At 35.3% G+C, this 72,089-nt stretch overlaps 4 protein-coding genes and 1 pseudogene across 4 annotated transcripts; 3 read left to right on the top strand and 2 right to left on the bottom strand.

Moving 5' to 3' along the window:
* Nucleotides 1-24,058: 24,058 nt before the first annotated feature.
* On the top strand, nt 24,059-33,916 carry LOC133302614 (proteasome subunit alpha type-2-A). Its single transcript, XM_061502423.1, has 12 exons — nt 24,059-24,131; nt 24,424-24,482; nt 24,623-24,699; nt 25,782-25,846; nt 27,865-27,911; nt 28,672-28,747; nt 29,205-29,272; nt 30,331-30,400; nt 31,150-31,235; nt 32,431-32,493; nt 33,029-33,094; nt 33,504-33,916. The coding sequence occupies exons 2-12, from the start codon at nt 24,442-24,444 to the stop codon at nt 33,550-33,552; spliced, it is 708 nt and encodes a 235-aa protein (XP_061358407.1). The 5' UTR covers nt 24,059-24,131; nt 24,424-24,441; the 3' UTR covers nt 33,553-33,916.
* A 702-nt stretch (nt 33,917-34,618) lies between these two features.
* LOC133302631 (style cell-cycle inhibitor 1-A) lies at nt 34,619-40,158 on the bottom strand. The gene is made up of 4 exons (XM_061502440.1): nt 40,014-40,158; nt 39,587-39,712; nt 37,743-37,798; nt 34,619-35,513 (listed from the first exon to the last, which is right to left on the bottom strand). Exons 1-4 carry the CDS (start codon nt 40,069-40,071, stop codon nt 35,286-35,288), a joined length of 468 nt encoding a protein of 155 aa, XP_061358424.1. The 5' UTR covers nt 40,072-40,158; the 3' UTR covers nt 34,619-35,285.
* Nucleotides 40,159-50,182: 10,024 nt separating this feature from the next.
* On the top strand, nt 50,183-53,598 carry LOC133302626 (protein SEEDLING LETHAL 1, chloroplastic). Its single transcript, XM_061502434.1, has 2 exons — nt 50,183-50,423; nt 52,071-53,598. The coding sequence occupies exons 1-2, from the start codon at nt 50,259-50,261 to the stop codon at nt 52,911-52,913; spliced, it is 1,008 nt and encodes a 335-aa protein (XP_061358418.1). The 5' UTR covers nt 50,183-50,258; the 3' UTR covers nt 52,914-53,598.
* A 1,556-nt stretch (nt 53,599-55,154) lies between these two features.
* Nucleotides 55,155-57,431, bottom strand: LOC133302617 (elongation factor 2-like; annotated as a pseudogene).
* A 2,777-nt stretch (nt 57,432-60,208) lies between these two features.
* LOC133302616 (putative Peroxidase 48) lies at nt 60,209-63,233 on the top strand. Its single transcript, XM_061502425.1, has 4 exons — nt 60,209-60,538; nt 61,165-61,362; nt 62,200-62,365; nt 62,743-63,233. Exons 1-4 carry the CDS (start codon nt 60,209-60,211, stop codon nt 63,231-63,233), a joined length of 1,185 nt encoding a protein of 394 aa, XP_061358409.1.
* Nucleotides 63,234-72,089: the final 8,856 nt, after the last annotated feature.

The raw sequence follows: 72,089 nt of genomic DNA, 5'->3' as shown, positions 1-72,089 counted from the left end.
AAGGCGTTGTATTCCAGAAGAAGAGATGAAGGACGTCCCGTGGCACTGTCATGGTTCCAGCTACGGTGGACACTTCGCAGGAGAAAGAACGACTGCAAAGGTGCTGATGAGTGGTTTCTATTGGCCAACACTTTACAAAGATGCAAGGAAGTTTGTTGAATCTTGTGATAAATGTCAGCGAACGGGGAACATCTCCAGAAGACATGAAATGCCCCTCAACAACATATTGGAGGTTGAGATCTTCGATGTGTGGGGAATAGACTTCATGGGACCCTTTCCTCCTTCCTACGGCAACAAATACATCCTGGTTGCAGTTGATTACGTCTCCAAGTGGGTTGAGGTTGTTGCCCTTCCTACTGATGATGCTCGGGTGGTCATTGCATTCTTGAAAAGAAACATATTCGTTCGATATGGCATACCACGAACAATCATAAGTGACGGAGGAACTCACTTTGACAACAGACAAGTGGAGTACGTACTGGCTAAATGCGGCGTGAAGCATAAGATTGCAACACCATACCATCCACAAACAAGTGGCCAAGTGGAGATTTCCAACCGAGAGCTGAAACGTATCTTGGAGAAAACAGTGGGAAGCTCCAGAAAAGATTGGTCTAAGAAGCTTAATGATGCACTTTGGGCATACAGGACTGCATTCAAAACACCAATAGGTATGTCCCCCTTCCAATTACTGTTTGGGAAAGCTTGTCACTTACCGGTAGAATTGGAGCACAAAGCACTGTGGGAAATCAAGTACCTGAACTTCGACTCCAAGACAGCTGTGGAGAAAAGATTACTTCAACTAGATGAGCTCGACGAGTTCAGACTATCTGCGTACGAGAGTGCGAGTCTGTACAAAGAGAAGACGAAGAAGTGGCATGACAAGAAGGTCCTACCTCGAGACTTCAAAGTGGGAAATCAGGTATTACTTTTTAACTCTCGCCTTCGTTTCTTCCCTGGTAAACTTAAGTCTCGATGGTCGGGACCGTTCATCGTGAGGAATATGAAATCATATGGAGCAGTGGAAATCAGTTCGCTAAATTCCGAAAGGAGCTTCACAGTGAATGGACAACGGTTGAAACTATACATGGGAGGAGAAATTGACAGGGGGATAGCCATCGTTGCCCATGTAGAGGTAAAGTAAGTCAGGTACGTCAGGCTCATGACGTAAAACAAGCGCTACTAGGGAGGCAACCCTAGGATTTATTGTTTTTCTTAGTTATTTACTTCAAATTATCAAGAAAATACAAAAAAAGAAAGATAGTTTGTTAAAATTGATAAAAATTGAGAAGTGTGAGTCACGAAATGCACGCTCGAGCGCGCACATAGCTGCTTGAACGCGTGCATTCAGAGAGAAAGGGATTTCTTAGGCATTTTGCACTCTTGAGCACGCACCTGGCCGCTCAAGCGCGCAACATTGGGGTCACAGGGGTTGCTCCCTGCCTTAACGCGCTCAAGCGTTCACCATTGCGCCCAGGCGCGCTCAAAGGGGGAAAACTGAGATTCGAATTGCACGCTCAAGCGCCCAGTTGGCCGCTCGAGCACGCTGGCACGGACATGAGGATTTTAAATTTTTATATAAAACCCCTCCTTTCATTTCATTCCCAATTTTCACCTCATTACTCACAAATATACACTCTCTCATTCACATCTCTCTCAAGTGAAATTCTTTTGTGTTCTTGCAAGCTCTCTTTGCAGACCATCCAGGTATGTATCTTCCAACATAATTGCTAATTGACATTAACCTTCAAGTAATTTCTTTCCTCTATTCATCAATTGCAAATAGGATTCTAGGGTTCATGTTATGCAAATGGGGATTTAGGGATTTTTGGGTTCAATGCTATGGGAATTGGGAATCTTGATATATATATTGAATAATCTTGAAGCATGTTCCCAATTACAAACACCAATCCCCTATTTCACCCATTTACAAAGATGCACTCACACATAGGAAATGGTTCATGACATGTTGCATCCCAAGTGTTTGAAAAAAGTTCCTAGACAATAAAGAGCTTCTAAAAAACGAATTTGCATAGTAACCATGAATGCAATTGTTGCATCAGTTGCACAACAAGAAAATACAACTTCTGGAAAACAACTTGTTGTTTTACTCTCATAGTATACATGGTTTCTAAAGATGATGATAGTATTTGTCACATAGCGTGCATCAAAATAAAAGGGATTATTGTAACTACAATTCCAGAATTCTACAGTGTTCATTACTTGGAAATGCTAAGGTTCATAATGGAACCTAGAAAAATACATGTTTGCTTCTAAAAATGTTTTTCATATACTCAATCTGGAATGGGAATGCCTTGAAAATTTTGGTGATTAAGATTGAACTCTTTACATGAGAAGCATGCTATCTCATAAATTTGGGAATTATTCTACATCATGCTTTGAAATAAATCTGGGAATTCCACAGTACATTGCTATCTTGATTGAGATTTATTTTTGGATCACTTTTCTGGTTTTCAGGATGTCAGGAAGAAGTAAAAGAAACAGAGGCAACACTAATGCCGGTTCAAGCTCTCAACCTCCGGTAGTGGAGGTACAAAAATTCAAATCTCCAGCCCATGAACAACGATACCACACTCACATTCTGGGCAAGGGAATTTGCAAGGAGAGAGTTCTCCAACTCACCATGGGCCAGCACCCTGACTTCTACAATAATATCACCAGGAGGGGTTGGAGAAATTTTTGCACTCTCCCAGTGGTGACAAGGGAAGACATATGCAGAAAATTCTTTGCTAATGCATATTGTGAGGAGGAGGAAGGAGTAGGGAAGCAATATGTAAGCTTCGTAAGGGGGAGAGAGATTAAGTATGACTCCCGCTCCATTCAAAACCTGCTGAAGACTGCTCATCATGACATAACATCTGTCACCACTTGTGCATAAAGGAACAAGTGCCATGCATTGGATACAATGGAATATGCTGAAGATGAATTGGAGGCTGCACGACCTATATTGGAATGCATCACCAATCTAGGTGAGGAGTGGGATAAGACACAAGACGGGCGTCCTAGAAGAGTATGGCTGAGGAACCTGAATAACCCAGCCAAGGTATGGTTTCACTTCTTGGTAAGCAACATCAAGCCTTCTTCTAACCGCACAGAGGTGGTGTTGAAACGGGCAGTATTGCTATGGGCTATTATGCAAAGGCTGCCTATAGATTTACCTAAGATCCTATCAGAGAGCCTCTATGACATGGCCCACAACACGAGTAAAACAACATCCATTGGCCATAGCTCTCTGATACAGTTTATGTGTCAGGCAGCTGGAGTTGAGATCCCCACAACTGGTGGCAGATAAATAAAATTACTACCACAAATGGATGCCACATGGATTTCACGTAAGCTAAGGGAACCAGTGGAAGAAGGTGGACCTGCGACAGAGACATCTCAGGCAGGACGACGGAGGAGAGTCAGACGTACACCAGCTCAGACAGGTGGAGTTTCTGGTTCAGCTGCTGTAGGATCAGTAGAGAGTTGACTGACTGCTCTTGAGACACAGGCTGGATTCACCCGGCGCAGGATCCGACATATGCATCATCAGCAGCTCGCTTACCAGACACGCATTCTGCAGCACCTCAGCATTTCCCATCCTGTTGGACTTCCAGACTTCCAGCCCAAGCCATATGATGGATCCGAGGAGGAGGATGCATACGATGTTGCATATAGAGAGGCTAGCACAGGTCCAGCTACTGATGGCCAGGACGATGATGGCGAGGACATGGTCATGCCACCAGCCATAGTGCGTGATACAGAGGATGAGGAGATGGATGACTGATCACCTTGGCCATTTATTTTACATGCTTTATTTTTATTTTGCATGGATTATGATGTTTTATGTTGTTTTGGTATGACATAACCCTGTGTTGCAGTATGATATTTCAGCGCTGTTGACCGATAGTTTTTACGATGTTGTTTCACGAGGAATCGACTAGTTTTTTTTACAAACTATCCACGCGATTATTTTTATAGATTTAAATTGGTTGCTGAGGACAACAACATTTAAATCTGGGAATGGAAACGCGCATATGTCATCAGCCGGAATGCTTATTGACCGGAGGAGCTTTATAAGTATACACAGAATATCCGGCTAGTACAGGGAACCATCTCAACTTTAAACTTTTTCCTTGCAATCTGAATTTTTATTTTTATTTTAGAGTTTTAATAAATAAAAACCCCAATTCACTGTTTTGTGAAAAAAATTGAATTTTTTTTAAGTTTTCTCAGTGTTTTTAATTGATTCAGAGCATGATGATGACTTCAAGTTTTTCATAATAAGCATCAATGTATGATTTTCATGATTTGTTAAATACTTTCATTTAAGATAAGATTGTTAAGCTTTGGAATAGAGAAATTACTGCGCATTCATAGCCGTGAAGTTTTGAGCCTATGCAGAAAAATTTTATTGAGTGTGCATCCCACTGTATGAAAGACTCTAGAACTTGCTTTGTTTCTTGCTTGAATTAGTATGTGATATATTTTATAGATATGATTGAGGCATGTTCTTTCTTTAAACTAGATGGCCAAATAGCCAACCGTTGCTGATATTCCTTAGTTTAACCCCTTTGAGCCTAAGCCTGTTTATTCTTTGAAAACCCATGAAGATGACTAAGCCACTTTCCACATACTAACCTCACCTTAATTGGGATTAAAAATTTAGATCAAATTGAGAAAAAGGTGCTAGTTGTTAATGATATAAATTGTGGAAGTACAGAGAAAAAGGCAAAAGTCAAGGAAGTAAGGTTGAGCAGAATGAAAAAGAATAAAAATAAGGAAAAAGAAAATCCTCAAGAGAAAAAAAAGAGAGAAAGAAAAACTGTTCTGAGGAAGAAAACAACAAACAAAAGAAGAGTTCAAAAGTAAAAAGAAGACGAATGGGCCGAAAAGAAGAATGAAAGTGTTTACAAAATGTAAACAAGTGCATAAGTTCCTCTTCGAAATATGAATTTTAATCTTGCAACCTGTTCTCTAAATTTTCCTTCCTTTAGCCAGGCCAAGTTATAACCCAAGAAAGACCTTTTGATCTTTGAGATATGTCACAATACTTTGGAAAGCGAGAATATGAGCAAGCCTATGATAGTGTTAATGCAGTGAGAAACGAGTGAAACACCACCCCTCCAGACGATAGAGTTTGAGTGAATTAAAATTCATAGTGAAGGAATGTTTCAGTAAAATTCTCTTATTCTTGATCTTAAGAATCTTGTTGCAATTTTCTCTGATGAATTATGAATCTTATAAATTGATGCAACAATGTTTATAGTCTGAATGCTCTGTCTCTACAAAATTCTTCCAAATTCCATGCTTTTGAAAATTCCTACTTCTTATTCTAGTTGATTGCTGAGGACATCAATATTCAAATCTGGGAATGTTTGATAAACCCTTGGTTTACCATGTTTTTAGGCTAAATTATATAAGAATTATGTAGTAGAATGCATAGAATTCAAGGTTTTAATTCAATTAAGGCATAAGATAGGAAATTGAGCTGATGTGTTTATAATATTTGCATTTTGAAGGTAAAACCTCAAGAAATGGTGCTAAAAAGTGCTAAAGAAATCATGACGGAGAAGTAGCAGCTCAATATGGACCAAAGGAAGCTAAAATATTACAATTCAAGGTCCAGAATAGCACGCTCAAGCGCACAAGAGGACGATCAAGCGCGCTAAGGCAGGAAGAACAACCAAACTGGACAAGTTAGGGCGCTCAAACACCCATTACCCCCCCCCCCCCAAGCGCCCAGGATGACAAGATTTCTCTCTCGAGGAGCACGCTCGAGCGCCCAGTAGCACGCTCGAGCACGCTCAGGCAGACAGAAACAGCAATTGATGCCACAAACAGCACGCTCAAGCGGCCATAATCGCGCTTGAGCGCCTAACAACGTTCCAGACAACAAGATTTAATGAAGATTTGTCAGATTCTGATACCGGAATTAAAGCGGAAACATATCGAATCTGATTAAAGCTGATTCATGGAAGATTGAAGGAAGATTATAAGAAGATTCAAAGCTCAAATCTCTCAACCAATCCACAAGATATTACATGAAAAAAGGAAACAATTGGAGAATCAATTACAAATTTAATATGGATACGGCAAGAGATGCAATGAAGGATACAACCTCCAATGGCTATAAATAAAGAGCTTGGGGTCAACCAAAACACCAATTCACAATTTCGGAGCATTATGTAACAGCCCGTTGTACACCGATATTGTTAACATTAATTATGATATTAAGCGCAGTTACAATCACAGCAATTCATTTATAAAAATGCGAATAAACTTTTTCCGATTATTACGCGAGCATTTAAAACATAAAAAGCGTAATAATTAAAAGTTGTGACCGTAACCGTAAACTCTTGCGGAAGACTTATTTAAACTATTTTCATAACTTACATTACTTATTATAAGTTACTAAGGAGTTCCCATAAACTCACTTAGCCAATTTCCAAACTTTACGTTTTTACCCATTCAAACATGTTTCAATCTTAATTTTTCTGCGACCACACGGTTCGCAACCAAACTCTCTTCTCAGATTATATCTTTGTCTTACTTAATTCCCTTTTCAACAAGCTATCATATGCTCAATTCGGAGCTCATTAGCTCCGGTTATCGCCGTTTGAAGTTGGATAAGCAATTAGCCAACCAACCCCAAAAACTGCTCAAAACCACTCACATTACTCGAATTACTGCACTCAATCCACTCATCCATTTGCTCTCAAATCTTTAGCCTACAAACTAGACATCTCAAACTTCATTTTGATATATCACACGCTTAATTTGACTGAGAAACAAAGCGATAATTAATTTCCCAATTCAGGTCCAGAACTGCCCCAGATGCAGTGGCACATGAGCAGTCCGTGTTTCTCCATTTTTTTCAGGCCGAAGATCAACCCAGAATTTCCTCAAATTTTGGCACAAGGTAGAGGACATCCCAACCTTCGAAATGGCGTATAGCATGTCCCTATTGGACCTCTATGGAGGGAGATATTCTCTCCCGAAGTTCGCCTACAATCTGCCAATTCTACAGAAAATTCACTCGAGTTTCCTTTGTTTTTCCAATAATCCCAAATTTGTAAAAATCATTTAAACCTCAAATGTACCTAATAATCACATGATAATACAGTAATAATCCAATGGGTGGCACACACAAGGACCAACAACGCCTTGGAGCACTTACAACCCAATCCAGTTTATAGTTATTAGGCATATAGTTCATATTAATCATCCTTAAGTAGTTGCAATCACTAACACCTTTTTCATGCATATTTTCATCATACATGTAATCATACCCTAAAATAGGCCTAAGGCCCTTCCATCATAAATAGTCATGCATCAATACGATTACAATATTGCTTTACAACTTACAACTTGAAACTTAAACTTTAACTTACATTCTTCCAATATTACAACTTAGATTCAAATGACAACATAACCAAATACATAACTACTAGACTTAGGCAAAATGGCCTGAACAAATATGCTAATGAAGCTCATCCCACATACATATGAGATGTTCATGCCCTAAGTCTAGCCTAGGCCACACGGCCAACAAAATGCAAAATATGAAGCACTCCTCTGCTCACTCTGCGGGCCTCTTGCCCGCTGCTCCGGCTCCACTGCTACCTCCTGAAATAAATGCCCCGAGACGGGGTGAGATATACGAATATATCTCAGTAACCAAGAGGTTCTGGAGAAAACTCCACCCAATGGTTCACTTCGATGCATATCAATAGAATAAAACAACCACTTTGAAAACGGGATATAGCAAGGGATTTAGTGAAATGGGGAATATAAAGATACAAACTACGACGATACGAGATGGTAACCCCAATTCCACGTACGCCCTGGGCATATATAAGCTTATGGGTATCATCCAAGGTGTGTTCACAGAAACCACAACCATGATGCCCAAACCATCCAAAACGCCAAAGACATTTCTAGTATGCTCCTACCCGGATCACACACCATGACACGCAGTCAACTGGAACTCCCTCTTGGAGACCTATCCAGCGGAAGTCTGAAACTGCCCGAAGGCTAATAAAACTGTCTATTGGCCAGAGATTCGATACATCAGTACCCATAGCAATAATGCATGCATGCTCATGTGTTCTATACTACTCATACACACTTCCTACCGTTGCCATCAACTTGCAAGGTGGAACAGAAAAGGGGAACAAGCCCCAGTACCAAGAGGTTACCTTAAATGTTGTTTTCACAAGCTCCGCAGCAGCTTATCCCTCAGCTTGGTACACAGCAGAATGCCTACACATAGGACATTCCCAATCACTTATAATTCAAACAATACATGCTAATTTACAATTATACATGCATTGAACCAATTACATACCTCAATCCACTTGGTCCAGGTCCAAGGGCAACTCCCGGATTCAAGTTTCGAGATTCAAGTCAACGTACGGCAACCTATACAATCACGTACATCCATCAGTACGCGTCAAATAGCATCAAAACGCAAAATCACAAAATCCTCCCCATCCTCCCTTGATGGTTCGAACATTCAAGTGTTAATTTGAGATTTATTTTCCTAAATTTTTTTTCTCATTTTGTTACGCCTCATTAGGTTGTCAATAGGCCAATTCAAGTGTCGGTTCGTCATTTTCGCGTCGGATTACATCAGAACGCGAAAACTGCAAAATCTCCCTTTTCCCCTTGGAGGTTCGGCCATATAGGTGTTATTTGGGGATTTATTTTTCTAAATTTTCTTTCTCATTTTATAACACTCCCTTAGGTTGCTTAGAGGCTAGTTCAATCGTCGTTTTTCCGTTTTACGACATTTACGCATCGTTTTGCGAAATATTTCACTTTGGGCTCATTTAGGTCTCTAAACATAATTCACTTTTCCCATTGATTCAAATACTTTCCAACCACAACACAACCCATCTAAGCACCATATAACTACACAAATCATCATCCAAATCATTCTTCAACATCAATTCCTCAATTTTTCCTCAAAGGTTCGAATTTTGACCTATTACATTCCAAGGAATTTCCATTCAATTTTAACCACTCCAACCTTCACACAACCTATTATATCATCATACCATCATGCCACAATTCATCAAACAAGTCTCAACACCAAAATTCACAAGTCCAAAATCATGATCATCAAATTTTTCTAAATTAAATTCATCAATTTTCACCAATAAATTTCATCGCATTTCTAGCGTTAATACATCATTCTAACACATTATCATCTAATACACATTTTCAAATTGAGCTCTCTAACATCACAATTCATCAATTTAAAGCTTTAGGTTTTCAAAACTCAATCACAAGAATCAACCAATGAAAAGGTGTAACAACTCACTCAAATGCTAGGCAATGGGCTCCTCCTACACATACTCCACCATTGGAGCATTCCAAAGCTCCATGAACACCAAATTTCCCCTCCAAGTCGCGGCTGAAAATGGGCAGGATCTCCTCCCACACACGATTTCAAGGCTCAAGAAGGGTACCAATGGGTTTAGAAGGTTCTCCCCAACAAATTTCAACACAAGAATCAAGTGATTTGGTGGAGAAATGAGTGATTAATGGAGAAAAGAAAAATTTGCATAAACATGAAGGGAAAGAGAGGGGGGCGCGGGTTTGGGGCTGATGAGGAGTGGAGGAGGTGATGAATAGTGTAGTGATGATGTGTCTTAAGTGAATTTTAAGTGGAGTGGGTCCCACGCCACCTCACGCGATTCAAAACGCGTCAAAACTCTCACTAAACGTCCCTAAATTCAAAGCCTATTTAGAAACTCTAATTTTTAACATTAACTATTCCACTTTAATTAGGCTTGATCAGATGAATTCAGAGTCCTCCATCCGTTCGGAGAAAACACTATTTTTAAGCTATCGCGCGCGTCGTTGGCACGTTTCCCCAAAATGACTTACTTTCATCAAATTTTATCAACAATCATATTTCCTAACTCATTATACCATTTGTAACTCATATTTGAAACCTAGAGCTCAAAATTTCACTGGCATGTTTTACGGTGCAATCGTAACGCGATATTTTTACCCGCGAAAAACACTATTCACTGATTTTTCTAAAACTTGCCTATCCACTCAATTTTTCGTTCTGAACCCATTTCCAGGGTTATTTTTACCATCAGAGACCTTCTACTCAATTTTTATCTTCCTAGGGTTGTGTGTTGGCTAATTACCGTTTTGCCCTTTCTTTGTATTTTGGCCTAATCTTTAGGATTTTCACTAATCCATCACTTGATTGCTCACTTAATATTTTAATTACTTGATTTAAAATTGTGAGGTGTTATACATTACACCAAGCTTGAAGGAGGAATCCTGTTGCGGAGTGCTGAAACACTGAGGAACCAAGTCAACATTACACCAATGGAGACTTGGGGTTCTCTTTTCTTTATTATTTCTTTTCAATTCAGTATGCTAGAGTAGCTTTTTTTTATGTAGTTAAGGGTAGATGAAACCCAATTGAATTCTTATGTTTATGAATTAAATTGTCTCCGAATCCTGTTCTTTTTATAATTGAATAAATTATCTGTTTTTAATGCTTTCTATAAGTTTGTTCCTTATAGAATGATTTTGGGGAATTGCATGATAATAGGGATGTTGGTGCATGAACCTTTACTTGATAATTTATCATAATCTTTGTGATCTAGAAATAGGAATAGGAATAGACATAGGGTAATTATGCAATCTTGAAATTCTTGATCTTAATGCATGTTTTCTTGGGGAATAATCGGGAAACTAGAGTTCTTTCAAGATTACATAGATTTAGGGTAACAAGGAATTGAGCCCGAATTAACTCAGATAGACTTGATTGGCAATATATTAAGAAACAGATTCTTGACTTTTTAATTCATAACATATTGAGGATATTGAGGGAAATCAAAACCTTAACTACTCTTTTTAAATCTTAATCAGACATCATCTCATTCATTCTTTTTACTTTGAATTTTCATAATTGCAAGTTCTTAATTGTTCTTAATTTTAAGTTCTTTGAACAACAATTCTCTTCATCTAAATTCACCATTCTCTCAAACCAAACCTTTGATTGTCCAACTAAAACGCAATTAGTGAACTAGTGCTTGAAATTCTGATCCTCGTGGGAACGATCTCGTACTCAGTACATTTTATTACTTTCACGATCGGTGCACTTGCCGAGTCGCTATCAGCAAGCAAGAGCACTTAATACATAAAGCAAGACAACTAATGCTGAACCAACCAAGGCTTCTACAAGTAATGATTGCATACAGTGGATCCTGGACACAGGAGCCACTGATCATATAACTCACTCTTTCACAAGCCTATCCTCAGTACAAAAAATTGCACCAGTAGCTATTTCCCTACCTAATGGTAGTCAGGTCCATTCTTATTACTAAGGAACTCTGATTTTCTCAGATACACTTCTTTTGTCTAATGTTCTGTTTGTTGAAGACTTTACTGTCAATCTCATATATGTGACCAAACTAGCACAAGAGTCTAATTGTTGTGTAATTTTTCAGCAGCAAATTTGTACCATCCAACACATGCCTAGGAGATGATCCTGGACACAGGAGCCACTGATCATATAACTCACTCTTTCACAAGCCTATCCTCAGTACAAAAAATTGCACCAGTAGCTATTTCCCTACCTAATGGTAGTCAGGTCCATTCTTATTACTAAGGAACTCTGATTTTCTCAGATACACTTCTTTTGTCTAATGTTCTGTTTGTTGAAGACTTTACTGTCAATCTCATATATGTGACCAAACTAGCACAAGAGTCTAATTGTTGTGTAATTTTTCAGCAGCAAATTTGTACCATCCAACACATGCCTAGGAGATGATTGGTTCAGCTAGGCTCAAGGGAGGCTTATATCTCCTCACTCAAGACTGTAATTAGAAAAATCAATCCTTAGTTTTACAAATCGAATCCATAAATACAATTTATGTTCAATCCCCTTTTACTGTAAAGCATACTTCAACAGATATTTGGCACCTACGTTTGGGCCATTGTTCTTCTTCTGTAATAAAAACAATGATGACACAATATCCTTTCATTTCTTGTAAAGACACAGATAGCCCTTTGTGATATATGCCATTATTCAAAGCAAAGAAAATTGCCTTTCAGTTCTAACTCTTCTGTTTCTAATAATGCTTTTGATTTGGTCCATATAGACATTTGGGGGCCATATTCTATCCCTTCTATTCATGGTCATCATTATTTCCTAACCATAGTGGATGATCACACACGTTTCACTTGGGGTATCCTGATGAAAACAAACTTGTGTCCAGAATGCATATTCAATCCTTTGTTTCACTTGTAGAAAACCAGTTCAATGTAACTATAAAGGCTTTTAGGAATGATAATGGTCAGGAGTTCATGATGCAAGATTTTTTTAATCAGAAAAGGATTATCCACCAACTATCATGTGTGGAATCTCCATAACAAAATGGTGTTGTGGAGAGGAAGCACAACATATTTTAAACATAGCAAGGGCACTTCTCTTTCAAGGGAATCTTCCTAAAAATTTTTGGTCTTATTGTGTCTCACATGCTATTCATATCATAAATTGACTTTCTTCAACCAAATTGCAAGATAAATCTCCCTATGAGTTACTGTACAAAAGAACACCAGTTATAATTCACCTCAAGGCCTTTGGCTGCTTGTGCTTTGCTTCTACACTCAAGGTTAATCGCATAAAATTTGATGCAAGAGCCCGAAAGTGCATATACATTGGACATAAAGATGGTGTCAAATGTTATATTTTGTATGATATCAGCTCCAGAGAAATTATTCTTTCTAGGAATGTGATCTTTTATGAGTCCTACTTTCTTTTTTCTGAAACTTATATAGATGACCAAGATGCCTCTCCTGACAAATCAGTTGTCATCCCAATTGATGGGACCACACCATATGACTTACCCTCACATAATCATCCACTAAGTGAATAAACATCACATTCAGTCCCTACCCAACATATAATACCAAGTCAGTCTTTGCCCATCAGTCCCATATCATAATCCCCCACAAATCAAGACCAGCCCCTACCTACCATACAAACACAACAACCAAGCCTTAACCAACAGTCACCATCCTTACCCAGACGATCTACTAGAGTAAGGAGGCAGCCACAACACTTGGCTGATTTTCAATGCAATCTCTCTAAAGCCTTGGCTGACCACAAATCATCTCCAGGTACTTCTTTTTCCCCTCTTCATCCTATTTCCTCTGTTGCTTCTTATAAAAATTGTTCAACTTCTTATGCTTCTTTTTGTCATAACCTTAGTTTATTTGTTGAGCTTAACTCTTATAGTCAAGCAGTGCAATCTAATGAATGGGTTTCAGCTATGAAAGAGGAACTTGAGGCTCTTAACAGAAACAAAACCTGAACTTTTGTTAACCTTCCCAAAGGGAAACACCCCATTTGATGTAAACGGGTTTATAAGATCAAGCATAACCTTAAGGGCTCAATTTCTCGTTACAAAAGTTGCTGGTAGCTCTTGGATTCATCCAATCAAGTGCAGACCGCTCTCTGTTTACTAAAGCTGCTGGTAGCTCTTTTACATGTTTGCTTGTTTATGTAGATGATATGATATTAGCTGGAAATGACATTGAAGAAATTGATTTAGTGAAACAGCACCTGGACAAATTATTCAAAATTAAGGACTTAGGTCCTCTTTATTTTTCCTAGGAATGGAAATGGCTCGTTCTAAAAGTGAACTGGTATTAAATCAAAGAAAATATGTGTTTGAGTTGTTGTCTTAAAATGGTTTCCTTGGTACCAAACCTGCCTCATCCCCTATGGATTCTTCATTGCGTTTGAAATAAGGAGAAGGTGAATTGTGTCATGATCCTACTGCATATAGACGATTAGTAGGACGTCTATTATATCTTACAAATACAAGGCCATATATCTCCTTTGCCGTCCAGCAGTTAAGTCAATTTGTTAGCAATCCAATGAAGCCTCATTATGATGCAGCTTGCAGAATTCTTCACTACTTGAAAGCTGCACCAGCCAAGGGCTTATTATTTCCTACTCAGAATTCTTTGCTTTTATTTGGTTTTGTTGATGCAGATTGGGCCACATGCTCATATACCCGTAAATTCACCACTGGATTCTGTATATTCCTTGGAGACTCTCTCATTTCTTGGAAATCGAAGAAACAAAGCACAATTTCTAGATCTTCTGCAAAAGCAGAATATAGAGCCCTTGCAACTATCACTTGTGAGCTTCAATGGTTGACATACTTACTTCATGACCTTCAGGTGCCTATGCCTAAAGTTGTTAATGTCTACTGTGATAATCAGGCTGCCATACATTTAGCTCATAATCTTTTTTTTCATGAGCGTAGCAAACACATAGAACATGATTGTCATCTCACTAGAGAGAAAATTCTGGCTGGCTTGGTTCATTTGTTGCCTATCTCTACCACCAAACAACTTGTTGATGTGTTTACAAAGGCTCTCCAACCTGCTCCCTTTCATGATTTCATCTCCAAGTTGGGGCTTCTTGACATCCACCTTCCAACTTGAGGGGGGTGATATAGAATATATTTATTCTTTTATAATTTTGAAATTACTTTATTAGCCTCTGATTTATTGAACTAATAGTTAGTTAGTTAGAGTAAGTATAAGGTGGTTAGTTTGTTAGCTTCAACCACGTGGGTTTGTTTTTTGTTTCTTTTAGTTACTGACTAGTCTAGTACTTAGGATGTATATATAGTTCAGCTCTGTAAGTGTACGAACACTGTTCATTTTGTTCAGCTTTTCATAATGAAGGTACTTTACCTTTCTACATATCACAAGAACATGAACAACAAAAACATGAAATACATAACTCATGCAACACAATGTTCGTGCACTAAGTCTAGCCTATACCCAATATGGCCCAAAATGCAAAATAACACTATACTCCATGTACTCATCCCGTGGGCCTCTTGCCTAATGCTCCAGTACCGCTACAACCACCTGAAACATAGCCCCATAACGCGGGGTGAGATATACGAATATATCTTTGTAATCCAAAGGTTCTGGAGGATCACTCCGCCCAATAGCTCACTCAGATGTAACATACAATAATGAATTATAATAACATAGGTATATAGCAAGGGATTTAGAGATATAGGGATATAACAGAGAGAGGGATATAGAAAGAGATTTAGAGAGATAGGGAAATAAAAGAGAAAGACATACGGTGGAGCTACAATAGTCATAGCCAAAACCACGCATCATCCAGCCTACAGGCTCTTAATCCAAGAATGTGTTTCCGGAACATCATTCAAGGTGCCCCCATCCATAACACCCGAAACATTCTAGAGTGCTCCTCAACGGATAACATCTCCACGGCCCTAAGCCAACTAGAACTCCCTACGGAAACCTATCCAGTGGAAGTCCCCAACGCCATACAACAACTATCTACTAGCCAGAGATACGATATAACTCTATGTACCCAGTATTTACATATATATGAACATGTTATAATCACACCATTGCACAAACAACATCCAACTACTACCCAATGCGCATGGTGGAGCACACACGTGGATTAATCCCAGTACCAGAAGATTACCTTCTTGAAGCTCCTAAGCTAGGTAGCTTCGAATGCAAGTTACCCCGTAACTTATTCAAACCAAAAATGCCTACGCAAAAGGTAATTCTCATATAAGTTAGCACCACAAAGACCACTCAATTGGTCATAAACTCAATCATGCAAATGTTACATAATTACTTAACCAAATTCTTTTGGTCAAGGACCAAAGGCAATCCACCAAGCTCAATCATCAAGTATCGCGTCTGTGGGAGGCAACCTACAATGATCACACATAGGATCATCAATTCCCTTGTAAACTAAGTTGAAATGCAAAACAATACCCTTCCCTCACACACAACACCAATTCGGCCTTCATGGCCATTTTACACATATCATGATGTAAATTTTCTTTTAACATTCCTATGGCTTCCTAAGCCTACCATAACTCCATTTCAAGTTCACAACTTCATTTAATCATAACTCAACCTTATTTTCCCTAATTTTCCCCTTTAAGGCCAAAACCAACACCAACACCTAGGAGCATCCAATGATTTTGCTTCCAATTCACATGCATTACACAATCACACAACCTATTTAAACTTGGTTCAAACCATCACAAACTCAATTATACCAACTTTGCATCATCCTTCCTCACTTTTCCCTCCTTGGACGAAATCTACATACATTGACACCAATGGATTTTCAATTCAACTTCACACATTAAACACATCATTCATCATATAATTAACCACAACAACTACTCCACAACTCAATTTCTCAATCACACAACAATCCATTTTCACAAGGTCATGCTCATCCAACCACAAATTTGCCTAAGTTACAAGACTTTTCCTCAATAAATTTTATGAGCTCAATCATCATAAAACATCATTCTAAGACATATTTATCTAATACATAATTTCAATTTGAGGTCCCCAACCACATCAATCATCAACACATGCCTTAGGTCATCAAAATTCAATCACAAAATTTATCAAATAATAAGTGGTGAAACTTACCCACAATCAAGGCTTAGGACTCCTACAAGTAATATCCAAGTAATGGCTCAAGTAAACAACTCCAAGAACACCATTTTTCATCAAAATTACATGGGCATGGGTGTGGAATTTCTCCAAATATAGAGGGTTTCAAGGGTTAAGGATAGTTGGGTTGGGTTTGGATGATGTTTTACGTAAAATTTCATGTAGTGGAAGTTGGGTTTTAATGGAGATTTGATGATGAAAACCAAGGGAGAAAATTTGCTAACCAAGGGGGGAGGCCGCAGGTTTGCAAGGGGAGAGGGGAGGGAGAAAAGAGTGAATAGTGTTAGTCACATGTGTCATGTTATGTTTTAAGTAGGGTGGGTCCTACTTGCCACTTCACTCATTTCAAATTATTTCAAATCTCTCACTTAAACTACTAATCTCCAATTTATTCACAACCTTTAATAAAATCCAAAATTTAACATTCACCAAAGCCCTTTAATTATAATTGATTAGGTGAATCCGGAGTTTTCAGTCATTCGGTGAAATCACAATTTTAAGGTGATACGTGCACCGTTGGCACATTTCTCCAAAACCCTAATTTTAATCAAATTTCATCAATAATCATAAATCTTAGTCCTATGTACCTTTTCCAACTTGTTTCCAAACTTAAAGTTCTAATTTCTCTCGACACGTTTTTCGGTGCAACTGTACTGCTGTATTTTTACCTAGTAAAAATATTATTCATCAAATTTTCAGAAACTGCCTAACCACTCAATTTTTTGTTCTGAATCCATTTCAGGGTTAGTTTTTCCATTTGAGACCTTCTACTAACATTTTACTATTTAAGGTTACGTGTTTGTCAATTTACCGTTTTACCCTTTTTACGTATTTTGACTCAGAACTAAGAATTTTCACTAATCATACCCTTTAATCCTTATCTTAACTATAATTAAATGTTTTGAAATTACGAGGTGTTATAAGGTAGGTGTAAAATAAAAGTAAGAAAAAAATGGTTAGCGGTCTGGCTAATTGAAAACCTCAGTCCGTCGGTCTAGCCCGTTCTGTCACCTCTACTCACCACCTTTAAAATTCAAAGCGGTAACAATAAAAGATCACAAAGTATCTATATATTTAAATCCCTAACCACATTAGAGGAGACAATATCATATGAATACAATATTGATTTTTGTGTGCTTGTATTAGGAGTATTTATATTTGTGTTATATTTGTGTAGCTGGAAAATGACGAAAAATAAAAAATAAAAGATCATGTTATGTTTATGTTAGATGTATTCATATACATGTCAACTCATTAGTTTAGCTCAAAATTTTAAGCTTCAACAATTACATATTCATTCCATGTTTATTTATTAATTTCATGATAACTTGTAGGATTCAATGTTTATTTATTCATTAGAGATAACTTATCTCTAATGCCCCAAAATGGTGTCATTTTGATATTGAGAGAAAGATATTTTTATAATTCTAATTTTTTTCTGTAAACATTTTTATAATTTTAATTTATTCTAGAGTTATATTAGTCTTTATAATTAATTTTTTTGTAAATCCTAAAATATCATAATTTTGGGACAATTGGAGATAACTTTATCTCTATTGATAGGAAAAATATTAAACCCTATCTTGTAATTTTATTTTATTTTTTGAATCATATCTTGTAATTTTATTTATTTTGTGTGTAATTGAAGTTATTTATTCATATAATTTGAGGTTAATATATTATTTGTGTAGAATGATATCAACCCACATAAATAAATTATGTTAGTGTTTGGCTATCAAAAAAAATTATGTTAGTGTTAAGAATTCGAATATAAATAATTATTTATATTGTGTATCCTTATATTTATATATTAAATATGAACAACATGTAAATATAGGGTTAGAATCATTGTACACCAATATAAATTATTCTTTTGATCTTGATCGTTGATTCTATTTATATCTAACAGTTCTGATTTATTAAATATTTTAGTAGTTAGATAAAAAAATCAATTATCAAAATTTGATATAAGATTTCTTATTCTTATGTTGATGTAAGAATATCCTGTACGTAAATATAATACCCTACCCTAAACCACACCTATATGGCTATATCTATTATTCTCTCTCACTTTATATCCATTTATAGTAATTACTACTACTACTACCAACGTAGTGGTAGGAACATTCTCTTAATATCTTACTTCTTGATGAATTAAGTTTTTTTGTTGTTGATAAATTTATATTTTATTTAGGACAAATGCTTCAATACCACATCCAAAAAAATAAAATTAAATAAAGTTGTACCATGCATTTTTTTTTCCATATAATGTGAGACACACATTTTATTATGGGTTTTACAAGAGTTATGTTATAGGAAAAATGACTGTGTAATGTTATAGAGATTCCTTTCGCATGCTGTATTTTTTTTTCTTCAAAAAGTGTGGGCCCCACAAAATATTGTGTGTGTAGGAAACTTTGTTGTGTCATGTTAAATGACAAATGCAAACCCCTTTTATTATCTTGGAAAGTTAAAAAGTTGCATATACTATTATCTGATTAAGAAATTAATTACAACAAAAAGAAACATATCATTTTATATTTTATATTATAATGTGTATTTGTCATTTATATGTAACATATGGAGAGAGATCATTTGACTTCAGAGTAAGACTTATAAATCTTACTCTTTATCTCAGTCTTTGATTTTTGTCTATCCAACAGTTATAGTTTAAGAAGTCTTATCAATTAATTAATGGGAAAAAAGTATCTAATGTTACTTTAGATAACTTTGTCTAATGTTAATTGAAATGACGTCATTTTGGGGTTGAAAAATAAAAAAATTAGAATGATAAAGACTATTATAATCCTGAAATAAATTAAAATTACAAAAATAACATGATTTCCGCCCCAAAACGACATCGCTTCTGTACTGTTAGTGGTACATAGATGTCTCCCATGGAGGGTGAAGTATGTTGATATAGGGGGTGTCCATAGTGGCAATGGTAGAGACCAGGCACTAGTGGAGCTTTCCATGTATGTGCTAAAGGGGGGAATGTGTGTGTATGACAGCATATGAGAGGAGTGGGGAAGAAGAAGGTCCTCTCTCCATGTGTGAGAGAGGTATTTAGAGAGGAGAGTCATCTCTTCATGGGGGCTTGAGCTGGTCAGCCCATGAGCTGTCTCATCAAGCTGCCCACTGTCAGTGTACAGGGGCAGCAGTGCAGGATGAGGAATGTCCCAGTGTTGAGCATCTATGGCTTCTCATGGGTGCCCTCTAGAAGGTTCTAGAATGTGGGCTTTGACAGATTGGGCCCATCTGGTGGGCCTAGTAAATAGCATCCGGAACAGGAGCCCCCCAGCTTGGTAGCTTGAAGGAGTCAAGGTGCCAAGATATATGGCACCTTAGGCCGGATACCCGTAGTGTGTAGTGTTCTATGAAGGATATAATGTAACCGATCGATAATACGTCGGCCTTCATGAGTTGTTTATTTGTTGTCGTCGAGTATGAATTGTCTGACTGGCGATGCTTAAGTGCTTCAAGAGGGTCTTCTATTTGTGGGTTGCAATTGTGTTGAACTTTGTTGTCTTCAAAGATGCGCCTTGTTATCGATGAAGGTCTTCAAATGTTGTTGAAGTAGTAATAATTTAATTGTAAGAATAAGCTGCGAGCCCATGTTGAATCAAGTATCCTGTAGATTTAAACAACTACAATAAAGATGCCTTGAGCGTCTGATAATAATCAAATAATGTTGTAGATGAAAGCTTGAAGATCCTGATGATAAATATACATGCTCCGTTCTTCAGTAATAAAACTCGGTGATATGAATGTATGATAAATAATGCCCAGTGACTTGGGTCTTTGATGTCTAGTTGCTCAGATATGTTGCTCCATGATCATGTTTAATAACTGAAATAAAGATGTCTTGACCGTCTGATAAAATAATGTTATAGATGAGATCTTCTGGAGAGGATAATTGTTCCAAGAGAGAGAGAATCCGTTCTTCAGAAATAAAACTTGCTGATGACAAATAATGTAGCGGATGAAAGCTTCTCGAGAAGAGAATGTGTTCCAAAAGAGAAAGAGACTAAGAGTCTTTATAGATGATAAATATGTATGCTCCCTTCTTCAGAAATAAAACTCGCTGGTGACAAATAATGTAGTGAATGAAAGCTTTCTCGAGAAGAGAATGTGTTCCAAGAGACTAGGAGTCTTCGTAGATGATAAATCTGTATATTCCTTTCTTTAACAACAAAGCTCGGCGATATGAACGTCTAATGAATAATGCCCAGTGACTTGGGTCTTTGATGTCCAGTTGCTCCAATATAAATCCTGCAACAGCTAGTATAGTTGTGTATAAATGACGATAAAAGTGTGCCTGGATGGGACGTTGGCCAGACGCCGGCCATCTAGGACTTTTGCCGAGGGGTAGCACATCTCGGACTTTGTTTACCGGGGGTGAGAACCGTCCTGGCTTTCATAATTATTTATCGGGGGTGACAACCGTCCCGACCTTCATATAGAGATACGTTTTTGTCCCGGGCTGCCGGTCTTCATTGTATACCGGGGGTGAGAACCATCCCGGCCTTCAATATGTTTAAGCAACTCATATTAAAGTTATAATCATATGAAATTAATACCGATGCGGTAGAGAGAAGTATGTATATGCTAGTGAAGAGATATTATTACTAGGTGTTGATAATAAAACCTGACCATGTTAGCATGGAAGTGTTGATTGGATAGCTTTCAGGTTGTTGATTGGCATGAGAGCTTGGTCTCCATGTTGGGAGAGCTGAAATCCTGCTATTGGGCGTGATTGAAATGTTGGCCTCCCTGTTGGGCGGTTACTCTTTGCGCCCCTCGTGTATATTGAGTGGTTGTTATGGTCCTAGTGCTCGTTGGGCGGTGGGGTGCTAGTTGGGCGGTGGCCTCTTTAGGCGATGGGACCTTCTTTTGGGCGGTGGCTTATTTAGGCGGTTGATGGTTGGTGGTTAGTCTCTCTCTAGTCTCTGGTCGGCAAGTGCCTACATGTGCTTAGCTTGGTACGGTTGTTGATCAAATCATATAACCGACTGGGCATGTTGAGCTGGAAAGCACGGGTCATGTACCTAACCGGCTAATTTGATGGTCGAGGATAACTTGATATTGGTGATGATTGTCTGATCGGATGACTTCATGGTGGGCGGGTATGTGAAGAATGGGAACATTGAAAGTGCCTCGCACTTGTTTAACGAATCGCCCGTGAAGGGCGGTCTAGGCTTGGCTTCATTTCTTGCTAGCTCTTTTTTGAGTGGAGCTTGCCTTTAATAGCTTTGTTATTTGCTTTTGGGCGATTGGCTTTTTCTGGTAAGTTGGGCGGTTGGTGTTATTTGACAAGTTGGGCGATCGACATAGACTTTGGGCGGGGGCCAATGAACTGATCTCCAAGAGACGGTTGGCGATTGAGTTTGTGACTCGTAGGCGACCTGTGGAAGATACTTATACGACCATAACATTGAAAGAGAAAATGAGTTATTCAAAAATGTGTACTTTCTTATCATGCTGAGCTTGCAACGATTTTGTAAAAAAAAAAAAAGGAGGCTGACTAGTGTCAGCTTTTTTTTTTTTTCTAACCCCATTAAAAAGATCCTTATAATAAGTAAAGCGTAACTGCATCGACTTTTGGGGTTTCTTTATCTTATTATAATAAGACAAAACAAATTGGACTTTGATAAAAGGATAGATAAAACCTGTATGTCTCTTTATATTTGCATTTCAATAAAGTACTTGAATTTGGAGGATTGTTTTGCTATGCACGAACTTCGAAACTGCAAATTCACGTGACCGCAGTGATAGGTTTCTAGCTTTGGTGTTGGTTTTGATATCTTTGTAGATTTGATTTTTTGCTGACAAAATTTTCTTGAGCCTTACACCTCTGCTTTGATTTCACCTTGACGATTCTTTTTACTTTGATCAGTATACTTTCCATGTTGGAGACTTTATCATTTGCTTTGCACGAGCTTCCAAGTAAGAGACTCAAGTCCAACTTACATAGATGTAGACCGGTATGTATAAACAAAATGTTATTAAGATCCATAGATAGCACGTCGCTCGAAGACCGTCCTTTCTCGTGTGGATATCTTTATGTGCAAAGATCATCTTCATAATTTATTACTTCAGCTTTTTGTAGTGACTGACGCTTCTGTGGTAATTCATTTGAATTGTCAAAGTTGCTTAGTTTTGGCAACATTGTTCCTGCAAAAACATTCAATAAAAACAAGAGGTTTGATTTCTTTGCTGGGTCCTGCCATCTGCTGTTTCTTTTGCTAGTCAGTGTGAGGTAATGCAAGTAAGGCATATGTGAACGGGGAACTTTGAAGAAAACGTGTGAACGCCAAGTAAGGCATGTGGACGCCAGAGAGTCTATGTGAACGCCAAGGAGATAACGTGACCACCGTAAATAACGTCTGTGATGGCAAGCTCCACTGGTTCGACGGCGAACGACTAGGAGAGCTGAATTTATCGTGCTGGTGGATGATGGAAGTGTCGTCGGTTGGCTGGCGATCCTGTCTTTGAGAAGAATGGGAAAATGTTGTTGGCGGTTGTCTCCTCATCGGAAAGTTTTTCTTGAAGACTGGAAGAGTAGAAGACCAGTTGATTGGAAGATTTGAAACTAATGATAGCTTTTGTTCTCATTCTGATTTTTCTGCTCCTTTATAAATCTGGGTTTGGGATCTTTTAGGAAAGACCTCCGAGAACTTTGCAGAAAGGCCTCTTGGGGAGTGCAACCGAGAGGTTGTGGGTTGTGGAAATAGAAGAAAAGACACTTCTTCACTTTCTTAGAAATTTCGGTAAAGAAATGGGAATCAGAGTTTGTCGTTTCCCACAGACGGCGCCAATGTACTGTTAGTGGTACATAGATGTCTACCATGGAAGGTGAAGTATGTTGATATAGGGGGTGTCCATAGTGGCAATGGTAGAGACCAGATATGAGAGGAGTGGGGAAGAAGAAGATCCTCTCTCCATGTGTGAGAGAGGTATTTAGAGAGGAGAGTCCTCTCTTCATGGGGGCTTGAGCTGGTCAGCCCATGAGCTGTCTCATCAAGCTGCCCACTGTCAGTGTACAGGGACAACAGTGCAGGATGGGGAATGTTCCAGTGTTGAGCCTCTATGGCTTCTCATGGGTGCCCTCTATAAGGTTCTAGAATGTGGGCTTTGACAGATTGGGCCCATCTGGTGGGCCTAGTAAATAACATCCGGAACAGTTTCGATGAACATTAGATAAAGTTATATAAAGTAATTTTAAAAAAAACAAACCCTTAATTAATTAGTAATTACATTATAAATAATAATCATTGATTTTCATCCATCAACGACTAACATGAACTTAAAAGAACTCTCCCTTCCCCGTAACATATATATTCCTCACAAATTATCATTTATCTCCGGGTCTATAAAATACTCGTAAAAAGAAAGTCTGCGAAAAAGTCTTGGGCCGTAAATATAACCTACAGATATACAAAGCCCAAGGCCCAGATTTGAGACTTGCTCACTACTCCTTCTCTCTCACCTCTTTATACACGCACTTTGGAGAAGCTAGTATCGTTTACCCTTCGCGACCTCTCTCTCTCTCTCTCTCTCTCTCTCTCTCTCTCTCTCTCTCACACACACAGGTTAGTATTTTGGAAAAGTTTTCCACTGTTTTCTCACTTATTTTCCCTTTCTTTCTCTGTTCCCAAACAGATCGACGTATTTTTCATTTCAAGGCTTTCAATTCAGTTTACTCATGATATACTCAAAATTCACATTTTGAGGATTTTTTTTTTTCTTAATCTTTTTGATTAGGGCTGGTATGAAACACATTGGTTCATTGCGTATTAGTTTGATCATAACTTGAAATATTTTTGTTTTTATATAAAATGTTTGTTTTATATTGTGATTGTAACTTTAAAATTGTGCGTGCAGCTTCTTGTACCGTTTATCATGGGAGATAGTCAGTATTCATTTTCTCTTACCACATTTAGGTTTGTTTATTACCGATAACTTTATTTATTATTATTATTATTGTTGTTATTATTATTATTATTATTATTATTATTATTTGGTTTAGAAAGACAATGGGAGTGGTGTGTGTTTGAACTGATTCTGTTGTGTTGTTGAACAGCCCTTCTGGAAAGCTTGTTCAGATTGAACATGCTTTGACAGCTGTTGGGTCTGGACAAACGTCTCTGGGGATTAAAGGTGAGTGATTTGATTATCTCTGACTCTGGATTGGATCTGTTTATGTCATTTGTTCCTCAGTATTCTTGTTGCCTCAGGCTTTTCAATGGCCTTTATTTGAATGGATTCTTTTAAGGAGCAGCAGACACTTGTGTCGTTGATTGGTTATGGGGTGGGGGTGGGGAAGTAACTGAAATAAATGACGTTTCATTGGGGTAAGTTGTTGTTCTTGGAGTTCAATTTTTTTTTTTGATAACTTAAATTAACGGCGTGGGTATTGGGATTGTGGGACTAGAGGGGAGCAGACAATATTAGATTTGTTCAGTCAGGTGTCCAGGACTAGGATGCTAAAACAACTTTAGGTTTCTAATTTCATTCATTAATTTCAGAAGTATTCTGGATTTATGAGTAAATTTAGCATGCGTGATATGGCTGGAGGTGCTGCTAAAGTGATCAGTGGACAGAATTTGTGAATTGAGTGGTGGTATATGCATCTATGATTTATAAAGTTTAACTGTTGTTTGTTAAAGGTAATACAGTGGGTGTGTGGAAGGAATCATTGAAGATATTTGGGTTTTCTGGATAATTCATATGCCTGGCACAATATGTTATTCTTTTGTTTCATTGTTCTAAACTCAGTGATCTTGGTATTAGATGATTATAAGAATGACAGTTTTTTTCCCGCACAAAGGCAGAATCAGCTTGCATGATTGTCATCTAATAGATAGGCAGAAGATTGATTTCTTTTGTGTTTTTGGTATAAAAAGGCTTACAGTTTTTATGACGCCATCTAGGTGGCCTTGCATCATGTGGAGGATAAGTTAAGCTCTGGGAAAATAGTGCTTTCTGAAATGTATAAATTATTGGGATGAGTTGGTTTGAGAGGAGGCTGGAGTTAGATATTTCTTAGTTTGTGATTTAATCTCATGTTTCGGTATCATTTTGGTATAACATTGATTTTTACATTTTGGTATTTAATTGCAATGTGCTATTGTTTATACTATTTGCTTTCTGATTCATTGGGTTCTTGTGTCTTGTCGATGATATGAATCTTTTAATGTAAGTTGTAGCTCATGTTATTATTATTTATTTGATTCTTGCAGCTGCAAATGGAGTTGTCATTGCAACAGAGAAGAAACTTCCATCTATATTGGTTGATGAAGCATCGGTGAGTTTCTTTTTGTTGGGTCCCTTTTTGTTCATTATTCATGTAAAAAGTTTATAAAATTATCTTATACAAGATCCATACTATTTGGTTCTGCTATCTTTTTCCTCCTGAATTTTCCCCATCCCCAAGAAATTATTCAGCATCCTTTCCTAATTTCTTCTTGTTGGTTTTCCCAATGATGAATTATAAAGAGGTCCTTGAGTGATGAGTTTTTGCTTCACCTCATATGGATAAATATTACCAGTCATTGTTTGCATTTTACTGTGAGAAATGTGCACCATAAAATTGTTTGGGCATCAATGCGTTATCATTGTTTCCCAAGGTGAAAGATGCTATGACTTTGGATTGAACCTGTCTTGTGAGATACTGATGTTGACTTTTACGTGGTCTCCTGAAGAAATATTATTGGCAGGGTGTAGTTTTATTTTGCCTGTTTCTGCTTTGTTTCTTGATTTTTGAAGTGGCAGAGTCAATTTTGTAGAGTGGTAAACTGCCATCAGCTTGTAGACAGATAAATTTAAAATAATTTAGGGAATCAAGAAAACAAAAATAGCTACATCACTCTATAAACAGCAAACAACAATAGCCAAAGCCATTGTTCATTAGGTGTGGTTAGCTTCATGGATCAAACAATGCCATTGTATTCTGTTAAAAACTAATTCTTGAGAGAGGTCATTTAGATCTAAACCTTATATAATGGTCCACTTAAAGGCTTTCTCGGTCTATCTCTACCTCTAATTGTTGGGCTATCGTCCTTGTCTTCTAATGGTGGCTTCTATTAGTTTGTTTTCTTCTCTCATTTGCAAACTATCTTAGGCATTCCTTAATAGGTGTCACTTTAACTTTCTCTTTAATACATCCATTCCTTATTATAATTATTCTTTTGCATGACCACTCTTCCAACACAAAATTTTCATGTTAGCAATACTTATGCCCTTGTTGACCCTTTATTGCCCAAGCCCAACATTCAGTACTGTAAAGCATTGCTGGTCTTATGGCTGTGATGTTAAATATTCTTTTTAGCTTAAGAGGCACCTTTCTGTAATTCCATCTCAAATAAACTTGAAGCATTTTTCGATTTCATCCATCCTACTTGAATTCTATGATTGACATCTCCTATTTTGCTCTTGCTTTGTATGAGAGATCCAAGCTACCTTAATTATGTAACTTTTGATAAGTTAGATCTCCAATCTTTACCACTAAATAGGTGCTAGTAGGTTTCTTATTTAACTGGCATTCCATATTCTCCGTTTTACTTCTTAAATGGAAAGTGGAAACCATGTGTTTATGAAGCTTCTCTCTGTAACTCTAAATTACCATTTATTCCCTCTCGACTCTCCTACTAGAATTACATCATTTGCAAAAAGCATGCATTGAGGCTCTGACTCCTGGATATGTTGAGTAAGATTGTCCAAACCAATGTAAAATGATAAGGGCTTAAGGTTGACACTTGGTGTAAACCTGTAGTTATAGGGAAGTCCTCTGTAGCTGCACCATGTATTCGTACATTGGTTTAATCCTCTGTGGCTGCTCCATGTTTTCGTATATTGGTTTTAACACTATCATACATATTCTTGATGGCCTGAATATAAGTTACATTGCTTCATGCTTGAAAAAAATAAATTTAACTTCTACACTGTTGTGTTCATCTAATTTAAACCCTGATTATATTTTGCCTGTTTCTGCTTTGTTTCTTGATTTTTGAAGTGGCAGAGTCAATTTTGTAGAGTGGTAAATTTGTTTTATTAAACCCTGATTCATGCTTCATCCTTCACTAGCCACTGAACAGTCAAATTTGTTTTATTTTTCTTTAAAAAGTATTTGCTAAGTGTAATAATTTTCTTTTAATATATTTTAATAGTTAAGGTTGTGTGAAAGTATGGCCATTGATAAAATAATCTTTTATGCAGTTTTTGCAAGTGGTTTACTTCTTTAAAAACTTGGAAATTATTTGGTTCATGTCACTACATTAATTTGAGATTTGACATCTGCTGGGTCTTTGGTCTATTTGATTGCAGGTCCAGAAAATTCAGTTATTAACACCAAACATTGGTGTCGTATATAGGTTTGTTTCTTTTTAAATATTTAAATCATTTTAAATGAAATATATTTTTATGGCATCATTAATTCTTTTTACCTTGAAAGTTGCTTCACATTGAATGTGTTATTAAACATGATATGCCACTTAATTTACCTAGACACATCAACAACTGAGTTGGGAGGCAAGGTCGCTGCCTGAGGGAAGTGGCAGAACTATTTTGGATTTTTTTTCCTTAAACACACATAAAGTATAAATAGATGTGGTATGCTTAACACTGATTAGAAACTTGATAGAAGTATATTATATGTTTCAGTCAAAATATAATCAAAAGTTGTCATTGGTAAACAGCAAACTATTGTTTGTCCTGATGTAAATTGACAAAAGAATACTTAAAGCATATATGCATGTGGCAGACTAATAGTATTTATTGTTTTGAGATATTAATAGACATGGCTGGCTGCTTTAGGATTTCAATGTATTCTCTCAAAAAAGGATTTTATGTGGATTCAACCTACAAAAATACTTGAATATTGATACTTTTCAATCATAAAAGAAAACAATATAGAAAGCAGAGCAAATTACTTTCTTTTCTCCTGTTACACTTTAATACAAAACTATTGACATAACTTGTTTTCTGATGTTTATTTTGTGTTTGAAACTTTATAATCAGGTTCTTAGCCTACCTTTTCCATTGCTGTTGAGCATTTTGTAAATGGAAGTGGTTATTTTTCCTTGTCTGCAAGCATGTTCTTTACTTGACCTAAATTTTGTCTTTGTTGTTCAGTGGTATGGGTCCTGATTTTCGAGTTTTGGTTCGAAAAAGCAGGAAACAGGCTGAGCAGTATCACAGATTATATAAAGTATGGTATATCATTTTCTATTCCAATATATTTTTCTTTCATAGTACTGAGTTCTGCACATTCTTGGTCAACAGTTCCTGTGTTCTACATAGTTGTTATTTATAAGAGAAAATAGTTTGTCCTATATTTTCCTATTGCTTGGAATATTTCGTGTCACATTTCTATTTTCCATCATGTGATCTCATTGTTCTTGTTGTAGGATTTATTTCCTGTAAATGTTGGTTATTATATTGATAAGATGTTCCTTAGAGCACTTTTTTCTTTTTCTGGAGAGTATCATGTATTTTTCAATAGATTTTGTTATAATTAAAAAAATATAAGAATTGCGCTCTACTAATGTTCTTTATGGAATATAGATAGGCTCTTGTTCTTGTTCTTTCTGTTTGATTTTTGGAATTCAATTATGTACCTTTTGTTAAGAGTAGGCTATATCTGATATTGTACTGGACAATTGCAGGAACCAATCCCTGTCACTCAACTCGTAAGGGAAGTTGCTGCTGTTATGCAGGAATTTACTCAGTCTGGGTAATTATTACTTTCTCTATAAATTGTCCTCTCTTTCAGATATGTTTTGACTGCTGAACTTTACCTTATCTACTCTTAGCATAAGTAGCACAGAAGTTTATTTTATGCACATCCCACAAAAAAAAAAATGATGATGGGGTGGAATCCTCGGTAACTTTGAGGCTTTGGCAAATTGATCCCTTAAATATTAGCATCATCTAGCTGTTTTCTGTTTCTCAATCTGTCTTCCTTATCATCCCCTCTAGAATTTTCCGATGCATAACTCCCTCACCAGAATCTCCCAGTGCATAATTCCCTCTCTCAAATTTTTCAGTGCATGGAAGTTTAATTATGCATATGCATCATCCCAGTAACAACCCAAAAAAAGGAAGATGGGGAGGAAAATACTCAAGGGTATACTTCAGGAATAGTTTTACAGTACCCTTCTCATTTTTGAGGCCATGGAAAATTGATCCCTTAAGTAATAGCCACTTGTTGCTGTTTTCTGTTTGTCAATTTGTCTCCATTATCATCCCCTCACTAGAATTTTCCAGCTTCTTATTCATCTCTCTAACTTTGCAACGGAAGATATTTTGCTAAGAAATTAGCATTGCCAAAATTGACTACCAAATTTTTTTTTTTGCCAAAATTAGCCCTTCCAATGACAATGATTTCTCATTGTGATGCTTTTCAAAGTTGATGGAGATTAATTACTGTAATTAAAAGTTGAGGGTTTCATTTTCCAAAGTCTCAATTATCATTAGCTGCTGGAAACCTGGAACTTATAACCAGTTTTCAGCTTGAGGTAACTTCAGTGCAGCTGTGAGGGATTTTAACTGTTTTCTTTTGCTTCTTAAGTTATATGTTAGATAAACATTTAGATTCCTATAGAAATTCCATACTCAGGTAGATCTTTATAGTAGACAAATTCTGAATGAGCATTTAAACCTAAAATGCGCTGAAATTAGTTGGATCCTCTGTCTATTTTCATACTCGCACGAATATTGCTTTTTCTTTCCATTCTTTTCCTCCCCTTCATTATCTTTTGGAATTCTGATATTTGTGCTTCGATCTGATAGTGGTGTTAGGCCTTTTGGAGTGTCCCTGCTGGTTGCTGGCTTTGATGATAATGGTCCACAATTATATCAGGTATGTTAACATGCTTTTTTTAATGTAACTCTTGATACTGTTGCTTTTAAGCCCTTGTTGATAAACTTCGCTTGCAATCTTGGTTGAAGAGCACATTGCGTTGGGTTACTCTTTGATGCAAAATTGAACTCTGTAAGTTTAGCTGTGACAAATACAAGCTGTACATGTAACAAGTCCAGACTTCAGAACAAGTATTCACACTGTGTTAAAAGAAATAAGTGCTACTTAGATTGTCTGAAGATAATAATGTAACCTATGAAAAGCTTGTAATTGCATTACTTAAATGTACACTATCTTGTTTTTCTTCACCTGAATTTTTTTTTTTTGGGAGGGGGGTTTCATATTGAAAATTGTTTGTTGATTATTTAAAAGCATTCCCCATGAAACCTCAACTTGTGTGGGTAGAGGTGAGAGAAATCCTTATACGCAGTTTTACTCTTGCACTTTTTGTTGAGTGATTATTTCCTGGATTCGAACCCATAATCTCTCAGTTACAAAGAAGCAACTTTACCACTACTCCAACTCGCCTTTTTTGCTCGTGGATTATTTATGTGGTTTAAATTTAAATGGGTGTGCTTAGAGAATTGGTTGTCCCTATCTCTACGCTGCTGCATGGTGTTTGATGAGTTTGTACTTGGTTCATTTGTTGTTGCACTTATAATTGTTTAAAATTTCTACTTTAGATTTTAGCAAAAAGAGAGAAGAGAGAATTTAATGTTGTCGTTTGGTGCAATTTGTTATTTCTATAGGTGGATCCATCAGGTTCTTATTTTTCTTGGAAAGCTTCTGCTATGGGGAAAAATGTTTCTAATGCAAAGACATTTCTGGAGAAGAGGTATACTTTAACATCAATGATAATGTTGTAGGAAAAAGATGCGGAGTGTATCAATTTATGTGTGTTGTGTCCACTATGTGCTGTAGCCACTATGTGCTGTAGCCTTTACTCCTGTCTCTTGACTTGTGTCATACGTGATGTGCCAAGAGTTATATTGTTAAAAATTTTCATCATGATTTTCATTTATTATTCCATTCCAAATATCATTACCAAATAAAAGGACCTGTTTCATATAATACTGAAATGATCAGGAAAAAATATCTCATAATTTATACTTAAAAAATCCTGAACTCTGATGTGATATCTGAAATAATTGTATGTTGGTCAATGCTGACTTAACTAGATGAAATACATTCTCTGATTGATTTGGATGACTAAACCTGATCTTTAGCCGAATTTTCTTAGGAGATATGGTTGATTTTATGGTTTCTTTATTGTTCTTCTTTCTTAAAGATGGTGAGGTCATCCACATATCCATAGCATCAGAAAGTAGTTTATTAATAAGGCTAGGTATGGACCCATGCATTGCATGAGCATCTCGAGAACTGACTGATAGCTCTTTTTTTATACATCAACTCTTCCTCTCCATTTTGAAGCTTCCGAACTTGTCAGCAATTGAGAAGGATGTTTGAAATGATCCAGTTCTCATTGCCAATAATGGAAAAGAAGAAAAGATAATAATAAGGGAATGGAAAGAGTTGACAATTGACGAGGGAATGGAAGATATGAAATAATGAAATGAAAAAAGTAGGTGAAAATAGTGATAGAATAGGACACAAAGTGTGAAACTTGTGAAAGTTATCAATGCTGAACTTTAATATACACTAAAATGATCCAATAATTGAGGCTGTTAAGATACTTGAAAGTCACTTAAGGAGAGCTTGAGAATCCTTTAGTTATGCTGGCATGGCTCAAATAGTAGCTAATGATAAGTTGACGTGGCAATCTTAGAGGACTCAGGATAGCTGAAGTAAGGTTCATAAATGTGTGCTTCAGAAATTATATATTATAATATATTTGTCTACTGTGTCTATTTTAATGCATGACTTCATAATTTGTCGGTTTTGTGGTTTGGAATTTATTTTTTTTAAAGATTTTTGTGATTGGTTGGTTCTTTGTTTGATGTGAGTATCATTAGTTATACCTCTATTTTTTCCTTATCAATTCAATGGTTGACTTGATTGTCCACTTGTAGGTACACAGATGATATGGAGCTTGATGATGCAGTCCACACAGCAATATTGACCCTGAAGGAAGGGTAGGAGCATGCCATTTCTAGTTTATGAACTAAATAAGACCTTAATGAAAATATCATAATTGATTGTTACTGTCCGTTAGGAGGCTCAAAGTCATTTTATATTTAGTTGTTTCCTTTTTTGTTTGGTCGAAATTTGTTTCCTCCTACCTTAAATAGTGCATGATAGCTTCAGTGTTTCAGAATTTGGGTTAGGAGAAGGAAAATGCATCTAAGATTGGCTTATTGGGTCCAAATGAGAAAATAGAGGCTAATCCTGTCTAGGTTATTTAAGAAAATTTTGTGGTCGTGATCTTGACAATTACCGAAGGCACATCCCCTTAAATCATCATGAGCTAGCTTTAATATTGCAAGGGTCCTAGTTTATTACATTAAAAAGTTTTAAAATGACAGGGAGTGATAACTGTCCATTGTCCCCTTTATTGACAATTTTTGTGTTTTTTGTCCCCTTCATCTGCTTCTGTATTATGGAACCTACGTGGTCTTTGTTTAGTCTTTGAAACTGTTCTCTTCTGTTTCCTTGTGGGTGTTTTTACAGGTTTGAGGGGCAGATCTCAGGAAAAAACATTGAAATTGGCATAATTGGTGCGGACAAAAAGTTCAGGTACATGCTTCTCTGTTTTATTTTTCGACCTTCTATATTTAAGTATATGAACCTTGCTTCCTCTGGTTTCTTTCATCTGTCAAATTGAGCTGATTTTAGGGTTGTCCAATTTGAATTAATAAATTAGGAGTATTTTGAAATACAAGAGAAACTGCATTACAAAAAATGATATGGAAGAAAAAATTGCCTAGATAAATGCTTCGAGGTAGGCGGGTTGGGACTGGGAAATGAAAATTAGCAACTTGAATAAAGATTATTGTGCTTGTTTTTACAATTTCTTCATTGCAAACGGAAAAAACATACTTTTCCAATGCACCTTTTGGGAGGGGTGGGGTCAAACTCCAGAATCATCCTTGCGTCTTTGGATTGTTTAACTGGGTAACTAAAAAACATCTTAATTATGTTGCAGGGTATTGACACCAGCTGAAATTGATGATTATTTGGGTGAAGTAGAATAATCTGGGGTGAAGGAATATGTTCCTGAAGTTGGTGTTTGTTTGACAGTTGAGTTTAATTGAATTTCAAGAAGGGTGCTTGAATGAACACTTGCGCGATGGCACTGGGGAATTTGTGAGCTACTCTTGTGGCCAGCAAGCCCTTCAGATAAACCTTTTTTTAATGTCATCAATGTAACCAAACAAACATAGCTTGTTTAAATATAATGATGATATGGCAATGACTTTAGTGAGTTTTTGTAATTTACTTTCTTCCTTTTATTATCTGACTCTGCTTTATCCATCTATCTATTATTTTAGATCTTTTTAGTCAAGTTCAATGCATTATAATTGCATTGGGATATCAAACTCGGTCAATGCAACAAGCTCGTCTGTTATTCCTACTAAGTGTCCAATTCATGATCTTATCTTTTGTTTTAATGCTATTGTCCAAGCCACGAATCCTTATTTAATTATGTAACATCATTTGTTTTTTTAATCTTACGCAACAATATTTATACTATAATGCCAATTAAAGAGGATCCCCAGCAAATTGTATAATTTAACTAAGTTGTATAATTTTTTGTTTGTTTTGGAAACACTAAATTGTATGATTTAACTGTGGCTTGTTACGCTATTTTCACCGAGGATACTGGTGACCCTGCTCAAAGAGGCATTTAAGTTAAATAATGGTATAATCACTTAAAGGCAGAAAACAGAAAGAATAACATAAGTTTTTCTATTTTCAGACAAATAAGAGAGCAGAATTGAGCGGGGACTCGTGTTTTTCCTGCTGTTTCAGTTTACTTTTACTAGTTCTTGTCTCTGAGCGTTCAAATGTTGTAATACCTGACAAACTTTACTGTCTCAAGTTCAAAGCATTCCAACCTCTATTAACATGTAATGCGATCGGTGAATGAGTCAACAGATTTAATACGAATTGAATAAATACATATCATTGATGTTTTCCCGAAATCTTCTGAACTACAAAAGAAAAGTGTACTGAAGATGAAGAATGAACTCTTAACCTAATTTAAGCAAGTTATGCATAGAATATTAAAAATGTAATTATTATTTATTAATACTGAGCGGCACTACATCCGTTGAGTTTACATAAAAGGTTTAGGAGTGCTTAATAATATAAGGGATATAAATTATAATCGCGATATAAATTAGAAGAAAAAATTGCACCCTCATTACAATGATACACAAAAGGTATATAGATGAGCTGATATAAATCTTTTCCTACGTAGCGGTAGATACTAGACAAGTCATACGAGGCATGTCTCTATTGCTACAAGAAAAACAGTCACATTGATTCACAGAAACAAAAGTGACGTGCCTATCCACCACTGTCCAAATCATAACCTAAATCCCCTAAGATTTTTTTTTTTTTTTTCAAATTTCTCCATGGATTCACCGGAAACCCATCTGACCCATTTTGAGCTCTCTCAAACCCATTACAATGAAGAATATTTTCTCTATTCCCTGGGTTCAAACTCAATTAAGAGAACAAATTCCTTGCAACTTGAACCACTAGTTGATGGTAAATTTTTGTTTTAATTCAACTCTTCTATGCTCTCGTCATACCTTTTTTTCCTCCGTTAACAAGTGATTCTTGAAGATTGATGCAGATAATGCATTTATACAGATAAAAAAACATCTATACTTACTGAGTTTCAAGTCAGTGGTTAGAAAGGAAAGCTAAACAAATGGTCTACATAGATAGGATCCCAATGACAGCACTTTCTTCTGAGCTACTTCTTGATTTTCCAGTTATGGGACGTGCGAGGCCCGCTTGCAATGCCTTCATAGTATTGCGATTCAAGCTTTCCTCTATTCCAAGCTTTGACAAAATCTGAAAACAACTCGCGTGCTGACTCGGATAAAAGATCAGAGAAAAACACATTCTTCTCTTCTTTCAGCCAGGTAGCAAACTCATTATTCTTAGCAAAATAGTCATCATTGGACAATTCTTGGAATTCCTACATTATAAATAACAATGATGAATCATAAATACCAATAAACTAACAAATAAATAATCTCAACAACCACAGCTTCTAACTATAAAATGTAAGTACGTAGATACTAAGTGCGGTTAAGCCTTATAGCAGTGGTAAGGTTACTCCTTCTGATTGGAAAGTCACGAGTTCGAATATGGGACAATGCATCTTTGCAAAATGTTGTAAACGTAAAACTACTTACAATTGACCCTCACCTCTACCCTTGCAAGTCGGAGAGTCTTGGGTACTTGAATTTGCCCTTTGCCCTTGACTAGATACTGTTAAGAGTGTTAGTGTTAATAGTGTAGAAGTCCTACATTGAGTGTGTCTCTTTGCATTCTTCAATTGGTTTGCTATATAATAGCACCAATGTTGTGTAGTTTAATACAACAAGGATTACTATCATTTCCTCTTGTATCTATGAGATTTAACATGGTATCTAGAGCCTAACAAGAGGAATCTTAATCCGTTTAACTTAGTTCTATTTTCCATAATTTCAATATGGTTATAGAGAGATATCACCCTCCTTGAGGGATTCCCGTTTCTTTTTCGGGTTTTTCTTAGTATGCTCTGTGACTGCAGCTTAGACTGATCTGTCACATCAGAAAAGAATGATCCTTGGGAAGTTGTTGGGTTGACCACCGTTGTCGTTGACTGACTACCGTTGACCGCGTCGTCCACTGTTGACAGCCTTCTCCGGCGACTTTACTGGTGACTTTTCCGATGATTTTCCGGCGACTTTTTCGGCGATCCACCACCGTCTCCGACGAACCGCCGCCGTCTCCGGCGACTTTTCCGATTCCGCGAAGCTTTGTTTTTCTTTAATCATCTTTCTTCCCAAGATGGAGTATTTATACTATTCATCATCCATATTGAGGGGGAGCACTGTCCAAGTTGCTGATGTTGTCTCCGCTGATGTTAATTCCGACACCGAAGTTCCTCTTGAGGGGGAGCACTGTCCATGTTGCTGATGGTCATTCCAGCATAATTATCTTTGCCGATGATAATTCCGGCACTGTTTAGAAGTTCCTCTTAAGGGGGAGCACTGTCCATGTTGTTGATGGTCATTCCAGCACAATTGTTTTTGCCGATGATAATTTCGGCACTGTTTAGAAGTTCCTCTTGAGGGGGAGCACTGTCCATGTTGCTGATGGCCATTCCAGCACAATTGTCTTTGGCGATGATCATTTCGCAATCTTCCATGTTGATGTTCATTTCGACGCCATTTTTAGCACATTGTTGATTTTTGGTTTCTCATTTAGGAGATTTATTTTGATGTTATGTTACTTGGTCTTTCTTGTAATAAGCTTGTAGCATAGTCAAGGGGAAACCACGGCTGTTCACCAACTGTTAAATGAAATGTCTGAGAGGGATCTTGATGCTGATGTCCTGGTCAGCTCAGTTGTCTTTGCCGATAATAATTCCGACACCATCCATGCTCTGATGTCCATTCCAGCACTGTCTCTTTATCAGCTCTTCAGACTGATGGTCATTCCAGTTGATTTGTTGTACTTAGTCATTTCATTTCGTTGATGTAGCATTGTTGTTTTTTGGTTCCTAATGGGAGTATTATTTATGTATCAAGCTTGTAGCATATGATCTATATGCTACAGCTTGAGGGGGAGTGTTAAGAGAGTTAGTGTTAATAGTGTAGAAGTCCCACATTGAGTGTGTCTCTTTGTATTCTTCAATTGGTTTGCTATATAATAGCACCAATGTTGTGTAGTTTAATACAACAAGGATTACTATCATTTCCTCTTGTATCTATGATATTCAACAGATACTAAGCATTAACATATGGCAATCAACAAGAAATCATTTTTAGCTCTTGAAATGAATGTCATGAGTAGACACGGGGATGGTCCATCTTAAGAGTTTTATTTTGAAAATTATACCATAACAATCATCGAAAGTTTTAAAAATAAGAGAAACAAACACTTCTTGACTGTTGAACATTGCAGCATGAACTACTTTTTTGTCTAGAAAATTAAAAGCTTTTATCGCTCGTATAAATAAATTTAGTAGAAAGTCAATGCTGGTGAACCTGGGGGTGGGAGAATTCAATTAAGTGAAAATTCATAGATGTAATTGTTGAAGAAAACATGTGACTACACCGATAAAAGGATCCGAGACAGATTTCCAGCATGAAAAAAAGTTAACCAACAAGATTCCTTTGCCTGTAGCATTAGTAATATTGGGAATATAACTCACCATATGGCCATCACCTTTACTATGCTTGCTTTTGTGCGTGTCTTTCAACTTCTTCGCTGAAATAACAACAGAATATACATATATTTTGCCATGAGACGAATCCCATTCCATAGAGAAGATTATATTAACCATAATCCTTGTCTAGTGAACAACAGACATTAAACAAAGTTAAAACTCATCAAATATAATATTAAGTAATAATGACAGGAACAATCATAATAGAGAAAAGAACGTGAACATCTCAACTTCACCTGTGTTACAAAAATCAAGTTTTAGACCAATTAAAAATGAGAATCTTTCAATGGAAAATTTATACTTTTCTTGCTATTCATCAAGGCATCAACTGTTTTATGGAAAACAACAGAGCAAGGAGAAAAGTATACGACCAAAAGCTTTGTTCTTAAAGATTGAGGCATTTTCAAGGAAAGACGGTGAAGTTATAACAGTGAGATGTTAGCCACAGTTGTAGGCAATAGTAGCAGGTAATAACTATTTTTGAGTTTGTTTGACTCTTGCATCTTGAAGAGCAATCCCAGAAAATCACACCAAATATTTAAAGTTGTACATAAACTTTCCACAATACTGTTTCCTTCAAGAAGAAGTAAGGGAGACAGAAGGAGAAAAAGAAAATTCAATGAACAATTTCAATTGCAAATTATAGACTAAAGAATAGAAGAGAAAAACAAAATTGATAGCTAAGCAATCCTAAATAAGCATCCCAATTAACCCAAATTCTTGGTAAAAAGAAAACCTACCAATCCCAAATTGCTATCCTAATTCCAATATATCCCTAACCCATATAAATATGACATTCCATAATCCTAACAATCTTTTCCAATATCCCATTATTATGTTTATGACTTCATACACAATCAAATATATATCATCAATATTTCCAAAGAGTAAGATAGGAATAAGTAGCAACTAGCAAATAGAATTTGCTGTTAAATGGCACAGGACAAGGATTTGTATGCCTATACTTTTAGCCCTATTATTGTAGGAAATCTATTTTATAAACATGTTAGAGTGTAGGCACGATTCGAAGCAATCCTCTCATGTAATTCCATGTAAGCCTAAATGAATTCATATTCATTTTAATTGGATCCTTGAAGATTATAGAACTGGAGAATGATTGCATAATGATTTGTGACAGCTTCTCCTATTCACACACCTATTTATAAAAAAGAAAGATACCTAAAGTTGATTTTAAACTCAAATTTACACCCAAATATTGGCATGCTTTCTAGACTAGATTATTGAATATTTCACGGAGAACCACAATCTCTACAATTAGTCTCCATGACCTCTTGCTTCCTAATAGCACGGCTCAGGCTTACAAATCTCTAAAGACCCTCCATGTCAAATCAACTACTGATAAAGCCTTTCCTTGTTCCTTTTTTATAATAATTCAGTAAATTAGAGATATGGTCCTAATCTTATATAGACCATCACAGTCTTTAAGCACTTTGAAGGCAACACTACTTATACACTTATACAAGCAAGGTTAAAATTACCATTCATTGATTGTCTAGGTTGCATATTCTTATCATATTCAGTTATTCAATATTTAATACAAAAAGTCGTGCCAAGGTTGAACTTCATTGTCCAAACCAGATAATCAACCCATAATAAATATGCATGTATGCAAATCCCATAATAAAAGTTCAGAAAATGAATCAATTACTTCTATGTCCTGCAGCTACTACAGTGAAGCAAAGGAAAAAAAAAACACAATTTTTTTAGTTTAATGCTTAAACATATTGGCCAAATTGATCATTATTAATTACTAAGAGTTATAATCAAATCAAACTTCAAAAAAATAAAAAATAAAATATCATGCTCACCCTTATCAGAATTTTCTTTGGAATGCTTATGAGATTTCTTGTCTTTCCTTTTCTCTTTCTTTTCCCTCTTTCGGTTCTTCTTTTCCTCATCCTCTACCGTTCTCTGCCTCTTGCTTTTCTTCTCATCTGTGGATTAACAATACAATTAACAAAATAATAATAGCACAAATAAATACCAAAAAAAAAAAAAAACCACACACCCAAAAAACAGACCAAGGTGTACCCAGCTTTCTCTCTCACTATTTTGCATAACCCATGATTCAAATACTCAATAATCTCAGCTTATGAGTGAGATTTAATGCAAAAGATCAAATTTTTTTTCCAACCCCTAAAAACTTTCTTTCGTTTTCTCGAAGCCAAGCAGGTTGCAAAGTGAAGGGTGTAAAAAATAAAAGGAATTACAAAGTGAAGGGAAAAAATGAAGTACCTTGGGATTCGGAGGGTGAATCGAAACTGGTTCGCTTGGATTTTCTATCACTTCCCATTATTGATGATTGCTTCCCAAAGCTACACAGAATTTGCAAAGCAAACTGCTCACAATCGATTTTCAACACTCAAACCGTGATTCTCCCCATCTTTATTTATTTTTCCATCATTTTTGTTTGCTGTGCTAAAATAAATAAATTATTTTAATTAATAGAAATAATTCTCCAAATAATATTATTTTGAGAAATTCTTATTTTTTTAATTTTTTTTTTACTTTTTATTTAAATTAGAAAATAAACAAATTTTTAAATTCTATTTAAAAAATTCCATTTTGATTGCGCAAAAAATCAAACGTAAGTTTGATTGCATCTTATAAATTATATTGAAATTTTAAAGTAATGTTAGCTGTCAATGAATTTTGTTTTAGGAGATTACTTCTCTTGTGTAGTACGAGAGAAATTTTCTTATGTTAAGAGACAAATAAAGTGGGCTCCATCAACTTTTTAAAAAAAAGAAAAAGAAAAAAAAGGCACATTTTTTAAAGAGAGAGTGACATGAGAGATCCATCTTATGCAACGTAAGAATATGATTTCTCTTTTGTTTTATTACAATAATTAGATAACCTTCCTTTTGGAGAAAAGCTTACTAGATGATCAACGATGATCATTCTCTTTTATGCAGGAAAAAATTTCATCATCAATCATACTTGCATATATTTTATGAAGAGAGATATTCTCACTACCAAATTTTTTCATTACCAACTTACTACTTATCTAATCACCATTAGATTAATATTTTCTCTCTCTTCAAAAATTTTGTAACATTCTCTCTCTTTGATGTGATGGGTAATAAGTTAGTAGTAAGAATTTTTGGTAGTTAGAATATCCTTACTCATATTTTATACTTTGCATATATTTTATACTTTGAAGAGTATCTACAGTTATGTTGCATCACATTTCAAAAAACTTGCAATGTCGTGTTTTACATTTTACGACTATATATCAGATTGTCACTATGACACATTCTGATATCTATAATATTTGAAATTTTATTATATATTATGAAAAATTGATCGATAATTTACCAAATTGTTATAATAAAAATAAAAAATAGATACCGAATAAATCTCACTGGAGTGTATAAGATACTTTCAAGTTAAAAATATAATAATAAAGATTTACATCTTATGTTTCTTTGTAAAATTGATGAGTATTATGAATTTAATTAATTTTTTTATTAAATTATTGAATATTAAATATAATATATACTACATAAATTAAAAATATTATTTAATATCAAAATGTGTCCTAAAATATCAAAATTCAATATTTTTTAAAATTAATGTATCGGAATATCGTATCGTATTTCATATCCGGGTCAGTATCGATAGAACATAAATTTACACAATAATATACTTTAAATGCCTAGATTATTGCGGAGAATAGTATAGAGTATCCACTAGCAAACTTATATTTAATTATTTTTGGGTGTTTTGTATAATATACACATTTAATATTGATCAATTATTCTTTTTCTATTTCTTCCTATGACTTGTGTGTTGTTTATTATTATTTATATCACAATTTGATTATACATAGAATTCTACACAAGGAAATGCTAAATAATTGAAAAAAATGTGTTGGAATTTTTAGGAACATCATTAGTTTTGGATTGATGAGTGGTTTCCCATTATTTTATGAGAAAAATATCTATTCTTTTAAAGGATATAATCTTATATCATTTTAGATCCTAACCGTTGATTTCCGTCCATCAATGGTTATAATTTATTGAATCAAACTTAATGGGCCAAATTTATTATTAATTAATTAATAATTTTGATCCAATAAATTATAACCGTTGATGGACAAAAATCAACGGGTAGAATCTAAAATGATATAAACTTCTATCGTTTAAAATGACAAATGTTATTCCCTTTATTTTATCTTACTTAATAAGTACTCTCAAACCTAATATCTTATTAATAACTAAATTATAAAAAAAAAAATACGTAAACCAAGTTTCTTTTTAATGTTTTTCAATTTTTTTTACTTATTTGGTTTGGAAAGTAACTATACATATTTTTATATTATAAATTCATTTATTATATATATATATATATACATATATATATATATATATATATATATATATATAAGAGCAGGTTATATTTACAAACTTTTTTGTTTACAAACTACACTAAGTACGACCGGTCACATTTTAATCATGCAATGTACGACCGGTTGTACTTAGTGTAATTTGCAAAAAAAAATTGTAAACAAATCTTATTCCATATATAGAAAGAAACTTAGGATTCTCATTTTGAGAATGAGATAATATTCTATTATATTGTCATTCTCTAGCATACGAGATCACCATAAAAAATACCTTTCTTATTTTTACAAAAAGAAATTAGGTGGAATTAGACGTGGTATCCCACCATCGTTAGGGTAAATTAATTAGTAATTTTATGTTTTTTAGTCTTAAATTAAATTTTTAAATATAATTATCCATCAAACATAATATTCAAATTTCTTATTTTATTATTATTTTAATGACTGCTATATGTATTGTATTGGACTAAATAAATCATAACACGGGCCCCTGGCCCTTTTGTCTACCAAAAAAATAAATCATAACACAACATAAATATTTTCTTAAGGTAGTGTTTGATTGAGGAGAAATTTTGTAATACTAGGGATCTCTACGAAAAGTGAGTTAGATAGAAAATTTTTAAAAAAGTTGTTTGGTTAGGCAAAATTTTACCAGAAAAATTAAATTAAATTTCTGAACGTGTGTTTGGTTGAAGATAAAATATTGATAGGAAAACTTTAATTTCAACAAAACTATCCTTCTAAAAACATTAAGATAGGAACACAAGATCTTGTGCGTTAACTTGTCACACAAGATCTTCTATACCATCCTGTGCTTGCAAATCTATCACATGAATAGCACTTAAACATTCATGTACTCCCAAATCAGCTGCCATTTTTTTTGTGGAAATATTCCATCGGTTCATCGCTTCGCGATTAGTCCGATTCGGGGCGGGTCCAGGATTAAGGCTTTAAACCCCTCCGAAAGGTGGTACTGGGGAGATTCGAACACATGCCCTCACCCCCACCTGCTTAGCTCTCATGCGCCAACTGAGCTACCACCATTTGGTACAAATCAACTGCCATTTGATCATGAACAAAGAAACCACGACCTTGTGGTGCCTCCAACGAATTAGCATTTGCAGGTGTTCTGTTCTCTGTTGATAAAGATGTCGTACCTTCAACTTGAGAAATATAATTTGGACAGAAAGGGAACACCAACATCAATAACAGAGACATATCCAGATTCTCACAACAATACCATGGTGGGAGAGGGCAAGTTCAACAGTGAATTTCTTCCATTTTTACACTATCTGTGAATAGCTGGGCAACTAGAAATGATGGCTAAGGAGAATGTTATCCTCAACCAAACGTGAAGAAATAGGAAACTCATTTACACTTAGCTGAGATAATTTTCAGAAGTCTCCAACCAAACACTACCTAATAGGAATTGTGGGTAAAATGGATCAAACAATGTCATTGGCAAAGATAAATTTTCATGAAGGCAATTTAGATAAATATCTTTTCGAATGGTCTCTCTTCTAATATTTTTCACGTGTCTTCTTCTCTCTCAGCTTATTATATTATCCTTCATGTTATCAACTTTTTTTATTGGAATCTTTTTTTGTCTTCTTTTTACATGGCCAAATTATCTTATGTGTGAATTGTGATTATGTCATCTTTTTCTAAATTGGTGCTATTCTATTCTATAATTTGCATTTCTTACCTTATCTTTTCTTGTATATACGCTCCTATATTACAAAATTCTCATCTTCGCAACACTTATCTTGTAATCTTATTGGGACTTCATAACTCAAAATTTAGTACCATACACCATTAATGATCGACTATACAAAATATGACATGATTATATAGGAATATCATAATCATACAAAAGTATATTAACAGTTATGATTTTGTAACTATTTATTTCAATTTTTTTTTCTCTATTCTTTTGTTAACATTAATCTATCTTTATATGATTATGATTTCTTTCATATCATATCATGTTTTTTTTAACATAAGAGAATCCAAATACGTATTAGGAGACTTATCAAGCACAACCCTTAGCACCACTCCTAACAACTAATAAACCGAAACTGATTAGGTTTGGAACAAGTTTTTTTGTCAAGGTTATGCCAAAAGCCGAGGTTTGCACCCATCTTCATAACCATTCTCATATCTATTTGAACCAGCTTTGCTTCTTCTTCTTTTTAGTTTTTTCTAATTGTTGGTTGTCTTTATCATTTCGTTATTGTAATAAATGGAGAATTTTTTTTAGTTTTGCTTACTACATGATAAAGTTTTGCTTCTTTATTTTTTTAGTTTTTATTTTTATTTTTTTAGTTTTTCTAATTGTTGGTTGCCTTTACCATTTTCTCATTGTAATAAATGGAGCGATTTTTTTAGTTTTGCTCACTACACGATAAAGTTTTGCTTCTTTATTTTTTTTTTCTAATTGTTTGTTGTCTTTACCATTTTCTGTGTAATAAATGAAGCAATTTTTTAGTTTTGCTTATTACATGATAAAGTCATAATACTGCACTTAACAAGAGCTGAAAATTTGATTTTTCCACGTTCACTTACCAATAGATTTGCTACTTCAAAGGGGCAATGTCCTGCATAAACTTTCTGATTTAAATTTGGAGTTAAAATAGGAGTTGAAACCAATGTTATCAGACCCCACTCGGTGATTCAACCGGCCGGAATAATGAGTCACTGGTTCAATTAGTGGGTCAAAGGTTGAATAGCATGACTTAACTTTATACATAAAAACTTATATTATATAAAAAATATATAAAAGTATACAAATATATATATAAAAAATATTATATAGGGATGCAAAGATATATAATTTTGTGTGAATAAAAAAAATCATATATAATAACTACATATAATGTATTGTAAAAGAAATAAAAAACATTATATGTTAATAATTCTGTATTAGGATAATTTAAAAACTAATTTTTAAAATTCAAAATTTTAAAAATATATTAATAAAATTATACTTCTTTTCAAATTTTACCTATTTATATTCTTCTAAACCACTCAATTACTTTTTTAAAATCCCTTTCTCGAAACTCTCCAATGCACTCTTACTTTCTGAAGCATGGACACAGATTTTTTGGGGAAAAATGTGTGTTAGACACCGACACGAGTCTGACACGCGGTCAATTTTTTGGTACACGTTGGCTAGGGAGACACGCGATTTTGACCAAATCTGACACGCGGTCAACATATGAGGACACATTTTGGCATTTTTTGTAAAAAAAGAAATAAAATTACAATTATAAAAAAGTAAAAATATTTAATAAAAATTAAAAAGTTTAGAACCCTATCTTATCTCGTTCACGCTGGACGCTGCTAGCCACTCCTTCTCTTCTTCGTTGTCGGCCGTCGCCTCTCGGACCTCATCTCTGCTTGTTGTCTCTTCTTCCTAGGCTCTTCGTCTACGTCTCCGGTCCTAATTAGAAACCCGATAAGTCTCTTTCGATCTTGATTTCATCTATTTCTTCCTTGTGTTGATGTTTTTTTATCCTCTGAGATTGGATGCATTAGCGTGGTGTTTCTTCCTTGTTGTCTCTGCTTTTTGCTCATTCCATTATGGAAATTTCATCAGTGGCTGTTTTGTATGATCCAAGGATGTTTTGCTGTCGTGATGTGAGGACCACAGTTCTCATATGATTCCTGCCTTGATGAATTAGTTGGATCATGTTTTTTTTTTTTAAATTGTTTTCATTTCATCCATTTTGCTTTATGGGATGCTATCTACGGTGTATTGTGAATGGCTATGGTTCTTTCAATTTTCCAATCTTGAATATTAATTTAGTTTACAACCTTCGGTTTAGTCTCTCATAAAGCAAAGGAAGCATACTATTTTTTGTTAATTCCTTTTATTTTGTGAATTTCATGACTAGCATGGATGTTGTGAAGCTGTTGATGCTCTCTATTGTTCATTTTTCGTGTTCAATTTTTTTATTAGTTATATGATTTATTATGAGTTGCTATATGTATTAAATATAAACTATATTATATATATTAAAAAATTTATTTAATATCCAAACGTGTCCCAACGTGTCAAAATTTAGCATTTTTTAGAATTAACGTGTCGGAGTGTCGTGTCGTGTCCCGTGTCCAGTGTTGGTGTTGGTGCATCATAGCTCTTACCTGTCTCTTCGTTTTCCCACGACACTAATTATCCACTTCATTTCACACCTTTCATTTCATCTTTTCTATACCCGACTGTTCATCTCTTTTGTTTCATCTCCCTTTTTTTTGTGAAAACTTCATTTTCATCTCTTTCATTTTACCTTTTCACTACTTAACTATTCATATCATAGTATTTTTTGTCTCCTTCTACTTCTTCTTTTTTCTTGTAGATGATGATGGCAGAAGCCCAGAGTAACAAGAAAAAAAAAGCCAAACACCATATCCTCAGTCCGCCATAAGAAAAGGAGAAGCGTGTGAGGCAACTCTGGATGAACATGGCAACAAGAATCTCTAGATAGTGTTTGCTTCTTTTTGTTGTGTAACTCATTTTTTCTTTTCTTCATTTTCATCAAGATCTGTGTCCTCTGTTAATCTCTTTCGTTTCATCTCCTTTCTTTTCTTCATTTTCATCTCTGGTCCGACTCGATGACCCACTGGGTCATCGGTTTTAATTAAACCTGGCCGAGTTGCATGAGTTATAACGGTTGTTTAACATGTCCGGTCTTTTAGGTTACTGAGACCGATCACATGACCAATTTATCAATTTTCTGGTTGAACCAGCCTGTCCGGTTCGAGTTTTACTGGTTGAAACAACTAGTGTGCTTTCTAAATTCGATATTTGAGTTGAGTCTAACTATTTTTGTTCCATTCTAGAAAAGAATATCGCAATATGCTTAATATAATTGAGAACAATACATGTATATATATACATGGTTTTTTTTTTAAAGTTAGTTTAGATAATTTTATCTAACATTGACCGAAATGATGTTATTTTAGAGCAAAAATTATGATATATTTGTAATTTTAATTTATTTCAGGATTATAATAATCTTTATCGTTCTAATTTTTTTATAATTTTTTAACACCAAAATAATGTCGTTTCGATGAATATTAGATGAAATTGTCTAAAATAACATTAGATATTTTTTCCCATATATATATATATATATATATATATATATATATATATATATATATATATATATATATATGGGCAGGATATTCTTACACCTATGTAAGAGTTAGAAGTCTTACACTCAATCTTGACCATTGATCCACTTGTACCCAATGGCTCACATTACTAAAAAATTAGAGCCCTTAGAGATAAGTGAGATCAACGGACAAGATTAAGAGTGTAACTTACATTGGTGTAAAATGATCCTGACCCATATATATATATATATATATATATATATATATATATATATATATATATATATAAAGGAAAATAATAAGAAAACACAAAAATGATTGCTAAAGTGACCCCTGTTTTGTGATTTAAGACTTATGATGCATCGACACCGACACGGGACACGACATGACACAATACACTCCGAAATGTTAATTCTAAAAAATGCTAAATTTTGACACGTTAAAACACGTTTTGATATTAAATAATATTTTTAAATATATAATATAGTTTACATTTAATACACATAACAACTTATAATAAGTCATATAACTAATAAAAAAAATTGAACACGAAAAATGAACAGTAGAGAGCATCAACAGCTTCACAACATCCATTGCTAGTCATGAAATTCACAAAATAAAAGGAATTAAAAATAAAATAAAAATAGTACGCTTCCTTTGCTTTATGAGAGACTAAACCAGAGGTTGTAAAATAAATTAATATTCAAGATTGAAAAATTGAAAGAACCATAGCCATTCACTATACACCATAGATAGCATCCCATAAAGCAAAATGGATGAAATGAAAACAATTAAAAAAACAAACAAAAAGGAAACAAACAAAATATGAACCAACTAATTCATCAATGCAGGAACCATATGAGAACCGTGGTCCTCACATCACGACAGCAAAACATCATTGGATCACACAAAACAACCACTGATGAAATTTTCATAATGGAACGAGCAACAAGCAGAGACAACAAGGAAGAAACACCATGCTAATGCATCCAATCTCAAAGGAGAGAAAAGCATCAACACAAGGAAGAAATAGTTGAAATCGAGATCGAAAGAGACTTACCGGGTTTCTGGTTAGGACCAGAGACGCAGACGACGAGCCTAGGAAGAAGAGACAACCAGCAGAGATCAGGCGAGAGGCGACGACCGACGACGAAGAAGAGAAAGAGTGGCTAACAACGTCTAGCATGAACGAGATATGATAGAGTTCTAAACTTTTTAATTTTTATTAAATATTTTTACATTTTTTTTAAATTATAATTTTATTTCTTTTTTACAAAAAATGCCAAAACTTGTCGACATGTTGACTGCATGTTGGATTTGGTCAAAATTGCGTGTCCCCCTAATCAACGTATCCCAAAAAATTGATCGCATGTCGAACACCGACACATATCCGACATGCATCCGACACAAATGTTTTTTTTAAAAAAAAACCGTGTCCGTATTTCAGAGTCTAAGACGAATTAGAATTTACCAAAAGCTACACTTGGTAAGAGGTTGACGGTGTGAATGGGATCACTTTCCTTTATCTCTCTGCTACTGGTTAAAAATTAAAAGATCTGATTTAAAGGTTACTACGTAGCAAGTTTGTAGGACTAAGAGTTGGATTTACCTAATAATTAATTGAATCTTTCTGACTATTTCTTATCTAATTGGTTATGTAGACAGAACCAATTCTGATACTGGAATTGGGGGTTTTCTTCCTTTCCTTTCCGACTATTCATTAATTTTTTTTTTGGATCAATTTCGTTTATCTGTTTTCATATTTCAATTCTTACCTTTTAGTAGGAGTGCTTTTAAATTTCAAATGAGATTAAGTATATATCATATTTAATTAGTCTACAATCCACCCTTACATATTAAATTAGAGATATGATATTATGTCTATTCTATTCATTTTTAAGTAAAAAGGAAAATAGATAGAATATCATATCCCTTAAATTAGAGTACATTCTTTTAAGAGTGCTTAACCTATTATTATTATTATTTTTCTTGGTGAGAAACCTATTATTTTTTTTTTTTTTTTTTTTTGTAAACAGCAACCTATTCTTTATTAAAGAATAACAAGTTATTTTCAAACTTCTTTTCTTTTAGATTTTAAATTTAATTTATTTTGAAATTAATTATACACATCATTTTAGAATTTTAAAATACTTTTCCTATATATATATATATATATATATATATATATATATAAAAGTTTCTATCCAATTAATTAATGTACATATATCTCATTATAATTTTAAATATTTCTTTTTGGGTAAACAAATATTTTATTTCAATTTAGGAAAAGCTAACTTAAATTCTATTATTAAGAAAAAAATATTTGTCATTTTAAATTACATAATTTTTTATCATTTTTAATGAAATTATATTATTTTGACGTGTTTTTGCATTCTCTCACTTTCATTTTCTTTTTTTATAATTTTATAAAAAATCAAAAATGTAAAAAAATATCAAAAAAATATAGTTTTATTAAAAATGACACAAAGTTGCGTAATTTAAAATGAAAAACACTTAACACAATAAAAAATAATATAATGAGTTTAGTATTTTTTTGTTGTTGGTAATCTTGAGTTTAGTATTTTTTCTATCACAAAAGATAATTTTATCTCTTAAATTGCAAAATGACATTATTATAGAATTTGGTAAGGATATTTTAAGAAAATTATAAAAATAAAATTTTCAAAATATTTATATTTTTTCCTAAACCTAAAATAACATCATTTTAAAATTGAAAGAGATAAAATTATATCTATTAACAGGACAAGCACTCTTTCATATAATATAACCAAGATATTAACATTAGACATTAGGCATTAGGTATTAGACAATGCATTTTCTAGATGTATGGTGAGTTAGAAAATGGACCCCATAAGAGATGACACGCATGTATTCTCTCTATCTTCTCATCCACCATTTCACCAATTGGATGCACACGCCAGCGATTCCAATGATATTCATTATTCATAGCCATAACCACAACACTTCTTCTTCTATCCCCTGAGACCCCAAAAATGGTCTCTGCCACTACCACACTCTTATCCTCCTCCAACCCCATGTTTTCCACTGATCAAACCATTCCCAAATCCTTCACTGGTCTCTGCAAGCCCTTCCATTCCAGGGTTCCCACTTCCATTCCCTTCCATTGTAGACGACCAACCTTCTTTGTCAGAGCCACTGTGAGTATTTCTACCCTACCCACTTAACCCACTGCTATAATTTTTTTCTAATTTGTGCTTAATAATGCTCAAGTTTAGATTTTTCTTACTGGGTCTCTGCTTAATAATGTTCAAGTTCAGATTTTCCTTAATGGGTCTCTCTGCTTATTTGTGCAATAAACGTTTTTTAAGACACTGTTTGGTTGTCTTTGGCAAGGTTTGAAGGTATTGAATGTTGTCTATTTTATCTGCAGAATACATTTTCCTATGTTTTTGGGTGTTGTCCTTTACCTCTTGAATAGAAATAAAAGAAAATTTGGGGGTGGGGGGTTAGGGTTAGGGTTAGGGTGTAGTACCGAAAGTAAAAATTGCTGGTAATGTTATATTGAAGTTTGAAATAGTATTCAGCTGATAAATATTCTGCTATCTTTTGATTGAAAAATTAGTTGAGGTTGTTACATGGTTATATATTGGATGAAGTTGCTACTTGCTACCTCAAAATGCCGGAAGTACTGAATGTCGTCTTTTTTATGCATTTGCTAATTGTTGTTAATTACATTTTTTATTTTAAAACGCTTAATGATTCCTTGGCTTCAGGATAGTTACAGGGTAACCGTGGCCTTTTGCGAATTGGAATTAGGCTAAAGTGTGTTTGGTTAAGATTTTAACTAAAACCAACGGAAAAAGGTTGATTTTCTATGTAGTTTTCATGCTTTTAGATAGTATTTATAGGAAGGAAGTTTATTCTTCCTTTTGTTCAATTTCTGTTGGTGTTGAACAGCATCTAATACAAACAAGTCCTTAGTGTTTTACATGGTACACTTAGCCTGGGAATGGGAGATGGTTTTTATCTGCCAGATTCAGTGTGTTCAACATGTTTTTCTATTTTTTATAGCCCCTAATGACTTTTCAATGTTTGTTATAGAAAGTGGAACTTGCTGGTGACATTATACTCAGATACAGAAACTGATTGTAGTTTTGTAACTCTAGGGAGAAGGCAAATCTAGCTTTAGCTGTAAGGCTAAAAAAGCTGTAGGGAAGTCAAAAACTTGATCAATGGTTCAATTGGGACATTGGTTGTCTAAACGTGCATTCATACAATATCTTATTGATATATGCAAACCATAAAGTGTTCAACAGAAGAATTACTTTTAATTATAATACTACAATAGTTTTGAATCTTCTTTGCAAAAACTTGCTCTCTGGTATGCATATTATTTTCATCCTATAATATAGTGAACATCCATTTGAATGGAGAGCCAGATTTTGAGACAGATGCTGTTTTTGATTAGGAATCTACATGCTAGACTTTGGCGTGTCAATGATAACTTTCTTTGGTTTGTTTGTCTGCTGAAACATGCATATTAATTTCATTTTTTCAGTAAGAGAATGGACTATTTGCTTAAAGAGGGCAAGCCTGAAGTAGTGGTAAAGCTGTTCCTTCGTGACTGAAAGGTTGTTTGTTTGAATCCGAAAAATAGCCTCTTTATAAATATGCAAGGGTGAGGCTAGGCTATATATAAGGATTTCCCTCACCCTTATCCTTGCTAGTCGGGGTTTAATGGGGAAATATTTTTTAAAATGGACTATTTGCTTGCGTGTTTAACTGGTTATTAATGAATAAATTACCATCAGCTTGAAATTTCTTTTGCTTCCGCTGCACTACAGGTTACAAAGTGGCGGTGTCCAACTCCAAAGCAAACTCTCCCTCTCAATTATGATACTGGTTTCCACGAAAAAGTCCTCTTTCTGGAGTCCATTGGTATTGACTCATTCTCACTTATTGAAAAGTATCCAATGCTGATCACAGCCTCTCTCGCCAACATAAAATCCACCGTGGAATACATGACCTCCATGGATTTCACTGCAATTGAGTTTCAGCGTATAGTTGGCATGTGCCCTGAGATTCTGACCACACAAGTCTCAGATATCATCCCTGTCTTCACCTTCCTTTTCCGCGAAGCTCATGTAAGAGGTTCAGATATTAAACGGGTTATAAATCGTCGTCCGAGATTGCTTGTCTGCAGTGTTAATAAGCAACTTCGTCCTACCCTATACTTCCTCCAAAGTATTGGCATAGAAGAGGTAAACAAACATACCAATTTGTTATCATGTAGTGTTGAAGAAAAGCTTATACCCAGGATTAATTATTTAGAGAATATTGGGTTTTCTCGCCGCGATGCAACTTCAATGTTCCGAAGATTTCCTCAACTGTTTTGTTATAGTATTAAGAATAATTTGGAGCCTAAATACAATTACTTTGTGGTGGAGATGGGAAGAGATTTGAAGGAGCTGAAAGAGTTTCCACAATATTTCTCATTTAGCTTAGAGAATAGAATTAAGCTTAGGCATAAACTGTGTGTAGAAATGGGGGTGTGTTTTCCTCTCCCTGTATTATTAAGGACAAGTGAAGTGATATTTAGAAATAGATTAGATGTATGTGTAAATTCTTCAACACCCTTGAAAACTTCTCCTCTTTGGGGTACTGGTTGTGATTATGATCAAGTATAGAGAAAACATTTGCATTATATATATACATTGCTTTTGTAAATTTCTAAATGGCGATTAGGTGCTCTTGGCCTTTCAGCATGAAAAAGTTGAGTTAATCATTCATGAGTAACCTCTTTTAACAAATTGACTTTTTTTTGTCACTGGAAATCTGATGTTCAATTTGAAATATTGAATGGCAATTTTCTTAAAATTTCCTATTAACTGCTCCAATTCTTCAGGAACAACAATAGCAACAAGTCTTGACAATCCACATATTATATGAACTTTCTTCATATTTGCTCACTTGTTTCAAAAGAATGTCCGCTGTAACACCAGGTTCACTGGTTCAGGAAGAGGTGTCAATCAAAGGTATCTCAAAAATTTAGTTCATAAGAAAAGCAAAGTAATCAGAGAAACGAAAATCTTAAAACTTTCTCCTCCTTGGATATTAAAATTTTATTTCCTTCTCACTACATAGTATAAGAATGTTACTTTTTTTTTTTCTCTCATGTAACTCTTCAAATTTTTTGGGCACACAACCTATAAGTAACTTACAATTTACATAACTATCTTTCCTTTTTTTGTTGTTGTTGTTGTTGAACTTTCGTATTGTTTGGAAGTAAAATTAGTGAAACAATCAAAATACCTGCAACTGAAGTAGTTTTAAACTTAATTTAATAATTAAACAAAATTACTTACAACCTCTCTTGTCTCTTTCTTGTTCTATCCCTTCGTCATATTGGATTTATATTTTTTAAAACAAGGAATTGTTTTCCTGGAATCTCCAAGTCCACCATTTGGGAACACCATTTCATGTCCCGACTTGCATATGAAAAGCATGCCGTAAGATTCTTAATTGCATTATGATACGATACCACCCTCAAAGCAATTGGACTGAGTCAGCAACAAGGCAGTTAGGAAGGAATATTCACGAAATGTGTTTTGTGATAATTACTAATAGAATGTGGAAGAAAGTGCTATACAACATGAGCAACGTGAAGACTATGCAGCTGGTATAAATAGTACTTGGAACTACCAGAGAGAGTAATTTTGTAAAGTATTGGGATCCATTTGGATACTGGGAGAGTCCTCTTAGCCTCTCGAATTGTTCAGGAATATCTTTTTTTTTTTAACTTTATGTATTTCTTTTCATTTTCTTTTATCTTGTTATTTCAGCACTTTTCATTTCAATGTTCCTAAAATCTGTAATTCTGTTTTCTCATTAATCAATATCAAAAGTTTGCCTCTGTTTGATTATCTTTTATTTCCAATTTCCTCTCCAGTACCTATCACATTACTTATAACTTCCTTGTTTGTAGATAAAATTGATTCAAAATTCCCTTTTATTTTAAGGAAGGAATAGCTTATGTTCATGCACTTCATATTTGCTTTTCGCCCCGGAAATATAACCTGCTTAATAGAAAAGGGTAAAATGTGTGTCATTTTAAAGGATGTAAAGTTGTGTCATTTTAAGTGAGAGAAAGAGATAGATAGAAGAGGAGAGAGAGAGTGGACAAAAAAATAAAAGTATGAGTCCCATCTCTTTGTGAGAGTAAAATGATGTAAGTTATGTCATTTAAAAAGACAAACACTTTTTTCAATAAAAAAATATATATTGGATTTAGGAATAATCCGATTCAAACTGATGACTTCTACCATGTCAAGATGACAGGTTTACCCCTTCCCTTGACTCGATCGGAAAATAGAATTGAGTAGTCCTAAAATATAACCCTGCTTAATAGAAAAACACATATTGGATTTAGGAATAAATAATCAAAATTCAAACTGTTGACATCTATCATGCCAAGATGACAGGTTTATCCCTTCCCTTGCCTCAATCGAGAAATAGAATGGATTAATCCTAAGGCAAAGACCAATATCCCATATTATTGTATGTTAAGATTTACTTTGATCTGAACTGCTACAAATTTGTGCAGCTGATTGGTTAATCGGTGGATTTGGTTGTCTTACATGATTTCAATTGGAGTCCTTTGTGAGGAAGCAAAATGTGGTTTAAGGCTATGACTTCGAAATTTGAATGCGATGAAGTTGATGCAAGTTCATCATCTCAGATGCTTATACTTACAGGAACGAGGGCATAAGTAGTCAGACTTTAGTACTTGCACACTTGGTTTCATCAATCCTTAACAATAATGATTATAAAAATCACGGCGTCCGTTTTTTTCCCTAACCTTCTCATTCTTCGCATTAATAAACGTTCATAAACTTTCAACCTAAGCAACTCAATCAGTGACCTCACTTTCAGGAAATTATTATAATCGTCAACTGGGAAGCATAGAAGACTCTCGTAGCTGTAGGAATGATCTGACCACCACCTCTGTGGATAGCATCGGCATGCAGGACAACATCACATACTTCAAAGCAGATCGCTGTCATGTTTTCTTCAGTCAAAGCACCTTCTTTTGATGCCCACTGGAATCCAGCAACTACAGAATCCTTGATTTCATTTAAATACTGGACTCCCTTACACATATCAACCACCATGTTAGGTCCAAGGGTCTCAGGTCCAAAACACCAGATTTTCTTGGCAAGATCCTTATCCCAACCAAACTCCTCTGACAAAATTTTAGACCGAACTTTGGGGTCATCTCTTGGTCCAATCTTTCCATCATCAATGGCCTCTGCAAGCCCATCCTCCATTGGTCTTGCTTCCATGTATAGACGGTTGTGCTTGTTGGGTGACTTGCTCATCACAGTGTGGCATGATCTCTCTAGGACAAGTCTCCCTGAATGACAAAACAGGGTCAGATTTAATAATCTCAGCTCCACCCATAAAATCTTCCTGCAAGTCCTTCAAGCAGATCTCAAGATGAAGCTCACCAGCACCAGCAACAATGTGTTCACCAGACTCCTCAATAGTACAAACAACCATAGGATCCGACTTGGCCAACCGTTTAAGCCCTTCAACAAGCTTAGGAAGATCAGATGCAACCTTACATTGAACAGCAACATGAACAACAGGTGAGACAGAAAACTTCATAGCTCGAATAGGGTGGGCATCAACTTCCTTTTCATTTGTCAATGTTGCATTCTTGGTGATAAATTCATCCAAACCAACCAGGGCAACTGTATTACCACAAAGCACATCCTCAACAGTTTCCTGCTTCTTTCCCATCCAAATGACAGTTCTTTGAACACTTTTCACATACAGATCTTTCTTCTCCCCAGGGACATAATTTGGTCCCATAATCTGACCTTCAAACCAGTTGAAACCCTACCGGCAAAGACACGGCTAAAAGCAAAAAACCTACCGTTTTCAGATGCTGGAATCATCTTTGAGACATAAAGCATCAGAGGTCCTTCAGGATCACAATTCCTGATAGCAGCAGCATAAGGATCATCAAGGGGACCCTCGTACAAATTCTCAACACGATACTTTAGGGCCGTTGCAGGAGAGGGAAGATGAAATATCATCATTTCCAAGAGTGCGCTACTTGCTGGGAGCCAGGTTTGCATGCACGTTTCATCAATGCTTTACCCATCAGGTCCTTCTCTTCAGATTTCATGATGACCCCTAGCTTTTGCAGCATAGGCCACAGCTTATCTTTCTGATCATTCATGCAAGTGTTAATTATCTGCTTGATAGGCTCATAACAGAACTGGACAAACCCACGCTTGCACATAGCAGTACCAGTATTCTTATTGGTCCATTTCTTAGTGGCTGGATCAAAGAAGTTTTCACCCCAGAGCCTTTCCATCATCTTTGACTCATCAACACCAAATTTAGAAGCATACATTTTTGCAAAGTTTGTCAGCGTAAAAGCCCACCATGCAAACCAGCAGAAAAAACAACTGTTCCTTTCTCAGGATAGACCTGAACATCACCAAGTAGTGGATCTTCATATGTAGCCATGATCACATTAGCATTCTCAATAACCCTTTGAAATGTCTGGTAAGCCTCTTCTCCATCCACCTGGAGCTCAAGGAAGCATCTGTCCATCTTGTTAACAGTCAGAACAGGCCTAATCCTTTCTCCCAGGGCCTGTCGGAGCACAGTTTCAGTTTGGACACAGACACCTTCAACACAATCCACCACCACTAGAGCTCCATCAGTAATGCGAAGTGCAGCAGTAACCTCGGATGAGAAGTCCACATGCCCAGGGGAATCAATGAGATTTATAAGATACTCATTCCCATTGCGCTCTCCCTTATAGTTCTTGAGAGCATCATCAGTCATTTCATAGTAGAGTGAGATACCAGTAGACTTTATTGTTATACCGCGCTCAGCTTCATCTGCACGTGTATTAGTCATTCGACATCACCAGCCACCTCTTGTACAATAATGCCAGCAGCAGCAACAAGGGAATCTGTGAGGGTTGATTTTCCTGCAATTGGAAAGCCAAAATAAAAATAAAAATAAATTGTTATTCAGACAAACAAATATTAGTAATTACATAATACAAAAGCTATCTGTTAATCCATACCGTGATCAACATGAACAATAACAAACATATTACGAATATTGTGCTTAAAGTCCATCATACGACGCAGCTCTTCAGCAGTGAACTTCACCTGCAGATGCAGATACAATTCTCAATTCAGATTATGAACATTCAACCAGAGTAAACAAATAAACAAAAAAAATCATTAAAGCTGAAACATCAAAACACTGAATTTAGCTAAATAGTAAGATATCACAAAGGGAGAAAATTAAAGAAAAAAATAAGAGTTATCAATGCTTCAATATAACACTGCCCTAAAGAAATTATAAAGGCTAATAAAAAAATATTATCACTTTAAAACACACAATCTCTTGAAAAACAAAAAGATGCAAAAGAATCGATTTTTCCTGAAATTCAATCAAAAAATGCACTTAATACCGTCAAAAGCTATAATCACACACAAATTACACAATCACACTGAAGTCATAAAGATAACAAGCAAATCATCAGAGCAACCACAATTTACCGCAAAATCCCGTGCCGAGAGATATTGAATAAAAAAGGAGCAAAATACAAAACACCAAAAAATAAAATAAAATTCCTAAACGGAATTAGGGTTCCAACTAAAGCATAGATATCGAGGAAATGCAATTGAAAAAATAAAAGAAAAAGAGAACACATCGATCTGTTTGGGAATAGAGAAAGTAACGGAAAGCAAGTGAGAAACGGCAAAGGGAATAGTGCTTCCCGCTCTCAAGTTTGTTTATGATTTTTACGTGGGATTTCCGGAATTGATTTTTTATAAATTTTAAATTTTTGAATATTATCGTAAACTGAATATAAAAATTAAATTTTTGAAAATTAAGATTTTTGAAAAAAAAAAATTTCTCCTCTACCAAACGCTTCCTTAATATCATGTTAAAGAAGATAAGTTATCTCATGTCATAAAAATTTATAATATGTAGCATGAGAGTAATTTTTCCTGTTTATATAATAAAGTAGTGAGTGAATGATTTTTGGCTATTTGACAATTGTAAGGTATTTTGACCAACAATAAAAAATAAAAAAAATATCACTATAAGTGTGGTGAATATTATTTAGGATCGAGAGTGATAAATATCACTAGTTATATTTATCACTTTTTTTTATCATTTTTTAGTATAAATTTTATTATCGTTGAATTAAAATTAAATTAACGGCTTTAATGTTATTTTGTAAAAAGATGATAATAAAAGTTGGTCAGAAAAATGATGGTAAGTATAATTTAACCTGGACGAAAATTTTATAGAAATCAGTTATAAGTAATTAATGGATTTACACGAAATTTCCATTAATAAACGAATATTATATTGATCATAATTGATAAATAAAATTTTCGATGATAAATATTTATAAAAAATATATATATATTTTTTGTTGCAATTTTTTTTTTCAATATTGTAAAAAATTAATAAAAAATAACAACTCACGATTATCGGGTCTGAACTCTGAACATTAGTAAAAATTCATAACGATTAAATATTTTTTTGGTTAGATTATAAATGAATTATAGGAATATTTCTAAATTCTTTAATTATCATTTGTTTAAAAATTATTTATAATTAATTAATAAATTACATAATTTTTTTAACGATTAATATTAATAATTATTAACATATGAGAGATCACCCATGAATAACAGAATCAATCCTTCAAGCAAAGAAGAAAACTCGTTATATCACACAATGTTTTCTTGATCCAACATCTAGTTTGCAAGCCAATCAATACATATGTTCCCTTTAAATGAGTAATAATATGAGTAAATCTCTTTTGTAAATCATGAATAGGTTCACCATTAATCATTTCAAACATCTCATATTCTCTAGTTAATGCATTTTGGGTAGATCACGTAACTTCATCGGTTCCTTCACATGTAACTTGTAATATTCCTATATTCGTCTTTACCTAATGATTTGGGAGGGGGGATATTTTGACTACCAAGAGTGTCCACTACCACCTTACTACCTATCAAATCACCATTAGATCAAAGAGAGAGAATGTTAAAAAGTTTTTGAAGAGGGAGAAAATATTAATCCAATGGTGATTAGATAGGTAGTAAGATGGTAGTAGAAACTTTTGGTAGTTAAAATATCCTCCATCATGATTTGGTGATAAAAAGTTTTGCTCTATTTTTTCAATAACCTATCTTGATTTCCCCTTTGATATATTCATATATATTCTTAGGAACATCTCTACAATTAGTATTTTTCTTAGCAGGGGATTTTCTCCTTTTTCACATTATTCCATACATATACTTGAATCATTATTAAAAAGATAAATTCCCATTCAACTCTACCAATATGAATAATTGATTCCATTAAAGAACATAAATCAATTTGTAAAACCACCTTCTTTGGGGCAAATAATTGTTCAGAGAAGCCATTATTTTATCGGAATATGAAATTTGTCTGCCACATAAATATAAAAAGAATGGCCTCATAATTTTTTTTTTCTCTCCTTACTTTATGCTCTCTCTCTCTATATCCTTTTGTCTTTTAGCATAGACAAATTTATCTGCTTCAAAAACAGAAATCATATTCTATTATTTTATCTAGAATCGGTGAATAACTCTAATACCACTTCACAATAAAGGATTTCATAAATTTTGACATGTTAACACTTATATAGTGTTTTTCAGTATCATACCAATTAAATTCCTCACCCGAGGCATAGGCCAAGCCTGTTTATATACCCTAAAAGCTATAATAACTAATAAGTAACTAAATAAACCATAATCATAAGCCATTCATTGCGATTGTATGTGTCAGTTATAACAACGAACCCAACTTCTCAATTGGTTCTTCCCGCTTCTTCTTCTTTTTCTTCACTCTATTGGTGCAAGAAGAAACAAAGATTTTGCAGAAAGAAGCAAGAATGCGGAGCTGCTTCAACGTGTGGATTGTGGTTGCACTTGTAGTTCCTGTGCTTCTCTCTCTGAGGAACCCACGTGGGGAAACACAGCGTGAAACTGAAACTGAAACTAAAACTTTCTCTTCGTCTTCTTCTTCATTTTCCGTGAAAGTGTCTTCATTTCCCTTCAACCAGAGAATCCGAGATGGGTCCAATCTGGAATATGATTTCTACAGGAATAATTGTCCTCAGGCAGAGGACATTGTTCGTTCAGCAGTTACTCGCGTTTACTTTGATCAAAGAGATGTCTCCCCTGCTCTTCTTCGCCTCTTCTTCCATGACTGCTTCATCCAGGTCCTTCTTCTTTTTCATGGGGTGTTTGTTTTTTTCTGTGTTTTGCTTCCAAGATCATAAATTTAGACTCTTTTTTATCTGATATCAAATGGGTCTTGATTGCTTGGTGTCTAGTCATTTTTTTGTTTTGTAGCTTTTCTTGATTTCTTTTCCTTCTTCTGACTCTGCTGGGTTATTACAGGATTCTGGTTCAGGTTGATTCTGTTATGGTTTCTGATTCAGTTACATAAGTTATTTATGTTTCAGCTAGCTTCTGTTTCTGTTGTAGTTCAGTTTTTGATTCAATGATTCATGACACTGATTGATTTGCATTTGTGTGTTCTTTAGAGATTTCTTCTCCATTTGTTACATGTTCTGCTATGTTTCTCAATTTTACAGGCTCTTTGTACTTGGAATTGGGTTATTATCCCAATTTTATGTAATAGTGAATGATGAAATATCATAAATTTTGATCCTTATCTTATACGAGTATATAGTCTCTCTTTCTTGTTGATTTTTGCTTCTTTTTTTTTTTAATTTTTTTTTAATAAAAAACTCTTTTCTGTCAATTGCTACTAGTATATATTATAACATGTTCATGTTGCTTTGATTTGGTTTTCTAATTGTTTCGGCTGTTACTGAATCAGGGGTGTGATGCTTCATTGCTGTTGGATGACATCAATGGTGACAAAAACCGTTCTGTTGAGAAGCAGGCTGTTCCAAATCAGACCTTGAAAGGTTTTGACAAAATTGACTTGATTAAGGAGGAGGTGGAACAAGCATGTCCTGGTGTTGTGTCTTGTGCTGACATACTTGCTCTTGCTGCAAGAGATTCCGTTCTTTTGGTTTGTTCCCACCACCTATTTCTTTGTTTCCATTGACTTTAGTCATTAATATAACTTGAGTTTCAAAGTATATTGATTTTATTGGATTTCTTTATCTGATTGTACTAATGAGAACAGCAAGAGGTGTTAAAGGTCCGAATTCTGATGCATTTTGGCTTTAATTGCAAGTTCCGAAACTGTAGTCCTTGGCTGATTTGATATGCTTGGTCCAGTTTTTCTCTGCCAGGAGTTACTAGCCAACAAATTGATAAAAAATAAAACCATAATGATGTTATGATAATATTTCTGGCTTGGTTTAATTTTAACTGAGAAGAGGGTGAACCTAGAGCAGTAGTAAAGTTACTTCGGTTTGTAACCGAGAGGTCACAAGTTTTGGTTTATTTTGAACTGAAAACCATCTTTTACTGGCCAGCTAGTGATGCCAAATTCTTTTTTATGTTATCTTTGCTCCCAAGATTGTAGTTATTGGGAAAGCAAGTTATAAATAAGTTGTTCACTAAATCATTTTAATTTAACTGTGTTGATTCTCTTTCCAACAATGGCTTGTTTGTTTGCCGCAATCTTTGACCCAATTTTTCTCTCTTTTCTGTTACCTTGGTACTGTATTATCTGTGGCTCATATTGTTTGGAGACACTTCTTATGTTCAGTCATCTGTCTAGATGCTATCCTTCTTTAAGTTAAGCAAGTACACTCTTTTATTCCTTAATTCTTATGTTGATATGCTGATTAGGGGGTAGCAAAGTTTTCAAGAATATAACTTTTGCTGCTTGTGTTACACTTTGTTAAAAGTTGAGCATTATTACCTATGAAATGTTCTGTGGACATTGTCATGGCAGGCTGGTGGGCCTTTTTATCCAGTCTTAACAGGCAGAAGGGATAATCATCAATCATTTTTCGAGGAAGCAACTGATCAAATTCCCAGACCTGATGATAGCCTTACACGCACACTACATCTCTTCAGTCTCAGAGGATTCAATGAAAGAGAAACAGTTAGCCTTCTTGGTAATTATTCTTGATATAAATCATTCATATGCATTCGCTTAGCACAAGTTTTTAAAAGAATTGATTTGTCACGTGATATAAGAGCCTTTATGACCAATTGGTCTAAAGTGCGATACCGCACCATATATTTGAGTACAAGGTAACTGAGTTTGTGTATTGTTTACGCTTCAAACCTACAAAGGTCTTGCGTGAGGGGCATGTTGAAAAGAAATATAATATAAAATCATTCACGTGCCATTATTCAATAACTTAAAACTTTTGAAAGAGTTGGTTTCTTTCAGCTCTATGTTTTGTTTTTCCATCTATTGGTTTTCAACTTCAACCATGAATAGAATCTGACTAGTAAGGTGCATTATTGGTTTGTTGATAATCTGAAGGAGGACACAACATTGGCAAAATTGGTTGTGATTTCATTCACCAACGGCTGTACAACTTTCAGGGTACTGGGCAGCCAGACCCAAGTATACCTCTTGATTTTCTTAGTCAGATGAGACTAAACTGCCAAGATAACAAGAATATCAGCAACAGTGATGAGTTTTCAACCTTTGTGATATCAAAGCCAATGAGTGTTAATTCTAACATAGGGATATCATACATGGAAGCATTATCATCTTCAGTATCATCTGGAGCAGCATTTGACACTCACTACTATCAGAGCTTGTTGAAAGGAAGAGGACTACTGTTTGCTGATCAGCAGCTGATGGCTGGGGAGAAGACTGCAAGATTGGTATCAGCTTATGCTTCAGATGATGGATCAACCTTTCGCATGGATTTTGCAAGGGTTATGTTGAAAATGTCTAATCTTGATGTTTTGACCGGACATCAAGGTCAGGTTCGTCTGAATTGCTCCCAAACTATAAGTTCTTAAGTGAATATTGTTCCCTCTGGATGTTCAAATATTTCATTCTTTTACTAATCTGAGTTTACCAATTTGTATGCATTATCTGTTATAAAGTTTTGTATAGCAAATAATGTTCTCTTCTATGTAATGTGGTCATTTGATTCAAACATTTGATTCCCAGCAGAAAATATCTCACATACATTTGAGGATAGTTTTGGTCTTGTGTAAATTGGCACTTAGTTACAAAATTTCTAGGTTTTGGTCACATTGTATTAAATGTTTAGCCTGTGAGTGCAATAAATATCCTGATATATGATCAGTTTTTTGTATATAACTCTTTCAAAAAAGAGTCCTGGCTTCACAACATCTTCAAAAATCCAAATATCCTTGGTATCAGATCCTGCTCTTGATAATTAGGACTTTTAAGTCTACTGTTTATTAGCTTCCTTTTCTTTTCTGTCTGCCATAAGTGTTTCGTAGGGGTGTCAAAACGGGTTGACACGACATGAATTTGACATGACACAAATTTGATACGACACGAATACATCAACACTAACACGACACGAATTTTTATTTGTGTCAAAATCTTCAACACTGACACGACACGGATTTTTTGCGGGTTGACACGACACGACACGATTAACACGCAAAATAGGGGTCAAAATGGTAATTAACAAATTTTTTTGAAAAAAATGATTCAAAATTAATTTTTTTTAAAATAATAAAAAAATAAAAATAAAATATTTAAATAGAAATACGGGTCAACACGAATACGAATACATCAACACGAACACGACACAAATTTTTTAGGTGTCATTTTTCCCAACACGAACACGACACGAATTTTTTTTTACGGGTCAACCCGAACACGAATTTTCGTGTTGTGTCGCGGGTCGACCCATGTGTCATAAGTCATAACCTATATTGACACCCGTTCGGTTTTTCTGAATATACTATCAAGAATATTAATCGCTCATATCATAGGTTCCTCTCCATGTATCAGTTATGTTGCATGAATAGTTACAATCCATCAAAAGTATATATTATATTGATTATTCAGAAATACAACTTTGATTTAGCAGAACTCAGGATATTTGGATTCCATAGCCCTAATTACTTTTTGGGGTGAGTCAAGTCCTTTGTATGGAGGGGGAAAGTGATCCGAATAGGTATGGGGTTAATTCCGAGTCGAGCGTGAGCCGTGTGATAATTATCACTTCCGGCTCCAAAGGTCTTTTTTATAATTCGAACTTTACTCTTTTGATAGTTCATCTAAGGCTCATATTGCCACTTGAGACTAGGGGTGACAATTTAGGGTGGCATGTCATGAATCTGAACACGGATTAACACTTTTGACATCACTTGCTTATTTTGCAGATGGATAAGATATTATATAAATAACTTGTTAACTTCAAAATTTGTTTGTTGCTTATTATGCGAGTCGACATGACGCGACACGACAAAGACAACTTATCAACCTTAAAATTGTGTGGGTTGACACGACACAACACAATTAACTATAAAATATTAACAAGAGTCAATTTCGTGTTTGCAAGTTGATATACGATATGATAAGAATTTTTTTGTATTAGTTTTTCTTAATATAAACATGACACGAATATCAAACTGGGTCCATTCGAACACAAAATTTTCATGGTATTTGTGTCGTGTTAACTCATCATGTTAAAATTTTCATGATATTCTATATATAAAAAATCTTTGTATAGATAAAACACAAACTAAATTCGACAGGGATCATTCAAAAGTAAACAACTTAAGGATCGGTGATTTCATTACAATGCGTGGCCGAAATACTCGATACCGCAACATATACGAAGTATGCGCCATTTGTTCAGACTAAAAACGCTATATAAAGGTCTCAGGCCTCTTAGCTAGCAAATAGCAAGAATTAAGAAAAATCAGAATGGCCACATATTTTTCTTGGCGTTTTGCATTTTTGTTTATAATTTTGGTTTTGAATGGCATTTCAGCATTGCCATTTCATTCAGTTTGGTTAGCCAGTAAAAGTGAAGTCTCTGGTTTTGGCTTAAAGAGCACTCACCACCAATCTTCAGTTTGGAGCCATTGGGATAATAATAAGGTTAGGGTGCATCCTCATCGTGCACTTCTATCAAAGGGCACTGTCCCACCTTCAGGTCCAAGTCAAAAGCACTATTAGATTATTCTTGCAATTTTTGTGACAGAACAAGATCAACATCTTTTGATTTTATGTTTTTGCTTTCTTTCTTTTTCTTTGGATTTTTCTGTGTTAACCTGAAATAACCGAGCTTGGGTTTTGTTTACTTATAACCTGATATGAATTATCAAGACACAATAAAGTTAGTTAATTTAAATATTAAATGGTTAATTTTAACATAGTTATCCCGAAATTGCTTTTGTGAGTTATTCGTTAAATTAACATTATATTAACATGTTCAAATATATTAGCATTTGGCTAATTGAATATAAGTTTAATTAGTTAAAACTGTAAGTATATTAAGAATTGAAATTATAAGCTCTACCCAAATGATACAGGCTCATACAGCCGAGTCCGAAATTGCTTATAATTAGCATTGATGATTGAAATCACTTACTTTGAGTATTTTTTCTTTCTTTTTTAGATATTCTAATCAGTTTTGCAATTAGTCTTATTCGGAGCGAGTTTTAAGGCTTTACCAAAGATGGTACTCGAGAGAATCGAACATATACTCTCACCCCCACTTACTCAATTATCTGTCGTTATCTGTAACACCCCGTTCTAGAACCGGTTTGTTAACATCGCATTATGATATTAAGCGCAGTTACAATCATATTGGTTCAATTAGAAATTCGGACAAATTTTTCTTTATGAACAAAGCCGAATTTAAAATGCTCAATTGTGTGATCATAACCATATTACGTTGCGGAACAAAATAAATTAAGCTTAACATCATATTATCATTAGGTTTGATTTCACTACAAAACTCTCTTCACCTTTTATTAAATTGGAATTCCTTTACTTACTATATAGTTCTCATCTCACATTAGGTTATAGATCTCTTTGTTAGCTACGCGTGAGTTCAAACCGCGCCCAATTTGGAGCTCTGTAGCTCAAGTTATGCCAATTTTACAAAATCATGTGTATGCTGAAAACGGGCTGCGCGCTTAAGCGCCCTCCACGACCCAATTTTTCGCACGACAGGGCGCTTAAGCGCGCTCCAGCGAGCTTAAGCGCCCAAAGGCAGAGCAAAATGGGATTTTTAGGCCACCAATGGCGCTTAAGCGCGCTCCAGGGAGCTAAAGCGCCCACCGACAGAGAGTTTTTGGCCATCACAGGTGCATCAGGGCGCTTAAGCCCCCTCTTGGGCGCTTAAGCCCCCTGAGCGAGCTTAAGCCTCCATTTTCAAGCTTAAGCCCCATCCACAGGGTAATTTGACCTCTTTTGGTATTTCATCCATAACTTTAGTTATACTACTCCTATTTGTACAATCTTGGTCTCATTGGAAAGCTAAGAATAAGATCTACAACTTCCACTAAGACACAAGGGTCCAAATCTATCATATAAGATATGAAATATGGACCACAAGATATGATATCTTTATTTTTACATGGATTTACAACCCACAAGTCTTCTTTCACCTAATTGACATCATATTATCCTTTCAATACATGATTCTTGATTCTTTCAAGGTACACATACATCAAAAGAAGCATGCAAATCATTTCATCATACATACATCTCCATTAATTACAATATTACATCATGTCTTAATTACAAATCTCATATACATGCCAAAGGACTTAGCTACAAAAGGAACATGATCAAAGCTATAAGCCATTTACAACAAGGCATTCATCACTACAATGATCATGCACTAAGTCCCTCAAAATACATATTGTGACATCAAAATATACATATAGCAATTATAAATGGCATGCAACTCAAAATATCCAGCTATCAGGTACAGTCTACTCATGCTTCTTGCCTCGATCAACCTCACCTCTATCAGTACCTGAAATGATGCCCCACAACACGGGGTGAGATATACGAATATATCACAGTAAACCAGAGGTCCTTGGAGATCACTCCACCCTAAGGTTCACTTTCGATGTACACATAATCATAATAGCTTAACACATTCTTATCCACAAGCATCACATGGACTTCCAAGAGAGATCCACTAAGGGCTGTTTCTCTTAGGCTCTTACCACATGGAGATTCACATAGGGCTGTTTCCAAGGGAAGTCCTTTCCTCAATCTATTCTAAGAGAGATCCTCAAAAGGCTATTTCTCTTAGGCTCTTACCACATGGAGATCCACCTAGGGCTGTTTTCAAGGGAAGTCCTTTCCTCAACCTAGGAACCTCCAAGAGGGATCCACATAGGGCTGTTCCTCTTAGGCTCTAACCACATGGAGATCCACCTAGGGCTGTTTCCAAGGGAAGTTCCTACCAATCATCCTCATCATAATATCACTCATAACCTCAATCACTATCCTCAACCATTACCTCATTCATTATTGCTACTTCTATAACCATTCCTCAATTACTCTTAAACAATCAAACATCAACCAATAATCATCAACCAATAATCATCAATCAATCATAACATGTATCAATGCATGAGCATACAATTACTATCATAATTACACATCACATCTCATAAACGCCTCCATCAAACTCAAACCCATAAAACCCCAAAAAACACGTCAAACGTCCGGTTCCTTCGCAAGGAAGTATATTTAGGGGTTTGGGAGCTTAGAATCAAAACCTAAATCATGCAAACTCAAAGAATTTGTGTGAAAGAGAGTGGAAAACTCACCACCATGGATCACCCAACAAGGCAAGGTTGTTCCTCAAGCTTCTATGGAGGTAGAAGCCAACAAATCCCTCACTTTCTCCTATGGGTTGGATTTTTGGAGGATGATATCCCACTCCACAAAGTCTCCCACTCAAAACCAAGCTTGGATTATGAAAGAGGGGAAAATTTGGAGTGGTTTAGGCTTTTGGATCAAAGAAAATGGTTGAGAATAGGAGTGGCTAGGGTTTGGCTTCTCTTCTCTCTTCCTTTCTCTCCTTCTCCTCTCCTTCTCTTCTTTTCTTCTTGTTGCTCGACGGGTGTGGGGGGGAGATGAAGTGGGTTCTATTGTTTTAAGTCACTTAACATTGGTTAAGTGGCTTTGAGCGGGTATTGGCTCATCTATCTATTCAACTCCAATCACTACCAAACTTTACAAAAAGGTTTGGAATATTTTTCTAGAGATATTTGCACTTTTATTTTTATATTTTGGGTACTTTTGCGTACACCCATTTATACCCCTTAATTTTCACTTAGTACACTTTTTACCTCAAAAGTGACCCCAACTCACTTAATTAGGCCCTATTCTTAATTTTACTCACTAATACATGCTTAATTACTAAATTAAAAGTAATTAATTAAATTATTTAAGTTAGGGGTATTATATTATCTAAGCTACCATCATTTGGTACTTATTTTGAGTATTGAGTATTGACTGTAGAGGAACCAAATTTTTAAAATTGCATCTAATCTTCATAATAAAAATTATGAGATATTTTACTATTCATATGCGCACATGACCTTATTTTATTCAACGTTTAATTCATTCATATATAAGAGACAACATCATATAGTTTATCGGAAAACAACTTCTTCTGGTATAGGAGAAGTGTCTCCTCATATTGTGATCTTTCAATTTCTTTGCACCTGTTTTTTTTCATAGACATGGGCCCCACAATTTTATGGGTCAAAAGAAAAAAAAAACACTTCTCGTGTAACAGGAGAAGTTTAAACCCCATAGTTTATTCAAAGTAACATAATTAATTAGGATGATTTTATATTCTTGGGCATGCCATTTTTATATGAATTTTCAAGTATTTTGCAAGCACCAATTCGTAAAATTAATATTTTTATTTGGCTGAAATATCAAATGGTGAGGTGGAAATTCAACACCCAAGAGGACATTCAATTTATTAGAGAAATAATTGTGATTATTGCTACATCTAGAACCGCTTTAGAGCATGATGTTGGGTTTGTGCTCTTTTACTTAAGCTTAATTGGGCTAAATGTATCAAAAGAGCCAAAGAAACCTAGATATCAAAAAGCTTAGGGTTAGGGTTTCTTGGTACCCATAAACTTAAGTCATCAGCCTCCTTGGATGGTCAATAGAAAGAGATACACTCATATATGAAAAGTGCCCACACACTATCTCCTTCTCCATTGAGAGATAGTCTGGAAGGTTTGCCAAATGTATAAGGAGATTTGTTCATGCTGCGACGCAGAGGAGATTTCTTCATGAAGGGAGTTCACACACAAGGAGGTCCCTCACAGATCTGCACTACAAGAAATATGCCTTGTGTGATTGAGAGATGATGATGATTTGGTAAGCATACAAATGTACTAGGTCCTAAAATCAGTTGCGAATGAATCAAATTAATCCTACAATTGATATTAGAGCCTTGGCTATACATTTGTATGTGAATCTAGTCTCATTATTCATATGATTAGATTGCTTTATGAAATATGGCACGTAGGATTCTATATTTGTGGGTATATGTTTTGCATGTTTATCCTTTATAATTCGTTTCTCTAAAAATTGATACTTTTATTTGGTTTTTGGCTTTAATCCATGGTAGAGATTTTCTTGTATTCTTTCGGGATTGTAACAAGGGGGCTAATCTTTTATGATTAGGTTTCCTCTTTGATTTTATTTCAATTTTTGTATATTTTTTATTGTATTATAAAATTGTAATGAAAAGAAGATCCAAAAGAAGTAAAAAACAAGGACATCCAGATTTGATTGGACGTGTTCGTGATCTTCTAGCTACCGATCTGAGAAACCGACACCATGACGTGAAAGAGGATGGAAATACGAGAAGAATAGTGACTGGAATAGTTGAAAAAGGTCTTCGGACACACCTCTATGAGCCACCAGAAGTGGGCCGCACGTGGGCTTCACTTGCCTGTAGTGGATGCGTCCGACCGGGGTCCTCATTTCCCCTTATCTCGGCGGGTTGAGCGTGAACCCGAGAAAACGTTTCATGTAACCTATGCCGAGTTTAGGATGTGCTTGAGTAGTTGGTATCCAACTGGCGAGTTGCCCCCAAGCATCATACCTTATACACACTTCTTGAATTTCTTTTTGGTTACATGGACGGCAGGTTTTGCATGAACCCGGCGAGATACCTTGCATAGGCAACCAGGTAACAGATGTGCTTGAGGAGTTGGAATCCAACTGGCGAGTTTCCCCTAAGCATCAGGCGTTTAACCCGATTGAGAGTCGTATATGCATGTATTCTGTCTTATTTGTTGGTTTATGAGTGGTACTTATTCCATTCTGACACGTGCAACTGGCCGCGTGCTTTAGTGTGCCGCAGCCATTTTATGCCATTTTCGCGTTTCGTGCACATTTATTAGCAGCGTCGTTTCAGGTGTCTAATCATTGCTTTTTAAAGTGAAATGGCACTGGTGACCCTGACCTTTGCCATTCCCGACTGCTGCGGTTACCACCCATGATTACTGCGGTTACCATTCATGATGATTGTGGTTACCACTTATGATTGCTGCGGTTATTACTTACAAGTGCAATGACTTTAGTAGCCCTCACCTTTCTCATTCGTAACCCCAGTGGTCACTACTCATGCCTATATAAGCCTCCATCTCATATTACGTGCCTTTGTTTTCCTTCTGAGCATTGTGCAGAAATTGAGTTCCTTTGAGTGTCAGCACCACAAACACTTTTCTCCATATTTTTGCAAGTTCATCCTTTTCGACAGGTACTTCACTCATCCTTTGTTTTTTGTTGCTTCTGTTTTGAGATGCTTGCGTTTGATCATCTGTCCTTGAGCATGCTTTTTCAATCTTGAATTCTTTGCCCAATATATGCCATTGTGTTGATTTCCTTTGTTTTCTTGTTATACCCACGATCTACACTTTTAGGGGGTCGCATATTGCTTTCCTTCTGGAATTTTGGTGTTCATCACCTTGCCTTCATCGTCCTTCTTTGTTATTTCAAATCTTAGTGTCATTTAGTTTTTTAACCAAATGAGGGGGAAAACCCTCCTTCTTCAGCTTTGAGTTGTAAGGGGGAGAAGGAGGAAGATTCTGTTTTTTTGAAAAAGATTCCCCTCGGTGCCCGCTTATGGCTTTGGGGGATTCCAAGGACGAAGAGGAAGAACGTGAAGCCATGATTCGTAGTTACCGTGGTGGTAGATCTCGGAGGAGGCCCGGGTTGTCTAATAGGGAGTTAGGGCCCACCCGGGGTAGAGGTTCATCAAGCCGGGGTAGGGTCGTCTTATTTCAAACAGACGTGCTTACCATCAATTTTCCCAATTCGGGTCTGAGTCTTCTAGTAGACCTATGATTCATCCTGGTTCTTTGTCCACCGTCCGTGATTTCCGTCATTCTTCCCCTCTCCTAAGGAGTGTTCCTTATTACTCTTGTGTCTACTTGAGTTCCAAGCTTATCGAGCAAGGATGTGACTCTTTGGCCGAGTCTACTTTGGCTAGCTGCCGACATGGAGATATACCGGGGTTTACCTCCGCATCTGGTAGGGCAGATGACCCAATCATGATCTCCGACTTGCCGACTTCGTCATCTTCTAGTGATTCTTCTGATAGCATTTTTGATTCAGGTATTCCTATTCTCTTCTGATCCATCTCTTTTCTTTGTTTTAGGTCTTATGGCATCTCCTCCTCCAGAGGTAGTAGAAGAGTCGAGTTCTGTCGAGTCGTTTTTTGAGTCTCCTCAAGCCTATTTAGTATCCCGGTTTCCCAGGGTAACTTACGAGATTTTAAACACAACGTCCGAGATGAGTTCGGGTAATGTGGCAAGTCTCCCCATTGGGGAGTTAGAGAATTATGATATAATCCCCCCACGAGAAGACGA

Source organism: Gastrolobium bilobum, unplaced genomic scaffold, assembly GCF_033153095.1.
Source record: "Gastrolobium bilobum isolate Gb01-03AN ecotype WA unplaced genomic scaffold, APGP_CSIRO_Gbil_v1 utg16462, whole genome shotgun sequence".
In the NCBI taxonomy this organism is placed as follows: Eukaryota; Viridiplantae; Streptophyta; class Magnoliopsida; order Fabales; family Fabaceae; genus Gastrolobium; species Gastrolobium bilobum.
Note: the sequence above shows the minus strand (reverse complement) of the source record. Positions and strands in the feature narration are given on the sequence as shown.

Coding starts and splice junctions, on each gene's coding strand:
- LOC133302626 (XM_061502434.1), top strand. CDS start 50,259: ATGGTCTCTGCCACTACCACACTCTTATCCTCCTCCAACCCCATGTTT. Junction 50,424..52,070: donor CCTTCTTTGTCAGAGCCACT/GTGAGTATTTCT, acceptor GCTGCACTACAG/GTTACAAAGTGGCGGTGTCC.
- LOC133302616 (XM_061502425.1), top strand. CDS start 60,209: ATGCGGAGCTGCTTCAACGTGTGGATTGTGGTTGCACTTGTAGTTCCT. Junction 61,363..62,199: donor CAAGAGATTCCGTTCTTTTG/GTTTGTTCCCAC, acceptor TTGTCATGGCAG/GCTGGTGGGCCTTTTTATCC. Junction 62,366..62,742: donor AGAAACAGTTAGCCTTCTTG/GTAATTATTCTT, acceptor GATAATCTGAAG/GAGGACACAACATTGGCAAA.
- LOC133302631 (XM_061502440.1), bottom strand. CDS start 40,071: ATGGGAAGTGATAGAAAATCCAAGCGAACCAGTTTCGATTCACCCTCC. Junction 39,713..40,013: donor TTCACCCTCCGAATCCCAAG/GTACTTCATTTT, acceptor GTTAATCCACAG/ATGAGAAGAAAAGCAAGAGG. Junction 37,799..39,586: donor CAAAGAAAATTCTGATAAGG/GTGAGCATGATA, acceptor TTGTTATTTCAG/CGAAGAAGTTGAAAGACACG.
- LOC133302614 (XM_061502423.1), top strand. CDS start 24,442: ATGGGAGATAGTCAGTATTCATTTTCTCTTACCACATTTAG. Junction 24,483..24,622: donor TTTTCTCTTACCACATTTAG/GTTTGTTTATTA, acceptor GTTGTTGAACAG/CCCTTCTGGAAAGCTTGTTC. Junction 30,401..31,149: donor ATGGTCCACAATTATATCAG/GTATGTTAACAT, acceptor TTATTTCTATAG/GTGGATCCATCAGGTTCTTA.